At 46.7% G+C, this 63,826-nt stretch overlaps 3 protein-coding genes across 15 annotated transcripts; 2 read left to right on the top strand and 1 right to left on the bottom strand.

The window, feature by feature from the left end:
- Nucleotides 1-12,861: 12,861 nt before the first annotated feature.
- Nucleotides 12,862-26,899, top strand: rtn4a (reticulon 4a). 11 transcript variants are annotated; one of them, XM_049735119.2, is made up of 9 exons: nt 12,862-13,643; nt 16,388-16,438; nt 17,186-18,982; nt 22,956-23,163; nt 23,761-23,899; nt 23,974-24,043; nt 24,775-24,821; nt 25,682-25,740; nt 26,084-26,899. In XM_049735119.2, exons 1-9 carry the CDS (start codon nt 13,139-13,141, stop codon nt 26,124-26,126), a joined length of 2,919 nt encoding a protein of 972 aa, XP_049591076.1. In that variant the 5' UTR covers nt 12,862-13,138; the 3' UTR covers nt 26,127-26,899. The 11 variants fall into 11 exon arrangements, with proteins under 11 accessions (XP_049591076.1, XP_049591078.1, XP_049591080.1 ...); XM_049735121.2 differs by having other exon boundaries at nt 12,881-13,643; nt 17,573-18,982; XM_049735122.2 differs by lacking the exon at nt 12,862-13,643 and adding an exon at nt 13,712-13,862 and having other exon boundaries at nt 17,573-18,982.
- A 2,595-nt stretch (nt 26,900-29,494) lies between these two features.
- On the bottom strand, nt 29,495-36,478 carry znf365 (zinc finger protein 365). The gene is made up of 6 exons (XM_049735188.2): nt 36,345-36,478; nt 34,487-34,919; nt 33,783-34,104; nt 33,297-33,432; nt 33,161-33,216; nt 29,495-32,417 (listed from the first exon to the last, which is right to left on the bottom strand). The coding sequence occupies exons 2-6, from the start codon at nt 34,905-34,907 to the stop codon at nt 32,222-32,224; spliced, it is 1,131 nt and encodes a 376-aa protein (XP_049591145.1). The 5' UTR covers nt 34,908-34,919; nt 36,345-36,478; the 3' UTR covers nt 29,495-32,221.
- A 10,588-nt stretch (nt 36,479-47,066) lies between these two features.
- Nucleotides 47,067-52,716, top strand: LOC125978120 (beta-1,4-galactosyltransferase 3-like). Of its 3 annotated transcripts, none has more exons than XM_049735189.2 (6): nt 47,067-48,362; nt 48,868-49,374; nt 49,440-49,697; nt 50,232-50,354; nt 50,726-50,830; nt 50,902-52,716. In XM_049735189.2, the coding sequence occupies exons 2-6, from the start codon at nt 48,917-48,919 to the stop codon at nt 51,086-51,088; spliced, it is 1,131 nt and encodes a 376-aa protein (XP_049591146.1). In that variant the 5' UTR covers nt 47,067-48,362; nt 48,868-48,916; the 3' UTR covers nt 51,089-52,716. The 3 variants fall into 3 exon arrangements, with proteins under 3 accessions (XP_049591146.1, XP_049591147.1, XP_049591148.1); XM_049735191.2 differs by having other exon boundaries at nt 47,075-49,064; nt 49,136-49,374; nt 49,507-49,697; XM_049735190.2 differs by having other exon boundaries at nt 47,067-49,374; nt 49,507-49,697; nt 50,189-50,354.
- Nucleotides 52,717-63,826: the final 11,110 nt, after the last annotated feature.

The raw sequence follows: 63,826 nt of genomic DNA, 5'->3' as shown, positions 1-63,826 counted from the left end.
CGAGCCAAATCTGAACTTGGCTTATCTGGTGATGTTGTGATAAAGCTAGCTTCAACACTGCCAGAAGGTCACAACTACAAGGTCTATGCAGACAACTTCTTCACCTCTGTTCCACTGGTAGAGAAGCTCCTTGATCGAGGCATACATTACGTTGGAACAGCCAGGCAGGTGTGCCTACCCAACTGCAACCTTGAAGGCGACAAGAGTTTGAAGAAGAAGGGCAGAGGAGCCTTTGACCAGAGTGGAGGTGAAACACAACATCTCTGCCGTCAAATGGTATGACAACCGAGCGGTCACACTTGTGTCGTCCTTTGCTGGAACTGAGCCTGTGGAGAAGATCCAACGCTGGGGCAAAATCAACAAGACCTATATAGAAGTTGAAAGACCTCACATCGTGGGCATCTACAATAAATACATGGGAGGTGTGGATTTGCTGGATTCATTCTCAGCCAAATACAAGTTCTCTGTAAAATCTCGCCTCTGGTACATGTACATCTTCTGGCACACCATCACCCTTGCTGTGGTCAACGGCTGGCTCATCTACAAGCGGGACTGCAAGGCTCTCGGGGTCTCTCAGAGAGAGACACTTAACCTGAGACTGTTCCAGGCACAGCTAGCATCCTCTTTCATTCTGAAGGACACAATCAATGGTAATGAGAATCCAACCAGTGTCTCACCCAAGAAAACATGTCCACACCCACCACCGGATGTGCGTAAGGACCTTCTTGGTCATTTCCCAAAGAAGACGAAGAAGAGAGGGCGCTGCAGACACTGCCCTACAGCAGGGGTCCCCAACCTCCGGTCCGCGGACCGGTACCGGTCTGTGGGTCACTTGGTACTGGGCCGCCAAGCCGCACAGAGAAGAAAAAAAAAAAAAAAAGTTTTTTTTATCGACGATCAATTAATTCAGGTCAAGACGCTTGTCCTGGTGACGTAACATGTTTGCCCAGTCGAGCCCGCATAGCTAGCAAAAATGAGTAAAAATTCATTTTGAAAAATATAAAAAAAATTGGCGAGTCTCTCCCAATTACATCCGTCGGTTCAGGTCAAGATGCTCGTCTCGGTCACGTGACATCACCTCAGTCGAGCCCGCGAAGCAAGCAAATATGAGTAAGAAACAGAGATGTTTGGAAAGCTTCTTCGGAAAGGGAAAAAAGCCCAATGAGGAGACGGAAGAAGAAGAGGCTACGACTTCTAAAAAAAGGAAAGCTGCATTTAAAAGAAAATTCTGGAGTCCAACTTAAAATATGGATTTATCGCCACAGGTGACTGACGCGCCAAGCCCACTCTGCATAATATGTGGCGACAGGCTTGCTAACGAGGCAATGAAGCGTTCAAAACTGCTTCGGCACATGGAGACCAAGCATCCTGCATTAAAAGACAAACCCTAACCACTTCGAGTGTCATTGTCTTCGATTACGCCAAGATGGGACCGGCTCGTTTCTGAGAAACAAGCTCAGTGCTCCCACTAATTCAACGTAATGGTGAGTTTTATTTTTATGTCGTTTATACTTGTTCTTATGCCAGTCGTATCATTTTATTTCATTGTATTTCATATATTTATTATAAATGCAATGGCGGCTCGGTGGCGCACTGGGTAGCACGTCCGCCTCACAGTTAGGAGGGTGCGGGTTCGATTCCACCTCCGGCCCTCCCTGTGTGGAGTTTGCATGTTCTCCCCGGGCCCGCGTGGGTTTTCTCCAGGCACTCCGGTTTCCTCCCACATTCCAAAAACATGCTTGGTAGGCCGATTGAAGACTCCAAATTGTCCCTAGGTGTGAGTGTGAGTGCGATTGGTTGTCTGTCTCTGTGTGCCCTGCGATTAGCTGGCAACCGATTCAGGGTGTCCCCCGCCTACTGCCCGATAACGGCTGGGATAGGCTCCAGCACTCCCGCGACCCCCGTGGGGACTAAGCGGTTCAGAAAATGGATGGATATTATAAATGCATTATTTATTTAGATAAACGTATTATTTATTTATATAAAGACCAGTCCGCAGAAATTTTTCTGACACAACCGGTTGGGGACCACTGCCCTACAGGATACACCGACATGCAGTGCTACAAGTGTGATGTCCGTCTTTGCTTCAAAGACAACAGGAACTGTTTCTGGGATTATCACTGTTAGAGATTTGCTCACTCCAATTTATTTTGCAAGAACCACACGGGAGACAGGCAAGTTCTTTTAGACACCTGCAGGTGGAGAGTTCACTCGCTACAGGAATGAAGTCTGAAAGTCTCCTCCCTGCAAGGGCATATTTATTAGGAGGAACAGAGTGGGGTGAGAGTGGACAGGTTTGGTGAACCCCCGGCCTCTGATAAGATCAGAGCAGGGGGTGTGTTAGGGTTTTCCAGGTTATCTTTATCGTAGGATTATGTTGGAATGTAACCTGTAATAATTACCCTCGCCTGTCCTGTCTTAACAAAAGTAGTAGAACAAAGTGCTAAGATGTTTTGAACTGATTGACTAGCTGCAGAGGAAGCAATCAAAGTTGTTTTGTTTACACAACATCGTGAAGGACCCCCTGCTGTGCTTTGATCAGCCAGGGGCTTCGGCCATTTGTCTACTCTGACCCCCACTCTCACCCCCACTCTGTTTCTCTCAATAAAAATGGTCCTGCAAGAGGCCTGAGTCAGACCTCCATTTCGATCATCGCTGCACGCACAGCGACGAATGGACTCTCCACCTGCAGGTGTCCAAAAGGACTTACTTGTCTCCTGTGTGGTTCTTGCAAAATAAGTTGGAGTGAGCAAATCTCTAACAGGGTGTTTTACACTGTTGTGGGAAACAGAACAACTTTGATTGCTTCCCCTGCAGCTGGTCAATCAAGCAGAGGAAGCAACCACTTCATCTTACTCTGCATTGTGAGGGCAAGACAAGATTGATTTAATCATTATAGTCTACATTCCAACATAATCCTACGATAAAGATAACCTGGAAAACCCTAACATCTCCCTCCTGTTTTATCATATGATTATGTCACCCCAAACAACAAAGACAAGTAAGAAAAAACATATATATATGTATAATGAAAAAAGAAGAATAGTAAAAATAAAAACAACAAACAATGATAGCAACACTTTCCAGTGAAGATGAGGCATTACCTCAATACCCCAGATCAAACTTATTGTGTAAGCGAAAAACCTGCTGGCCAGATGTTATTAGCAAGAAAATTCTTACACGGCCCCTTTGCCACAGGCGACCAGAATGCTATCAATAAAAAAATAAAAAGAAAAACACAGAAACAGTACATCATTGTATCCATCACTTGCGAAGCATATTTGATGGTCAAATCAACAAGTTTCCGTAAAACATGCTCAACAGAACAGCATCTACGCAATCCACGTCTCATTATCATTATCACATCTGCCACGCCTAAGAAGTTGTATATGTGCTCGTGTTTTCGTCAGCTGATGATGTTCTAGTCTGTAGGTGTGTTCTGTCACACACACTGGCGCACACACTCGTGTCCAGTTGGCAGGCAGCATCGGACAACTCTGGTGACCACAAAACCACGATCCGTTCTGAACAGGCACGTGCACTCATAGGATGCAGGTGAGGCAGTGCTTCTGAATCTCTGGATGAAGTAGGTCCCGTCCGATGGTGCAGCCATGTCGGTAGTAGAGCCCTTACACCTTGAAAACGGCTCTCTCATCCTGGCACACAGCGGTGATGTCCAAAGCTCCCATCCAGTTTCCTCCTGGAGAGCAGTCGTCGTTAATGCATTTGTGGGTCCTGCTACCTTGGATGTAACATGTGTAATTCACTCCAGCTGGTCTCTCCGTGTAGGCCACTTGTGGTATTGTTCGTCCTCTAACAGTCACATTGAGATTTGTCCAGAATAGCTGATCACAGGCACCGTCAGCAAGTCCAGGGCGGTAAGGGTCGTCATCTTTGACTGTGACGGCACGGTGCTGATATCCAACTCCTCCCATGGATGCCATACATTTTGCTTCAGTGACATTCATTGCTCTGGCCTCCAAGCGAACTTGCGTGGAGGAAGGGGGGAGTTTCGAACACCCATAACACCCCTCCTGTGTGTGAGCTCTCACAGTGAACTTGACATACCGGTACCAAGTGTTGGTTTCGTATGGGTTTCTGGGGTCCCATGACCAGTCCTCAAAGTTCTCATCATGCGACCATCGTTTTCCACGGGCAACATTGTCATTTGGTCTGTTCAGATGAGTCAATAGACCATAGCACGCTCCAACCACAACGCAGCAGAGGATCCATCTGGCATATGGAGCCCCGTTGCTACTAGGATGGCAGAGACACCGGGACATCGGACAGCGGAGTGGGGATCGATGAATTCTTCACCGACATTGAGACGCCTCACCCTAAACGATGGGGCCCCTTTGTAGTCAGCCTTCCCCACCACTCCGAATTAGGGGTCCAGCACTCTCTGCAACTTGCAGTGGCTGAGGTGAATCCAGCTGGGCCGTTGAGAAATTTTTACCGCCGTGGGAGTAGCAAGCAAAACTTGGAACGGTCCCTCCCACCGCGGGCTGGCCCAGTTCTTTCTTTTGATGACCTTGATGTAGACCCAGTCTCCTGGATTGATGGGGTTGTCGACCTGTGAGGAGGAAAGATCAGGCGGCAGTAAATTTGTCTTTGACACAGTTTGAGCGTCCTGATCATATAATCTGCCAAGGACTGCTCTTCATCTGTTGTTTGCAACTCTCGTAGTTCTTATCGTTCTTATGTTCCTGTTAGCCTGCAATTGTCCAAATCAAAAATGTTTTCTTTTAACTGTCTTTCTTTTGAACCTCTAAATCTCTCGTGTTGCTAACCTATCTACACCAGAACAAAAAATTTACCACAGTATAACACCAAATGTATTCGAAAATTCATTGTCATAAAGTGTTGTATTATTACTATCTTCCACTATCTGTCCTACTCACTCCCTCCTTTTGAGGCTTGGCAACGCCCATGCCTCACACCTTGACAAACCTTTTGGGAGAATGCGTTCTTTACTACATACGATTCCATCATCATTTAATTTGACTTTCTTTCCAAAACGCTTCTCAATTTCTCAGTTCACACATCTTCTACATGTGTTACTGGTTCTCCAGTTTTTTTTCTAGTTAATTATCTACCCAAAAGCTACGTGTTTCTTTCTAACATTCAACCTGCTCAAGATCACTCTTTCATCAAAGTCGCTCTACTCCTTTTCCATAGTAGTCGCCAACGACTTCAACCATTCAACCTGTAATTTCTTTTCATTCAGTCTATCATTCATCAATGTTCATTTGCATCTCACACACAGTCTCCAAAAAGGAGTCTTTCTATCACATTGGTCCCAATTCATCCAAGCTCACCACACAACATTCATATATCATTTTCAACTCAGGTTTCCTGGTAGAACAATCCACCAATTCAAAAAAAACTTAACTAAAACAAACAATTGGCAAATTAATCTGAATTTTTTCTTTGTTTTTAAATTTGAAGAACTCAATCTCTCAGATTTAGCTTGCATTTAGAATTTTGTATAATCTTATAACACAACCAATCAATTATTCCTATTAAATGTAGCATTGCAAAATCTTAAATTCACAATTTAGCTTCTTCCAATTCCTGAAAGCATGTTCTGTCATTTTTTTTTCTTCGAATTTCTCATGTGGGCTCGACACTTAACATGCACTAGTGTGGATTAGTTTCTGCTTGCAAACAGATTTCTCTCTTTTTCCTCTCATTTTTATCTTTCAAAATCATTTCTGTTCTGCGGTGCAAATTGGATAGACCACAGTCTAGCAATTTTTTTTTATACTAAAACTTTAGCCAATGTTCATCATTTTAACATATACGCACACACATGCACAGCTCTCGCACGCAAAAGGTAGTTCCCAGCACCAATGATTCGTCACAGGCTGGCCATTTCCTGTGGTCGATCATGAGCTGGTCCCTCCCATGCACACGAGGACAGCACATTCTAATTTTATTTATTTATCTTCTAGAAGCAAGTTGCATTTCTTTACCACTCGATTTGCATATTTTAACTTTAGTGTAACACAATTTGAGCTCTAGTCATTTGTAATTTGGGCATACAAACAGCATTGTCATACTTCTTGGATGGACAGGACTTCTAATAATCTAAAAAAAATTCTAATAATCTGACAATGACATGTTTTGCTGTCATATGGGCATCTATTCTTTCTTTCTCTGTATGAGCATAAGCGGTCAAAGAGGAGGAAGCTTGTCATGCAAAAAATTTGGCTTTTCCTCTGCTCCTTCCTCCACCCTTTGATTGGTATTGTTTTGCAAAACGACACTCTCGTGCAAAGTGTCCTCGTCTCCCACAGTTCCAACAGTTGTCTGAATCTGATGGGGTTTTTGATTTGAATGGCGGCTTGCGACGTTGTTGGTATCTAACTCTTCCTCTGCCCCTTTGGGAACTTTGGTAGAAGATCGTTGTATCTTTATTTAGATCATTATCATCATCTAGATGAAATACATCAGAACGTTTGCCTTTCTCAATCCCTTTATCAGCGTCTCTGGGCCACTGCATGTTTTTTGTAAACCAAGCAGTGTCCGCTTCCACCAAGTGTTTCCTCACCCAACTGCCCAAGTCAGGGGGGAAACCAGTGAGGAGCGCAATTTTAAGATGTTGCTGATAAGAACTCTCATCTGCATCATTGAATGGGATGCCACTATGTACCCAGAATTCTTTTTCAAATCTCAATTGAATGGCGGCTTCATCACTTTTCAACTTTCTATCTTTTGTCTTTTGGATTTGTTCTTTTCTCTCTTGTGAAGCTTTCAACCACATTTTAGCACAATCCAATTCTCTCTCTTTTCTTTTCTTTTTCAGTCCATTTTTCTTTTTATCCACACTCTCTTCTAAAACATCAACTACTATCTTCCACACTTCAACTCTCAACTTCCCTTCTACTCCATACTTTTTCTTCCACTTCGGCATATATTGCATACAATTAAGAAATCTACTCACCATGTACTTCTCATCTCCGTCAAGAGGTAGAGATTTACCATTTTTATTTCCCATCTTAATTCTAGTAATTTTAGGTTATTAAATTTCTTTTTCTCAAAAATATTATTATTATTATTATTATTATTATTATTATTATTATTATTATTATTGTTATTATTATTATTATTATTACTTATTTATTTCTTTGACTCTTTGAGGATCCTCAATGCAGGTTTAAATTGACCTTTCAACAAATTACTAGCCTGTATTATTGCCGTGGATCAATGCTAGAACTGCTATTTAGTCAATTTATCCTACCAGTCACACACTCAATCACACAAACTCCAGCGCTTTTTTTTCCCAGGCCTATCCAGGGATGGGTGTAAAACCCTCCCAAACAGCTTTGGAAAAACGGACAAAAGAAAAAATCTACGCCCTTCTTCAATTAAGAAAAAGAAGCTCTGTTTTTCTTAGCCCGTTTCTTCCACTGGGACTTGAACCCAAGCTGTTCTTTGGCTTGGAAAAACATACAAAGAAAAATCTACGCCCTTCTTTGATTAACAAAAAAGAAGCTCCGTGTTTCTTAGCACGTTCCTTCCACTGGGACTCTAACCCAAGCCAGATCCCTCAGCTCGGAAAAACAGACAAAGAAGAGTCTACACCAGGTACGGGCAAACTACGGCCCGCGGGCCACATCCGGCCCGTGGGACCGTTTAATCCGGCCCGCCAACCCTAAATAAATTGTATTATTAAACTTTTTTTTTTCGGTCATTTTGCCTGCAATGACTGCGTTTCCATAGTAGATGGGGAACCACTCGCCTGCGCATTTACTACCGGAAGCCGTGTCAGAAAGCTCGGTGCACACTCACAAGTGCGTGTACGTACTCAGTAGTACGGAAATGGCGCACTCGCGCTCTATTTGTAGCAGTGCCGAATTTAGAGCGTGGGCTGTGACGACAGCATTCTTGTAATTTGCGCGCCGAGTTTTCGGATACAGTTTTACGCTAAAGCCACCCACAAACCTTCCCCTGGAATCCTTCCATTAAGATGAGTCGCCCACGGAAAAGCAAGGTGGACACTGAGTGCCGAGTGTTTAAAAAGAGTGGCCAATTTGGCTCGACGTACGCGACGTGACGTTCAGCCACATGAACATCAACATCAAATGAACACTGAAAATGAAGGGGAGGCTTTCAAGTTTGTTGTAAAAAAATGCATTTTGAATATGATCTGTACAAATAGCAGGGATTGAAACTAGCGACCATTCTCATTTTCAAACAATGCAGGATGCTCAAGGACATTGATGCACCACCTGTTTGTGACTAATCTTAACCTTTAAAGTTCTTAAGGTTTACTTTAAGGAAGTGTTTTCCGTTTCCTCACTTCTGTTACCAGGTGTTTGTGAGTTAAAACTCTGCTCTGATTTTCAGTTACCCCTCACCATGTTGCCGTTTTGATTACTTTATTTGGATGTATGCTTTCACCGATTCTTCAAGATGATATATTTGGTCAGAATGTTTGCCGTTTGATGTGATCTCATAAGATAAACATACATCTTTCATTAATCTGACCTGCAGGCACTGAAGTGATGGAGACTGTTATTCATAATAACAGTGTCATATTTTATGAGAATCACTGATAGCAGTTTTTTAGGGATGTTATTATTTTTTTAATGCTGTTAATAAATGCATTTGTTTTCAAAAAACTTTTTTTGAATATCCATGCTTTACTACCTACTAAAGGCCAAAACCTTTTATGCAATGACCTTTACAGGTCGTTTATATTACTTCACACAAACACTACATCCATCTGCTCCTGGTTCGGCCCCCCGGTCAAAATTTAGAACCCAATTCGGCCCGCAAGTCAAAAAGTTTGCCCACCCCTGGTCTACACACTTTTTCGATGAACGAAAAAGAAGCTCTGCCTTTCTTAGCCTGTTTCTTCCACTGGGACTTGAACCCAAGCTGGCTCTCGTGCACCTCTACGTGTTACGCGTTTAACAACACAACACAACTTCAGGCCTTTAACTTACTTGTCCCCTGGTTCGTTGCACTGCCGGGTCCCGTCAATCCACCTCTGTCAGACGAAGGCAGACCTAAGATGCTGGCCCAGCGAAGAATTTCCTTCCCAGGTCTTTCTTTACCAGGTCCGGCTAGTGGACGCTGGCCCGTCGACGGTGTACAGCGCGTCGTCCTCCGTCAGCCAGATGATGGGTATGAGAGGTCCCGGGTTTCGGCACCAAAATGTTAGAGATTTGCTCACTCCAACTTATTTTGCAAGAACCACACGGGAGACAGGCAAGTTCTTTTAGACACCTGCAGGTGGAGAGTTCACTCGCTACAGGAATGAAGTCTGAAAGTCTCCTCCCTGCAAGGGCATATTTATTAGGAGGAACAGAGTGGGGGTGAGAGTGGACAGGTTTGGTGAACCCCCGGCCTCTGATAAGATCAGAGCAGGGGGTGTTTTACACTGTTGTGGGAAACAGAACAACTTTGATTGCTTCCCCTGCAGCTGGTCAATCAAGCAGAGGAAGCAACCACTTCATCTTACTCTGCATTGTGAGGGCAAGACAAGATTGATTAATCATTATAGTCTACATTCCAACATAATCCTACGATAAAGATAACCTGGAAAACCCTAACAATCACTGCTAATGAAGGAGGAAGAAGATGAAGTGGCTTGATATAGGCAGTAGTGTTAGCCTTGATTCTGCATGCACCTAGTATACTGAGCGTTACTTACGAGCCAGTGTATCTAGCTTGCTTGCATTACGCATGTAATCCTGTTTTTATTTTGCTTTATAAAAAAATAAAAATACAAAAAAATATGTTAAATGTTGTCATTATTCAGGTTACATACTGTGTAAATGAACTTAGCTGTCTAAGATAGGAGCAAATGAATTTACCTTGACTAGACTAATGAGTAGGACCACACGAGGCCCACAGGAAATTCTGCTACCCATCCCACCCAACGTTGTAACGTTACAACCTGTCCATAAAACCTTACCAAAACATGACAAGTTTGCAAACACTACATTATGGTCCCCAATGGGCTCTAACAACACTATATGAAAGTTTTATTTTATTTTTTTTACATGTTTTACTACGTCTGGGTCTTACAAAGACACCTTTGTGCTAGATGTTAATGTTTTCCACTCAAGTCAATCTGTGTAATTTGCTCTCATGCCTTTGTTTGATTTTTGCACCCTTAATTTGTTTTGCATGACGGTGGAGAGTGGTCACTAGTAAACAGACATATCTTTTGTCGTCAGTCAGTGTGTGTTTGCTTGGAGTGTACATTTCGTCCACTGTGGTGACACAAAGACTCTGTGTGTTGTCTGTTAGCTGCAGCACTATGTTGCAATTGTCCTTTTGGGTCACCTGGATGGCAAAACAGTTGAGTTTGTGTCACTAGAAACCGATGCTATCCAAGCAACTGTCTTCATCTGACTCCATCCAGTCAGACTAAACATAACTTTGTGTGTCAGTCTGCAATAACTGTCACTCATGGAACTAAACACTCGTGGGCTTCAGGTCGAGGGCAACCATATTTATGTATATTGCCCACCTGTGTTCTTCTGCAATGTTGGGAACTACCCATATCAGGATTTGTACAAGATTGGAATAACCTGAACAAAAGGTCACACAGAGAGCAAAGCGAGTCACACCCAGACATCCTGTAATGGTATCTATCGCCCCTGTCCTCCCGCCGTCTCATGTTATTCAGAGTAGTCGTATGTGCTTTCACCCATGTGTGCTTTCATGCTAGAAATAGGTATGGACAGGTCGGATGACGTCTAACTTTAGCTTTCAAACTGAAATTGAATGAACGTTGTCATTTTACCATTTACATTTCTTTCTAAAAGCATATAGCCAGAGCAAAGTTTGAAATATCGCTCATGGTGGGAGTCGCTGATGGCGTAGGGGTGCACTTGCCTGTCTCGTGTGCTGACACCGTGAGTTTGATTCCCGCATTGTGTGTGACCAAAAAAAAAGTATTGCTCATGGTTTTTGTTGTACTTTTTGGGTTGAATGATAGGAACACAATTGTGCGTTTAAAATTTTGTTTAGTAATTTATAGTCAGCTGGCTAGCTTTATAGCTAGCTGGCTATAAAGTAGTAAATGGTGTCAAGTAACCATTTGACACGATATACTCTTCAATCAACTCTTCGAAAACCTTTGTATCACAGGGAGGAGCTAAGTTTAGACAAGGCTGTTAGTGGAAGTTACAAAGTCTTGGCTACATATTGCTGGATTTTGTCCACAATTTAGGGAGCGCGTTATCTGCGCCTCACGGCAAAAGCCATTGCCAATCACCTGTTATCCAGTTTACTCACTGCGTGCTCGTTTGATTTCTTCAGATTTAGGAAATTGCTAAGACACTGAAGAACAAATTAGACTTACACAGGTTGGTTGGGTTCAATCACAATTCTTGTTCAGACAGCTCTTTCAGGAAAGTACAATACAGCGCTGGGCCCTTCAAGAGCGGAAAGTCTCCATTCAGAAAAGGCAATGTTCAAGGTTTTTTGATCAGCTTATATTAAGTTGCGCATTGTGGGCCGAGATTGATGGGTGATGAGTCTTTGGGGTGGGGCAAGTTCGCCATGGGAGTGGGTGCTGGTTATGGGCGATTCGGTGTGTGTGGGGGCTGTTGTCTTCCATCCTGTCTTTCGGCCTTGGCGATCATCTTTGGCTGAGTCCTTGGCTGGCTCCCTCTGGCACCTGCTGGTTTTATCTCCACGTGACCTTCCTGTGAACATTCTTCTCCAATCTTGGACATACACTGTCGTACCTCATTCTTTCAATTTTGTCATTTTGTACGAAATTATGTTAGCTTTTGGTTGTGACATCTTTAATCTATTGCTGTTCTTTTGATACTTCATGTCTTTGCTTATTCTTAGTTTAATCATGCTTCCAACCGTATCTTTTCTTTGTTAGGCAAAATATTTCCCTCTGTGCGGAGCGTTCAGTAGTAATCAAAAACTGGCGTCTAGCATTAGTCAAAACATAAGATACAATCAAGTACTGACCGGTCAAGACGACTCTGGCCGTGTCCATGATTTAGAGAAAAAAACATCAGGCATGCATTACACAGTTCCTTAAGGGTCATTGAGCTATTTAGGCAATATATCAAAAGTCATTTGTTATTTCAAAGTGCTCAGAAATATATATCAGATCATAAAGTTATAAAAACCTTTCTCATCACCACTTATCAAAAATGTCTAGTTATGTCTTCTTTATTAATTTGGTGTGTAGGTATAATTATATGCTTAAAATGTTTCTTTTATTTATTTAATATGTGAATATACTTGTCTGCTTATGTACTTTATTCAATGAGGTTTGAGCATATCTGTTTTTGTAGCTAAGCAGGACTTTTTGTATTTCGACCTCATTCCTTCAATATGTACAGCACGTTTGGCATGGCTCCGGAAAGCAAATAAATGTAAGCAGTCTGGCTATTGATGAGAAGAGATTTTCTTAACTGTTTGCAAAGGGGACGTAACCGCCACTTTATAGTTTATTTTTCAAGCTAATCTTGAAAGATGAATTTTGTGATCAAAATGTGACATATTTACAGTTAAAAAGCAATTAACGTTGGGATCAAATACTTGCTTTTTCCCCCCAATGTTTGCGTCTGGGCTCAAGTGTTTAGTGTACATGTGAAAAAAGACATGTCATTTCTTGCGACTGCATTGGACTTAAATGCAATATGCATCTCATGACCTCGTAGCTACTTGAGGTATGTTATGACTATGAAGTTTATCATAAACTAAGCTTTGTTCTCTGCCTGCCACGTCTTCTTTGCCTTATTGCAAAGCGTTGCTGGGGGAGTGGTGAACTCACTGCCGATGATGTTGTGTAACGCTTGACTAACTCAAACTTCTCCATTTACTGGCGAGTCCCCGCCCCCGATGGGCGCGGCCAGCAGTGGACCGGCCTGATTGATCATTCTGCATGTCAACAAGGTGTAATCGGACTCTGATTGGTCGGAACAAGTCCTCCTCTTTGCCTTTTCAACTTGGCGCTTCCCGTCCAGACTCGGGTTTGTCTGTACGTGTGCTGAAAGAGTCCAAATCCAAACTTTGTCTGCGTCTGGCGTCTTGAGCGACAAGAGCGTCAGAATCGACCTCGCAGTTCTTGTGTAAGAAGTGGATTTTTAAGTGTCAGGCGCGCGCCGCTGAAACTTTACTCTTAACCCGAGTTGGACAAAGAAAGATGGCAGACAACGAGGAGCAGCAAGTGTCGTCCAGCTCGGCTCTCTTCAGCGACGAGATTCACCACTATCAGGCCGAGCCCGAACTTTACACCTGCGTGCAGCTGGATCAGCAGCCCAAGCAGGACCTCTTCAGCCTGGAAGACATCGTGGACTTAGTCGGTGGAGCCCAGGTTGCCCTGGAGCGGCACATGGCTGAAGACGGTGAGACTCACTGGGTCACGGAAACCCCTGAAGAGGAGCCCGCCTCCCTGGACCCGCAGCCGGAACCGGTGCCGCAAGTGAGGGACGAAGAAGGGGAGGAGGAGGAGGAGGATGGGGAGAAATCAATGCCAGACTCCAGCTTCCCTCACACGCCTTCAGCTCCCGAGGCCAGTGGTGAAGCGGAGCCACAGGTTTGTCCAGAGAGCGACGCCCTCCCCGCGGCAGCTCCAGCCCAGCCAGTAGCGCCATCCCCCGCACACGCAGCGCAGCCATCGTCCCTCACACAGCCAGCTCCGACATCTTGTGAGTATCCAGGCGCGTTAAAAGACGTCTCGTCATCCACCAGGTGGCGGTTTTATGTTTTTTTTTTTTTTTTGTGCGTTTTGATGTGTTTTGGAGCGCGAGCGACCCGAGACATTATTCTGTGGGCGAAATGGACGCCAGCTCGGACAATTGATTATCGCTTGTTGACGTCTGGACAAGTCTCGCACAGCCCGCTGGGGCCGGGGCTCAGTCACATAGGTGGGCTGGTTGGGAGAACATTAACGTTTGCGCAAACATCTCTAATGAGGCTAATTTAGTGGGTTCGACGGTTGCGCTTTCTGCTTTAGCCAGTTAGCAGCTTAGCTTGCGGGTAATCGTCGGTTCGCCGTGCTTGCTTGACGACTATTTGCGGTGACAAGAAGCCGGAGTGTTGACAGCGAATGACAGTAAGCTAGGGACTTTGGGGTGAAAATGTCATGTTAAAGGATAGGGAAGCATTTAACGTGTGTTTGCGGACGTCGTCCGCCCTGGGCTGATGGATTGTGACGCGGCCCGCCTGTTTGGATGCGCAGGACGTGTGCTGCATCATTGGGTAGTTTGAGGCAAACAATCTCCCATTTTCACACTCTCCCATTCTATCTGATGCGTTCAAGTAGTAGGGAATAAAGTTCATGTTCCCAAAGACAATTTTTTGAGCTGATGAGCAGCGTCCATCTGTTTTTGCCAGCCCCCATGCTAGCGCCAACCTAGTTCCTTTGTCGGACAAGCTGAATCATCCCTTTTCTGGCACTCCTAGCAGAACGACAGCGATATAAACGCTTAAAGCGCTTGCGTACCGGGAATAGAAACATCTTCCTCGTGTTTATAAGTGAAGATGTGACCTATCCCCCAAAGGGTAAGTTGACGCAGGGGCCGGTCACTCCCAAGGAGCTTGTTGACGTTTGGCCATTAAAATGGGAGCTCATGGTTGTTCCTTCACATATCTGCTCGTTGCCATCTTGTCCTTATGCTCTTTTGACAGGTGCTGAAGGATTTTGTTACTTTGAAGTCAACATGCAAGTCATGTCAGTTGACTCAGACGTGGGGCTGTCTGATAAAGGAAGCCCAATGATCAGATCAGTCACAACAAAAGAATCGTCTAGGCGTCGCCACCCATTTTTTTCTGCCAGCATCCCCTCCCTGATAACACCAAGATCCTGCCCTCGTGCCTTGTGGCTACAACTAAGCTGTGTTAGCGTTCATCATCTGCCCGTGTCACAAATCACCCCCTTTTAACGACCACCCCGAAAACTGTTAGTTAGCAGAGAGGCTCTGTTGTGATCAGTGTGAGCGTCCGGGGGCGAAATGAATGAAGAAATGAATCTGTGTAATATGTTGGATGCAAGAGATTAGGCAAATTGCAGGCAAAAGGTCCTGGAGGCATGGAAAAAGCCTGTCTGACTGCTGGCCTGCCCTGCCTGCCTGCCTGCCTGCCTGCAGTGTACGAGAGAGAGAGAAAGAGAGAGAGGGTGGGGGCGAGTCAGGGCGGGGCCGGCTGATTTACTAAACAGCAACCGTTCTGAACAAAGACGCTGCTAGGCTTCACTCAGCATCTTTAGCTTAAATCCATTTCATTTTCTGAAATACTGTTGGTTGAAATCTTTTCATTTTATAATTGCCAGTGCCCCTTTTCTCTTGAGCAAATAACAATGACTCAATAGATGTTGCTCTTGTCTAGACTTAAAATGTTGCCTTTGATGGGCAGTGTGAAAGGGTCTATCAAGGGCTATCAAAGCTGTAACTACTCTGCAAGACCCTGTTGCGCTGAAATCTGTTGTCCCTCTCAGACAAAATGAAATTGTTTTTATTTTTGGCGCCCTCTGTCAATGTGTTGCAAACCGAAGCATTCGTGGATCGACCCTTCGGATGTCTTGGTGAGCAGTTAGAAGCGCACCTTTCCAGAAACTTTATTCCCACGTTCTGGCCTAACGACTACAAATCCAAATTCTTGGTTTGGGTTTAGTTGCTACATTTGGACACGTAGAAGTTCCCTGTACGGCTTTCTCTACGAGAGGAAATTTTGGTTGTGCGGTTCTGACTTCCTCAAAGCTCCTTAATGCTCTAGTGTCTGATCTGCCAACTCAAGCTGTGCTTCCTGGTTGTTTCTTGTGAGTAACTTTGAATGACAGGCGCTGTAATTGACCTACATGCTTTTTTGGGTCACTGGCATCCATCAGAGTGTGTCACCCAGGCGTTGGGTCAGTTGGATTACTTGGATTGTTTGTCGTCTGCCGTGTCCCGGTCACATATGGGATTTCCGGGTCCTGTTGGTTACCGTGCTGATATACGCAGGAGCTGACAAACAGACGGACCACCAAATGAGACCAGAACATCTTGCCTTCGGGTCCAACTTTTAACACTGTCACGGTCCGCGTATTGCTGACTCATAATGCGCTGAGTCATTGGAATTGACAATAGAGATGATGTATTGTCTATGCAGCAAAATGGTGGCCCGGCCTGGCAACTGAGCTTCATAAGGTCAGATGTTGACCAAATTTTTTTTGCGATGGAGATTTGATCTCTGCCGGCCGCTTTAATATTGCCATTTTTGTTTCTCCCTCGTTGCGCATTCGTTTGTCCCCCTCTCGTCTCCGCCGAGGACACGGCTGTAAGGGGACGTCCCATTTGCGAGCTTGATGAGTTAGGAAGTGGTCTGACTCAAGCTTACGTGACAAAGACTGACGCTCGGTTCACTTCTGCTGACTGATTTTGGACTCTGCCGCTTTCTGTCATTTCTCCTGCAGATGCTTCTTCTGCTCCTCCTAAGCCTCAGCCTCTGATGCAATTCCCTACAGGCAAGTTCTTTCTGCTCCTTTGTCTTCCCACCGCCTCCTCTTTGTGATTGTCGTCACTGTACTGTCGTTGCCACTGTATTTCCGTCCCAAAAAAATAAAAAACCTTAGTGCATGCCACAAGTACGCTTCTACTCCTGCAGCATGAGACACCCATGATGTTGTGCCATTGTTCTTGTGATTGTTAGCATTTGTCGGCAGTAAATGTAGTCTGTATGTAGCCAATGGTTCTCTTCAATGCTCTCAAAGACATTTCAGCTGTCAATTTTCATGTATTGCGCTTTGAACAGAATCATTATACAAATGTTTGTCAGCCACACCTAACATGGATTAGTGGCGCTAGACCTGGGACAGACATTGAGCAACCCTTGTGTAACAACACGTATGTGTTGATGGAGCCCAAACAAATGCTGCAAAGTCTCGTCTGCGGAGGGTCATCACTGGCCTCAAAAACCTTGGAAGATCACAAGCTGTAGGGTTTCTCATCAATCGTTAGGGTTACTTTCCCACTAAGGTTGAATATTAGCTATAAAGTAGGCCAATGTTTTAAGTTGTCTTAGCAAGAAACCAATGAAAAAAAAATTGGCACGATGGCATCCACGAGCATGTCCACAAACCACAGTTGAGCTTTCAGCAGCACTTGTCTGATCTTGAGCTCCAAAAATCTTTCAATTTGGGATCTACTGTAGACAATGGAGTTTCTTTTGATATGTGCTGTATTGCATTCTCCCACCTCCCTTCCTTCTCAAGAACTTGGGCAGAAGGGTGATTCCCCTGCTCCCATCTCCCCTCTCCACTCCCCTGATTCCCTGGAAGAGCTCTCTTTGACCGAGAGCCCCAAGCAACCCCATCTTCCAGGATCTGCTGTACCCCAAGGCTCCTTGTCTGCTCAGGCCAAGAAAATGCCCCAGGAGGATGACGACAAAGACCCTGGACCCGGGCATAGTCGGAATAGGGGTGAACAAAGTCAGTTAACTGGTCCTTACCTGAGCTTAGGTAAAGAGCCGGGGCCTCACGTTCCATGTGAAGACAGCGGTGTGTCTTTCTCTCCTGAGGAGAAACATCCTAGTTCGCAAGCCTCCCCTGTGACCCCCCAGACAGTTGCCAAGTCTCACATTGCTTCCTCTAACCCAACAGAGCACTGGGATACACCATTCCAAGCATCGCAAGACAACTCTAAGGTCTCTATGGGTTCCTTTTCCAAGGAAGCCGCCACCATTGGCTCCTCCGTATACAAGCAAGAGCTGCGTAGCAACTCTTCAGATGAAGATGACGACTTGATGTTGGAAGGGATGAAGAATAACCCATTTGAGGGCTTTCCCCCGCTGTTAGACAGTGGCTCCTGCAACTTTAGGGAATCCAAAGCTGACACCAAGGCCACCAAAGTGTCAGAGATTCCCACTCCAGATCTTGTCCATTACAGACAACCTGAAGAACTCCAGGATAGACCGCCTTCATTCTTCGATGAGGGGAAAACATTTGAGACGGGCATGAAGACCATTGATTCCCTCATGCAGCCAGTGGACCAGTTCTCATCAGGTCTGGAAGAGGAAGATGATGATGATGAAGAAGAGGAGGAAGAGGATGGCACTCTGCCGCTGTCGCTTCCAGACATCCTGAAGTCTTCCCCACTCAACCCTGACAAACTGGACTCTGGCTCCTCTGAGGGAAGCCCAGAGGAACAGAGTCCCATTCTTGAGCGTAGGATGATGGAGTCACCCAATCCCCCAATCAACCTGTCTGCTAAAAACCCCTTTGCTCTGGAGGCTAAAGTGTCTCTGCTTAAGGAGATGGCGGATGAGATGGACGTGAAAGTGTCAGACAAAGCAAAAGATGATGACCTGAAAAGTTTTGGTGCGTTTGATTTGGTCAAAGAGGCTGAGGAAACAATCCCAGTGAAAGTCGAACAACCTATTAAGGTTAAGCAGAAAGATTGCTTCTCAAGTCACGTTTCTCCCAAGATGACGGAAATTTTTGAGCGTCTCGACTTTGAAAGCGCGAAAGCCCGCATTGAAGATTCCGATTCGGAGTCGCCAACCGCAGATTCTCTGTCTCCAGTCCTGGATGCCATGGCCAAGAACCCTGCCAGCTTTCAGGTGGAGAAGAGCAATACCGGCATGGAGGTGGAGGAGCCCGAGGTGGCTGAAGAGGTTTCTGAGCACGAGGTGTCGTCTGAAGAATTTGAGTTCATTGAGAGACCACCCAAGGGAGTCATTGATGAGTTTCTTGAGGCTCTTGAGACTTCCACGTTGGCCGTCCCCAATGCCCCAGAGATCCCCATGGATGAGGATGTGAGCTCACTTTGTGCATCTGCGCCAGTTCTTCCCGAAACGGTCGCAGGAGCTCAGAGTCTGAGCTCGTACCGACTCCTAACCCACTCCGCTTCTCAGAAGAGCAAGACCGAGCTGGACAAACTCAGCGTTCAGGAGCCGCCACCCCAAACCAAGCCCGTCCATTCCGCTCTTGTTAAACCCGAAGAGGCGATGCCACAGAAGAGTGCGGAGGGCAGCAAACTGTTCAAGATTCCAACCGTGAACATCTCGGCAGGTAAACAAAATCTCTTTGGGCATGGACCACCACCACCACCATCATGCCCTGCCCCCTTCCACGTTCACTTTTCATTTGCTTCATCATCACTCGTTTGTTCTTCTTTGTTTTCGCCCTCTTTTTACGTTATTGCCATCACAATCTCCATGATGTCTCCTTCACTTTAGACCATCCACGCTTTTTGCATTTCTTTTGTTTGTTGAACCCATTCATTTTTGGCATTTTTGCTCCAATAGAACAATTGAAATGTTGTTATTACACAAGCTACATGAGGTACAATGCTCATCTGAAAGTCAACACTCGCTCACAGGCTTGTGACAAAGAGAGCACACCTGCCCTCTTCCTAACTGCATCCAATACTGCCTACGCATCACCTCAAAAAGGTTGTGTTTTATTTTATTCCAAACACAATTTTGAAGCAGTTAACCCGTTAGGGCCTAAGGCGTCCCAATGCATAACAGCCGAGTGTTGAAACGCAAGAAGGCGCTCCCGGCTCTAATGGGCGGCACGGAGTGGTCGTCTCCTAACCCGTTGGATCTGGGTTCCATCCCCGGCCGCTGTGTCCAAGTAACAAGTTGCTCTGCTCCTCCTGCTGTGTCATCGGGAGGTGAATGACCAAGTCAGTGCAAAGCTTTGAGAACGGCCGTAAGTGACTGGTGGAAAAGCGCTGAGCAAGTGAAAGCCTGTTTAAGAAGCGTGAGCTTGTGGTGCTGTTTGTCAGAGTGTTGCGCAAAAGAATGTCGCAACGTTGGAGAATGGTGCCATTGCTGAGGAGGATTAGTAGTCAAGTGAAGACATTAGAAAATGTCTGCCTATTTTTGGGCCAGCGTGTTCAAGAAAGAGTCATCTTGAGGGGGCGGGGGGGGGGGGGGGGGCATTGCTTTCATTGCTAAAGAATGAACGGAGGGCCGAGGTTCTTTTTGTTGCTGCGTCAGAGCGCTGGGGGCGGACGATCAGCTGACTGCTCACTTGACACTGCCCCTCCCCACCCGACTTCTCTTCCCTCTTCCTCGCTGCCAGTGCAGTGGCAGCGGCAGTTCATGTGGAATGTGTGCTTGTGAGCATCCGGCATGCAGACAGCACACGCAGACACGAGCAAAGCTGCGTGGAGGCAGCAGGGTATGCAGACATTGTGGTTGCTTTACTTCTTGTTTGTCTTGTCCTCGGTGCGCCGACATCTATCTTGCTTCACTTCTTGTCACAATGATGTCGACACGCCTGTCGTTGATTTACTGCACTCATGTCGTCTTCTTGTGTCTGGATGGAGCATGGTTTTTTGTGATGCTTCGTCAAAGGGATTGTGAGTGTTCAATGACTGATTTAGTCGTCTGACTTCACCCAACGTGAACTATTGCGCCAATCTAGTAAGCAATCCAGTTAGCCAGTAGCATATAACAAATGTGTCCTGCTTGTGCAAGTTTTCCTTCTACAGTTGTGCGTGTTTGCATGCGTTCGTGCACTTGTGCGCGTGTGTGTGCGTGCTCGCGTGCGCGAGAGCCGGGAGTTGTTGGTTACCATTGCAACATCCAGCCTGAGACCTTTGTCCGCACTTGCACTGTGTCCAAAGGTGGACGGCAGAAGGGGAGGTACGAGCCTTTCAGAGGCATGCTCGTGAACAAGAGCTATTCTCATGAACAAGAGATATTTACACGTTTGTCTGTAAAATAACTCTGAAAGGCGTCAACTATGATCGGGAGAATTTCTATGCAATTCTGTTTGGGTACTTTGCCTTCCTTCCGTATTTGAAAAAAACAAATGTTAGGCAAAAAAAGAAAAAACTGCAACATTCGTTGGTGTTAATGGTAGTCTGTGGCCTGTGACCTGGGCTCTTGCCCCAAGTCTACTGAGATGGGCTCCAGCAACACAAGGTGGCACACCATACTTAATGTTTTTGATCTGAGCCTCTCTTCTCCATTCTGCTGCCCCTTGTTTTGCCAGGCCACTTGTTTAACGTCCACAAAAATATGTCAAATGTTTCATTGCAGTGACTATCAAGTGTAATTGTATTGCCTTGCACAGAATGTTTTGATGGCTTGTGAGCTGACCAGTTGGTTGAGCTGCAGATTTGGGCAACATCCAGTGGATGGTGCTAAAATAGACTTGAAATCAGATGCTTTGTTCGTCTGACACAAGATGACAATTGGAGTAAAACAAAACAAATGTATGCATTTTCATTATAATTAATTGTACAGTTGAGGAAACATTGAAAATAAAACGTTTTTAAATAGCGTAAACGCATTTAAACTCAAACCTTGACCTCGGTATGCCGTGTTCATTTTTTTTAAAAATAAAACTCCGACGTGTGACCCTTGAGCACAAACAATTGGCCATCCCCCCACCCTCTGTCGCTCTCTCCCGCCTTCTCTCTCTCTCTCTGTCGAAGCTTCTCATTCAAGACCCGAGAGACAAACGGCGCATGTGCGCGTCTCGTTCTCGCGTCAGACGAGCGCGCGCATCTCTTAGCGAGATGCGCCAAACTGCGCGTGCGCAGTCGTGAGGTAGTGGGCGGAGCCTCCGGGTGGCAACTGCGTGTTTCCGCAGAGGTTCAACATGGACGCCAAGCAGGGTCAGTAAAATCGGCACGTTTGATTCAGTCTTAAGTTCGTGTATAGTCGCTGAGAGCGGTCGCTTTGCCTTTGTCTTGTGTCGCCGAGGCGTGCGTGCAGGCGGATGAAGAGCGGCAGCCGGCCGGGTCAGTCAGAGCCCCGATCAACCCCCCTCTCTTGCGGAGGTCATGGTAGGACGGCAAGACGTTTTGTCCCACCCTGGATAGCTCGTCCGCCGCCGGGTGATTGGGTCCACAAGGCGGTGGGTGGTTCGTGATGGTTTTGACCCGGACGGATGGTAACAAAATGACCCCCGGCGCGGCGCACCGACGGGATCAGCCACCGTGGCTGTGCTCGCTTATGCGGGCTCTATTTTTAGCCCGGGCTTCGGCGGTGCTAGCCCTCCCGAGACCATAAGCGGCCACATTTGGACCGCGCGGTACCGCCTCTTTTCTTCCCCCTTTCGTCATCGTTGTCTACTTTTGGGCCGCCTCCGCATTTTGAGCCGCTTTCAGCTCTGCGGATATTATTCACTCATCCTTTTCTGTCATGTCGTCATTTTGATGCCGACAGGAAGAGGAAAGTAGTTTTGCGACCGCTTGTTCCCGGGAGCGCTCTCCATGGCGTTATTGTTGTCGCGTCTTTAGAACGAAGTGGATCGTCGTCAGGTGCCTTGGTACTAATGTTGAAGTACAAATCTGCAAAAAGTGTGGATTTGCATCAACAAGGCGTCAATTATTGGCACTCGCAGTTGAAGTTTACTCAAATTCAAGAGAAAGCTGATAGCTGCACCTCGTGTTTCAAACCTTACTACCCTTGAGGCTGCATACTGCTGACAGGTTGAAAAGAAACAATGCGGCAACACATGGAACAGTACTCACTGTCATGGTGTTCATTCTCTCCATAGAATGACTAATATTAGTGCCGCATTGATGAACTGCCCATTGAGAGGTCTCCCGGAACAGTTGGCTGTTGCTGAACTCCCCACTGGCACAAATAAATGTTGTCGTGACAAAAATGGTTTAATATTTTTTTAATTATGTAATGTCAGAAACCTTTTCATAAAGTATTGGAGTGCCATTTTTCCTTGTCAAAATACACATCATAACGCGTTAGGTTGTCACTCTAGTATAGGAGTGCCATTTTCCTTGTCAAAATATACATCACAACACATTAGGTTGTCACTCTTATTCTATTGATTATTCCATGGATTAATTGCCTTCAGACAAGGCTGGGACACATTGGCATTCCCTTTCATTTCGGCGCGGGAAGATGATCTAGCATTTTGACTTATGAGCATGGCAGAAGTCAAACCACTCAACTGCGCACAATATTAGTTGCAGTTTTCGGTGCTACTCCAAGTGATAATGTTGACGCTGTGCTGTTTTGCTTGGTTTTGTTTTTGGATTGGTTGGCGTCTTTCCCAGTGGTGGATCTGGTGTACTGGCGCGATGTGAAGACAACGGGTGCGGTGTTTGGCGCGGCGCTGCTGCTGCTCCTGTCACTGACCGTGTGCAGCATTGTCAGTGTGTTCTCCTACATTGGCCTGGCGCTGCTCTCCGTCACAGTCTGCTTCCGCATCTACAAAGGTGTCCTTCAAGCCATCCAGAAGTCCGACGAGGGACACCCCTTCAAGTAAGTGCTGGCCGCCGCGCCGCCCCCTGGAACACTTCTGTTCCACGTGCAAGCTTGGGACTGCTCAATTTGTTGATCTGTCTCCATTACAATGCCCTTAATCTGTTAAAAAAAAAAAAAAAAACTTCCCTTTCTTAGACCAGGGCGAGCATTGATCGATGACCTTGTTTTTAAAAGAATAGGCTTTCGTAGACTGTAGGAAAGAAAAATGACGATGTGCGGACGTGGTTTTGTTTTTGATTTGAGGGTCCACGCTGAAACGGGTGCTGCTCCCTGCTTGCGTTACCTTGTTTGGGTTTCTTTCCTTACTCTCGTAAATGTCGCTGAGTTCAAGATTTTACTTTTAACAATACAAAGAGTGTAGAATCAAAAAATGATTTTGAGGGAGAGAAAAGTGAAATGAAGTCGACGATTGCAAACGTCAACACCGAATGGGGCCCCTTAAAGAGCAGAGCCGGCCAGCCACACTGTTTGTGGGTCATAGGCCCCGCTTTGGCCACCCCGTCGGAAGGCGGTGCTTGCGGGCGCGTCCGTTAACACGCACGCACACACACACACACACGTCATCTTGAGCAACGTCTTGACGTGGGGCCGCAGGCAGTACCTGGAGCGCGAGGTGGCGCTGTCCGAGGAAACGGTGCACAAGTACAGCGACGTCCTCCTGGAGAAAATCAACCAGACTGTCGGCGAGCTGAGGCGTCTCTTCCTGGTCGAGGACCTGGTGGACTCCATCAAGGTGCGACCTGTTCCTCCTCTGCGTCCCTTTTCTCCCGCTTTCAACGACACTCAAAGCCATTTGCGCCTCTGCAGTTTGCTGTGCTGATGTGGATCCTGACCTACGTGGGCGCTTTGTTCAACGGACTCACGCTGGTCATTCTGGGTGAGCAGAACGTCGGCTACTGACACAAGGCAACTTGGCTGAGCTTTGAGTCCCGCCGCCACAATTTGTCCACAGATGAAATCGATTCAGTGAGAGACAAATTCCTTGTGTGTACTTAATTTATATCTGCCCTGCACCTGCAACTGTGATTCTGATGAAAGGGACTCCCTGAGAACCAGAGGGGACGAGCTCCAACATTGGCATTGCAGAAATGAATGTTGGCTTGGGTCTAGGTTTAGTCCCAGTTGGGACAGTCTGCATTTGGGGCCTGTCCTATGAACGTACCGGGACCTTTACCTGATTCATCTGCAATTTTGGAAATCGATTTACAAGTTTGTTAAGAAACGCCCCCTCACCAAATCACAACGTTTGATAGCAATTTCTTGGAATTTAAGTTTATTTTAGGATGTCATTTAGGACTTCCTGGGAACAATTTCACATTTCCTCGATTTCTACTTTTCCCCTAATTTCACATTTACCAAAAAGAAAAAGAACGGAATTTAACAAATTCCCCGCAAACCCGTTCTGTTTTTTTTTTTTTATCCAACAACTTTTTCAAGCACAAAGTCGCCTTTTCCAAGAACAAATTCCAACTGAAAAAAACAAATCTATCCTACACGTACATGAGTGTTGTTCTTTGTGCAGTCTCGCGTTGTATGCTGACTTGTTTACAGCATTTTGTGACACTAACATTATGGACTGACAATTTTGTTGGTCTTCCTTCTACTTAGCTGTTATTGGAGCCTTCAGCTGTCCGATCATCTACGAAAAACACCAGGTAAGACTTCTGAACACACGACAACATGCCATTGCAATTACACATCACTATAAATTTCAGGTCATTGACCAGGTGTGTGCTTTTTTTACCATCAAGTGTGCTCCCAGTTGCAATACACGTATACCAGTGCAGGGCGCTAATTTGCTGCTGCTTATGCAAGCCACTATTATACAGAAAAAGAAGGTGCCCACATGCAGGCGAGACAACAGCCAATCAGGGACAACGACCTTTTACCCCTTTGAGTTCCTGGAGTTTTAAATGCTAAAAGAAAAGTAGCTGAGTTGTAAATCGTACAAGCAAACATGAAGCTCTATGCGAAGCTGAGGGCAACAAAACGCATGTAGGCCATGACATGTCGCTATGGGTGGCTGAAAATGTCACGCAGCATCGGTTGTGTGTCGTCAGTTTGGCTCACTCCAAAGTGACTTGGGGGTAACTAAGCTGAGGAAAGGGACCCCCCTGAAAACCAAAGTGGGCTAGCTCCAACATAGACATTGCAGAAATAAGGTTTAGTCCCAGTTTGGACAGTCTGCGTACGAGGCCCGTCCAGTGCCCGCAAAGACTGTCAACGCAACAAATCAGTTTCATCATTTTAAGAAGTAGCGGCCAGGCATGAAAAAGTCAGCCAGCAGAGTCTTGACAGCGGCCCATCTTGACATTCTTGTCACTTGTGCATTCTGTCTCCTGCGTGCCTGCAAAAGCACGCTAGAACATAAGCCAGTTCACGTGCTACTCAATATGTTTTACCTTTGATTTGGAAAAAATAAATTGTCATATGTTCAGCCCTACACGCCTAACCTTTGCTTGTCCACCTTTTCCTCTTTGTGTTTCTTTTAACCTTATTTTTATTTTTGTAACAGGCTAAGATTGATCACTACCTGGCGCTCGTCAACAACCAAATCAAAGGCATCGTTGGAAAGTAAGTTGACTTTGGTTCTGCCAAACATAAAACAAATAATACTGGTAATTTCTGAAAAATAAGTCTTTCCCGTTGGGGAAGAAAATGTCCTTTTAAAAAAGAAAGTGTATAGAAAAATAATGCTCAATAGATTGGCATTTTTTGTTATATGCAGAAAAGCAATATGAAAATCCAGTGAAATCAAATTGACAGAATAGTCACAATAATAAAAAGGTGACTGAAACTAAAATAACTGTTTACCAAAGTTGAAAGAAATATGGCATAAATAAAAAAAAAAATTCTTTTCTTTTTTAACATGACAGTGAAAGAGTTTGAAATTTGAATTTATTTACTTGTTTTCTAGGATCCAGGCCAAAGTTCCTGGGATGAAACGTAAAGCTGAGTGACAGGAAGGAGAAGCAGGAAAGTGCGGAGAGGAGGCTGGCTGGATAGGTGGACAGGACAGAAAATAAAAGGAAAGGGGGGGGCCTTATGTCCACATATGGGGTGGGGTTTAGGGAGGAGGTGTCGTTCCGAGGTTTTGTCAAATCATGAAACTTTTTCCCACGTATAAATTTTTGGGGCATTTCTGGAAGAAGAGAAAAGGTCTGCCTGATATGCGAGTCTCCTTCCTCCCCCCCCCCCCCATTGCTTCCCTGGGGCATGTCACACACTCCCCAGGTTGTTTTTGTGGCTGCCGATTGACACTTATTTAAAACAAAGTTGATGAAGATGCCAGATGTTTATTTTTCTCTCCAGCTGACTTCTTTCTCCTCTGGGTGGAGGATGTTTGCATTGCAAAGGATAGCGAAGGGTAGGCGGGGCCTCGAGCATTTGCCAACACTTCATCAATTTCATCACAGTCATCTTCATGGCTTGAGTAACTCGCTAGGCTCACCTTTCTAGAAAACGTTTGGCAGCTGTGGTTTTGGTGTCATGGCCGCTGTGACGTGATGGAAGGAACACGTTCAGAAGAAATTGTTTCAATTCAATATGACATGAAAAACAAGCAAGGCATAAAATGGCATATGTGGAGCTCAACACTTTCTAAACGTCCAGCGTTTGTTTGTTTGAATGGTGTGATTCATATTTCATTTTGTGACCAGAAAATGTTTGTGGAATGCGTTGTGAGATGTAAACATTATCCACCAATAAAGCTTCTAGAATAACCGACGAACAAGCCGCTATCGCCGCCTCATTTTGTCATCAAGCCTGATCTTGGCATCCAGACATGTGCAACCCAAGTGGTGCTCAAGCATTGGCCCTTCGTTGGTGAAAAGAAAAAAAGCACCCAATTTTGCCTGTATTTTCAAAAATGTTATTTTTGGCACATTCCAATAAAGGTGAGAACAAGCGAATAAATGCCACCAGCACAATCATTGCTGTCGCACGGAATCCCCCCACACAACACGCAGTTCTTAAAGGAAAGCTGCCAACAAAAGAATATTTGTGAATAATGTTTGGGCCGTGATTGGAATTGGGCCTTGAGCAGGCGTAGAAAAGTGAATTAGCTGCCTCGAATCAGAACGAATGTTGGCACCCATCACAGGTGTAAGTAATTGCAACGTGCTTCGCCTCTCAAAGCATCCACTGTTAGCCAGAAGTTCTCACGCTGCTGTACTTAAGACTGTGTAAGAATCCACTCTGGGTTATTTCTGGCTGAAGTCGTAGACTTTTGAATGCAGATTTCTGAATTGTCACGTTGAGACAAAATGATCCGATCGGAGAGTGGCGAGACAGGAGCCGCGGCCAGTCAGTAGCGGCCTCGCTGGCAGTTGCTTAAAGTTCTCGCCTGAGTTATTTCACTCCGGTTAGCAGCAACGAATGGAGAAGGTACCGGAGAGCTCTCGACTTGATGCCATGGCACAGACCTGCGGTTTTTGAGGCGCATATGGAACCACGTCAACGTGACTGTTGGTTTTGGCTCGTTGGGTAAGTTGATTGTTTGCTTGTACGTTCCAAAAAAGCGTAATGTTTGGTAGTACACATTCCCCTTTGTGAAAAAATTATGCTAGCGAATAGAGGCCTCGCGAAGCGGTCTGGCACGTTGGGCAAACAGTTGGGTGGAAATAGGCAGTAGCATAAGACTCGGAAGTGACGGGGCTCTTTGAATCGGCCGCGCCATGAAGCTGATGGGCGATGGCCTCCATGGTCTTGTATTGAGGGGGTAAGGAGGTCGTCTTAGAAGTGCAGGTCTGTTTCTCTGCCTGATGTCTTGGAGGGTGAAGCCACGGGGTATATCGTCTGCCAGGTTGTCTTGTGATTCATATTTCATTTTGTGACCAGAAAATGTTTGTGGAATGCGTTGTGAGATGTAAATATTATCCACCAATAAAGCTTCTAGAATAACCGACGAACAAGCCGCTATCGCCTTGTGCCAGCGTCTGTTAACTCTTGTATTTCTGCGTATTTCACGTGTGCCCACGAAGACCTTGTATCTGCATGAGTCTGTGCTCAACCAGTAGCGGAGTCTGACCAGACGGTACAGCTGCGGATTGGGGTTAACTCTGTGCAGATGACCTTGTAGAGTTGTGCACCTGTCAGGGCAGCACACAACTCGAGCCAGGGAATAGACTGTTGCTTCTTGGGGCCAACTCGTGATCGGGCTGCGAGGAATGCAACTTCTATTTCCTCCTCCGGAATGTCCGTCCTCAAATAAGTTACTGAGCCATATGCCTGCTCAGAGGCATCACAGAACACATGAACACAGACTCTTACAGTTGGATTGATCCAGGCGGGGACTCGTGTAGCACCTGGGCAGGGTTATCTTGGACAGGAATACTAGTTCTGTCTCCCATTCATGCCACCTCTTCATCAGCTCGTGTGGAAGCTGTGGGTCATCCCATTCTCTATTCTTCTCCCACAGGTGGTGTACGATGACTTTGGCTCGGGCGGTATGAGGCACAATGTAGCCAAGAGGGTCATATTGTCTGGCTAAAACTTCATAGATGTTTCTCATTGTAACCACCAAGCAGTCAACGTGTCTGTGTCCATAGGTGAGTGTGTCAGACTTATAGTTTCATTGTAGTCCAAGTGCTGGCTCTTGTAAATCAGGTTGGCCTTGGCTGAGCCACAGTTTACAACCTGAGGGTGGGTGGCAGATGGTCAATAACACTGGGAATATTGCTTGCCCACTGCCTCAGCTCGAATCCACTATCGGCCAGTAGATGGCGCAGAGCAAGAGCCTTTGCAGCTCCTGGACAAGTGAGACTCAGTAGACCACAGGTGTCAAACTCAAGGCCCGCAACATCATTTTATGTGGCCCGCGAAGACAAATTGTGCATCAAATTCGTGTGTCATTACTAGAATTGCAAATTGTCTTCACTTTTAATAATATCTTTTTTTTTAAATACTTGACCAGTTTTTTCTCGTCTGATTTGAAAACGAGTTATTTGTCAGTTTGTTTTGTAGCTTTTACTGTATATAATATGAGGTGCTCATACATTTATTTGGGTAGACAGTTATAATGGCCCTCCGAAATAAGCGATGACTACAACGCGGCCTGCGAAAAAAACGAGTTTCACACCCCTGCAGTAGACAGTTATCCACATAAAAGGATTTGTTGATGGCGTACACTGGGATTACCTTCTGCTTGGCTGTGGTCAGTGATGTGCTTCTGTAGTGCGAACGTTGCACAGCAGGGCCTGCAAGTCGCTCCAAAGGGAAGCACCTGCCACTCATACACATCAGGTGGTCGGTCCCTCGGCATGTCCCTCCATAAGAATCGCAGTAGTGGTCGGTCTGCTGGTAGGAGCTCCAAAAAAGAGAGGTGGTCTTGGGGTTTCTGATGTTTAATGAGATTGGCAGCCTCAGTACAACTGTGTGTGTGTATATGTGTGTGTAAAACAAATAATAATGGGTGTTAATCTCTGAATCATGTAAATATCACAATATATACATGAGATAGCACAACTCAAAGTTGTACACTCGGACACAAAACCACGATGATAGCTCTCTTAAACATGCTCAAGGACATTCTGTATCACTAGACTGGCAGTCAAAGAGGCTGGTAGTTATACAACAATAAACATGTGGAACTTACTTTCTTTACACACACTCTGAAGTGGGGTAAACTGTACTCGGCTGAACTATCTTAAACTATGTGAAATCCGAATTCGTAAACTATCGCCCTTTCTCTTCCGCCTTTCTAACACAGCGTGGGCTCTTGGCTCTCTAAGTCGCCTTTTCTATTTAAATGCACAACACGTGACAGTTTTGTGAATATTAATGCATTGTTGTGAATATTCATATTTTTACCAAGAGTAGTTCACAATGTTTCATCATGACAATCACTTCAAGAATACAATGACATTCCTATTCATAATTATTCAAATTTGACATGTGTAAGGAGTATATTTTTTAGTCAATTAGAACGTAAATAAAACTACATACATTGCACATTAACATGCATTAATTTGTATTATATCATTTGTACCATTGGTTGATCCATCGCATGATGAAACAAAATACATTATCATTTTAAGGCAATTTACATTGGTTACATTTATTTTTTTTACAGCGGTGAATTTTATTGACTATATTTTACCCTATCTAATTGTGATTTATTTTTTATTCTGTTCTGTGCACGGTAGGCCGATTGAGCACTCCACAAATTGCCCATAAATATCATTGCAAGCGTGAATGTCAATCTCAATGCTTGTCAACGTGTGCCTGCGATTGGCTGGCAACTGGTTCAGGGTGTCTGTTCCCTGCCAATCTGCCCAAAAACCGCTGAGGTATGCTCCAGCGCGCCCATGACCCTCGTGGGGACAAGCAGATTTGAAAAATAAAAACCAACCATTGCAGTAATACAAAGCAATGGGTGTTTTTAAGATGTACATATATACAGTCGTATGCAAAAGTTTGGGCACCCCTGATCTTTTTCAAGATTTTCCTTTATAAATCATTGGTTGTTCGGATCAGCAATTTCAGTTAAATATATCATATAGAAACAGTGATATTTGAGAAGTGAAATGAAGTTTATAGGATTTACAGAAAGTGTGCAATCATTACCTAAACAAATGTAGGCAGGTGCATAAATTTGGACACCCCAACAGAAAAATTCAGTAGCTGCTCCTTTTGCAGAAATAACAGCCTCTAAACACTTCCTATCGCTTCCAATGAGAGTCTGGATTCTGGTTAAAGGTATTTTTTACCATTCTTCTTGACAAAATATCCCCACTTCAGTCAGGTTTGATGGTTTCCGAGCACGGACAGCCCGCTTTAAATCACACTACAGATTTTTAATAATATTCAGGTCTGGGGACTGAGATGGCCATTCCAGAATGTTGTACTTGTTCCTCTTACTAGAATTTGAGCAGTGTTTAGGGTCGTTGTCTTGTTGAGGTATCCAACCCCTGCGCAACTTCAACTTTGTCACTGATTCTTGAACATTGTTTGCAAAAATCTGCTGAATAAATGCGATCTTCAACTTTAACAAGATTGCCAGTACCTGCACTGGCCCCACAGCCCCACAGCATGATGGAACCACCACCAAATTTGACTGTGGGTAGCAAGTGTTTGTCCTGGAATGCTGTGTTCTTCCTCCATGCATACCGCCCCTTGCTATGTCCAAATAACAAAATTTTAGTTTCATCAGTCCACAGCACCTTATTCCAAAATGAATATGGCTTGTCCAAACGTGCTTTAGCATACCTCAAGCGACTCTGTTTGTGGCATGTGCGCAGAAAAGGCTCCTGCCTCATTATTCTCCCATACAGCATCTCCTTGTACAAAGTGAGCAATAGTTGAACAATGCACAGTGTCACCATCTGCATGAAGATCGGGTTGTAGGTCTTTGGAAATGCTCTGTGGGTTGACTTTGACTATTCTCACCATCCTTCGCCTCTGCTTATCTGAGATTTTTCTTGATCTGCCACTCCGGGCCTTAACTAAAACTGTGCCTGTGGTCTTCCATTTCCTCACTATATGTTCCTCACAATGCAAACTGACAGCTAAAATCTCTGAGCTAGCTTTTTGTATCCTTCCCCTAAACTATGACATTGAACAATCTTTGTTTTCAGGTCATTTGTTTTGAGGCTCCTATCTTGCCACTCTTTAGAGAAGATACAAAGAGGAGAACAACTTGCAACTGCCCACCTTAAATACCCGTAACTGGAGATGTTTTGTAAAGAAGAATGGTCAAAATACCTTCAACCAGAATCCAGACTCTCATTGGAAGCTATAGGAAGCGTATTTAGAGGCTGTTATTTCTGCAAAAGGAGGATTTTTCTGTTGGGGTGCCCACATTTATGCACCTGCCTACATTTGTTTAGGTGATGATTGTACACATTCTGTAAATCCTATAAACTTCATTTCATTTCTCAAATATCACTGCGTTTGTCTGCTGTACAATATATTTAACTGAAGTTGCTGATGCGAACAACCAATGATTTATAAAGGAAAATCATGAAAATGACCAGGGGTGCCCAAACCTTTGCATACGACTGTATAAAAAAAGACCTTGTGTTGCGGTGATGAAGAGGGCCCCCTCCTGACGCCGTTAGGCCTCGTATCCGGCTGAGCGGAGCCGCTGGTTCCAAATGTCGTCCCGGTGTTCGGGTCGACAAAAGAGACGGGATGAACGCACCAGACGCTCGCGCTGCTCGCGCTGCTCGCGCTGCTCGCTCAGCTCGCTCAACGGCCTCTGCACGGGCGCGTTGCCGTGGACATCGCACGACAGCTGACATCCAGCTGACCTGGGGGAACAACAGTAAAACGAGGGATCAAAACCTCGGCACAAAACCATTTTCGGTTTAAAAAAGACAAAACAAAACATTCCCTCTACATAGCTGACACCTACACTGCTGATTGTTAGGGTTGACAAATTATTGTGATCGGACGATGATGTTGGAATGTTGACTGGGATCATTAACTTTGTTAAAACCGTCCACCTTTCCTTGAGTTTTTGAAACTTTCCACATTCCCTTGAGTTTTTGAAACTTTCCAAGGTTGTGCAAATGTTCTTGCTTAGCTTGTTGTCTAAAGATGCTCCATTAGTATCTGTCTCCACAACCTTGTAAAACAAACCGCTAAGACCCTCGGCACTGATTAACCAGTTTGCAGAGGTGACCCCCGAAACGTGTCTCACCCCCACCCTGCTTTCTCTCAATAATAATTCTCTTGAAAGAAGCGAAAGTCAGACTGCTTTCAAGCACCTCTGTACCACACTGATGTCTTTCTCCGCTTGCAAGCGTAAAATGGCCCAACTGGTTCTTGCAAAACTCTATCAGAGATGCTGTCAAGATGTATTTGGGCTCTGTTCCAAAAGAAATATGTTCATGTGTTATCATGAAATGTGACATGTACATATTGTAATTATGACAGATGTGTTGCTCTGCTTAAAAAAAATGTTTGTGCAGTCCCACTGTGGGAACAATTAAGTGTTTTTATTTTTATTTACTTATTTATTAAGTTTTTGTTGGTGCGGTGGTGTGGCAACCTGCTCTTGGTGATCCTGCAAGGTTTGTCTCGGTTGGTGGCCGGTGTCTGCCGCCGCTGAAGAGGGAAGACGCACGTGAGACCAACAAGGAGGGCAGGAAAGGGTTAGGCCCGCGCCACGCGTGCGTGTTGTGCACCTGATAGTCCTCCAGGAGGGTCTCGGCTAGTGCGATGCGTCGGAGCAGATTCTCGATGAATGACTGGATTCGGACCTTACCGCTGGTCTCCTGGCGTGCGGCCGTTTCCAGAAACTCGTGGATGCTCAGCACCTGCCTGCCAGCACCAGCGGCACGTTAGCCCAGTCGCCAGATGTCGTGCGGCCGTTTTGGCAAAATGGCTTCCAAACATTTTGGGTCTTGTATCGCAATTAAACAATTAAAATCAAAGAGAAACATAAAGTAATTAATGTTAAATAATTACAATTAAATTGACTGAAAGAATACAACGAAAAATGCGAATTAGCCTTTCATCCATTTTCAATGGGATGATTGTTTTACAGATACACTTAACAATTTTACAATTTGGTCATTGTTGCTGAATTAATTGCTAAATTGTCATGAAACTTGTTATACAAATCTACGAGCCCAATGGTGATTATCTCAGGATTCCATCCCCGCCCTGACCTTTCACGTCGCTCCAGCTCGTTTTCGGAAGCGTTGATCTGCTCCTTGAGGGCAGCGATCACCATGACTGCCACGTCCACCTGCTGGCTCAGCGATCGCTCCTTCTCCGCCACTTCCTGCCTCTCGCGAGACAGATGCTGTGTGTGGGCGCGCTCGCACAGCAGCCGCGTGCGCGCCTGCGCCAGCTCCGTCCTGATGCGAGCCAGCCGCCACTGTGGGGAACCCCCAGTGCCAATGCCATCAATGGTGCTGGCGGCCAGGCCTCCGTGCGGCGCCGCGAGCAAGCACCAGGTGGTGTCTGGGCCTGAACAACAGCCCTGTCCTGTGGGGAAAGGACAGACGGCCATGAGAAAGGGCTCTTTGACAGTCTTGACATCTTGGATGATCTCATAAACTGAGGAAAAGGGGGACAAGCTCTTGAGTATTTAGAGAGGGGCCTTTGATGTGGCCTGGATAGTGCAAAATGTCTCCTTGCTAGTGTCTTGAGCAGTGAAAAACGCAGTCTTTGACGTCATGAGTATTTGGAAAGGGATCTTAAATTATATGTGCAGTCACTGCAGTGTGCCATGTTTTGTGTAATAGGGGTCTTTGATACCATGTGGTGTGGCGAATGATTACGCACGTATTGGAAATGCAAGTCTTTGATGTCGCATGATCAGAGAGAATGTAATAGAAAAGTGGGAACGGGTCTTTGATGATCTCACCGAGCGCCTCTGCATTCCAGTCCGGGCCCACGTCCACGCTGAGATCCTGTCCCAAATGAAAACCCCTGTAATGATCTGGTGACCTGTCTGAGGTCCCAATCTTCTCTCTCTCGCTTTCTCTGGCAAGCAGTTCCTCATGCCCGTCCTGGTGCTTAAGCTCGTCCTGGTGCGCACGCGTGCCCACGCTTCTCGTCCTCCTCCTGGAGATCAGGAATTGGGCGGTGTCCCTGCCGTCGCTGAGTGAGCGCCGCATGCCGCGAGCTGCCGTGAGACCACCATTCTTCGGCGGGAGCTTTCCGGTGATGCTGAAGCCGCGGTACTCATACGGGTACTCCCTTTGGGCGTACAGGCTGTGGAGGCCCGACGAGCGCTCCCCATCGTGAAAAGAACCGGAACCTTCAGAGCAAAGCTTTTGCTGCATGGCTGGCGGCCGCTGGAGGATTGAAGACGTACAGTGGGGCAAAAAAGTATTTAGTCAACCACCAATTGTGCAAGTTCTCCCACCTGAAAGATGAGAGACGGCTGTAATTTTCATCAGCGGTATACTTCAACTATGAGAGACAAATTAAAAAAAAAAATCCAGAAAATCACAGTCTGCTTTTTAAAGAATTTATTTGCAAATTATGGTGGAAAATAAGTATTTGGTCAATAATGGCCTCTATCTGGGGCTCCACGCAAGATCTCACCCCGTGGGATCAAACTGATCACAAGAATGGTGAACACAAATCCCAGAAAAACACAGAGGGACAGAGTGAATGAGAGAGCCAGGACTAAAGTAACAAAGACTACCATCAGTAATACACTACGCCGCCAAGGACTCAAATCCTGCAGTGCCAGATGTGTCCCCCTGCTTAAGCCAGTACATGTCAGTTTGACATAACATATGACATTCTCCCAATCCTCTTCTGGATCATCCAAATGCTCTCTAGCAAACTTCAGATGGGCCTGGATGTGTACTGGCTTAAACAGGGGGACACGTCTGGCACTGCAGGATTTGAGTCCCTGGTGACATAATGTGTTACTGATGGTAGTCTTTGTTACGTTGGTCCCAACTCTCTGCAGGTCATTCACTAGGTCCCGCCGTGCTTTTCTGGGATTTTTGTTCACCGTTCTTGTGATCATTTTGTCCCCACGGGGTGAGATCTTGCGTGGAGCCCCAGATCGAGGCCATTATTGATCAAATAGTTATTTTCCACCATAATTTGCAAATAAATTCTTTAAAAAGCATACAATGTGATTTTCTGGATCTTTTTTTTAAATTTTGTCTCTCATAGATGAAGTGTACCTATGATGAAAATTACAGCCATCTCTCATCTTTCAAGTGGGAGAATTTGCACAATTGATGGCTGACTAAATACTTTTCTGCCCCACTGTAGATGATAGACTTGAGGCCACTTGAGCAAATGCAACACAGGCTGACATTTAAAGTGAAGTATTGCCAATGTTTGTAATGAACAGAAACATATTTACAGTTCCAAAATCCCATCTGCGCCACTGAATTTATCCAATCTTGTTAAAAATGCGATGGATGGATGGATGGATGGATGGATGGATGGATGGATGGATGGATGGATGGATGGATGGATGGATGGATGGATGGATCCTCCACATGGAACATGCAGCTGATCTACAAATACTGTATTACAATGATTCTGTTCGTGTCTAAGAAAATAAGACGACCTGTCAATAAGTAGATTACGTCACCTAGCAACGCGTGTAACAGGTCGTTAGTAGCCATCCCTTAGCTGGCTAAGTAGTTAGCTATGAGAGGTATCTGCCGCCGATAAAGCGATTGATCAATTGAGTATTTGCAAATGTCAAATAAAGAAAAAGATAGAACAGAAATGCTCCCGCTTACCTTCCGCGCGCGCGCGCACGCTCGCCGGCGGCGCGCGCGTGCGAAGATGACCGACACCGAACGTGAACGTGCCCGAGTCCCGCCGTAGCTTGCGAGATGTCACAGTCGGATCTCAGCAAAGCCATCTGATTGTACGCGGCATCACGCTTCCGGCTCGGGTGGTCTTTCAAAACAAAGCACTTTCGGTGCAATTTAAATCGGTAGAAATTTGAATAATCCTCATCGGGAAATTCACAGCTACTATTGCTGTTATACTGTTTTGTGTTATTCGGGCCAATAAATGCAATTGCTATACAGACACCATGTCATTTGTGTCATAACATATTACACAAATGCCCCCCCCCCTCCAAAAAAAAACCCAAATAAAATGCCCCCCCCTCCCAAAAAAAGCTGTCCTCTTTTTCAGAAACCCAAATCTGGTCACCCTACTACAACATCACAACAATGGTGTACTATTACCGTGTTGGCCCAAATATAAGACTATGTTATTTGCATTGAAATAAGACTGAAAAAGTAGGGGTCGTTTTACATTCGGGGTCTAGACTCTAGACAATATAACCATTTACAACACTAGATGGCGCCAGATACCTTTAAAGCGAAGTTACGTCACCGTGCCTTGCGTCTCGCGTGAGTTACCTCAGCTTATCGCGATTGTTGGAGCTTGTGCGCAGCAGTAAGTTAAAATTAGAATGCTGTGATAAAGTTCTTTATTTTCTGTAATGCAATTAAAGAAACAAAAATGCCATACAGTCTGGATGCATCACAAATCAACTGAAATATCAAGCCTTTTATTATTTTAATATTGCTGATTATGGTTTACAGTTTAAAAAAACGTAAAAATCCTATCTAAAAAAATTATAATATTTCCTCAGACCATGTAAAAAAAAAGATTTATAATGACAAAACAAAATCAAACATTTGAAAATGTCCATTGATGTACTCAGTACTTGGTTGGGAATCCTTTTGCACGGATTAAAGTCAAAGTCAAAGTCAAAGTCAAAGTCAGCTTTATTGTCAATTTCTCCACATGCCAAAGACACACAAAGAAACTGAAATTTCGTTCCCCCCTATCCCACGGTGACAAGACATGGCCCACAATAGACAATCAAGTAAAACAAGTAAACAACAGCATGCTGAATAAATAATGAATAAATAACACAACAAATAAATAAATAAGAGGAGCGAAAAGGAGCAAGTGAGCGTACAGCAGACATTCTAGAAAAATAGCGCAACAGTGCCGCACGCTACACAGAAGGGGGTTGCGAGTTCAGGGTCCTAACAGCCTGGAGAAAGAAGCTGTTGGCGAGTCTGGTGGTGCGGGAGCACAGGCTCCTGTAACTCTTCCCAGAGGCCAGAAGGTCAAACAAAGAGTGAGCCGGGTGACTCACATCACTCGCAATCGAGGTTGCCTTGCGGGCGAGATGGGAGGTGTAAATGTCCTTCAGGGAGGGGAGCGAAGCACCAATAATCTTACCAGCCGTATTCACTATGCGCTGCAGGGCCTTCAAGTTCTGTTCAGTGCAGTTACCACCCCAGACAGCGATGCAACTGGTGAGGACGCTCTCAATGGTGCCACGGTAGAATGTAGACAGGACTGCCTGAGGAGCACATGTACGCCTGAGCTTCCGCAGGAAGTACAGGCGGCGCTGAGCTTTCTTTGCCAGTGACGCGGTGTTTGCAGACCAGGAGAGGTCCTCACCGATGTGCACCTCCAGGAACTTGGTGCAGCTCACCCTCTCCACCACAGCACCGTCGATGATCAGCGGCAGGTGTTTTGTGTGACCCTTCCGGAAGTCAACAACGATTTCCTTGGTCTTGTTTACGTTCAGCAGGAGGTTGTTGTCCCTGCACCACGTGGTCAGAAGATCAACTTCCGACCTGTACCGAGTCTCGTCGCCCTTCGTGATGAGACCCACCAGAGTCGTGTCGTCAGCAAACTTCACTATGCGGTTGTCGCTGTAGGTGCATCAATGTAGCGTGGCATGGATTGGCTGATTGCCTGTGGCATTGCTGAGGTGTTATGGATGCCTGGGATGCTTCAATAGCAGCCTTTAGCTCATTTGCATAGTTGGGTCTGGTGTCTTTCAGCTTCTTCTTCACAATACCCCACAAATTCTCTATGGGGTTCAGGTCAGGGGAATTGGCAGGCCAATTAAGGACAGTAATGCCATGGTCAGTATACCATTTACTGGTGGTTTTGGTACTGTGGGCAGGTGCCAGATCATACTGGAAAATGAAATCACCATCTCCATAGAGCTTTTCAGCAGACGGAAGCATGTAATGCTCTAAAATCTCTTGGTACACAGCTGCATTTACTCTGTACTTGATGAAACACAGTGGACCAACACCAGCAGCTGACATGGCTCCCCAAACCATCGCTGAATGTGGGAACTTCACACTGGATTTCAAGCAACTTGGATTTTGCTTCCCAGCAGCCTTTCTCCAAACTCTGGCGCCTTGACTTCCAAATGAAATACAAAACTTGCTTTCATGTGAAAAGAGGACCTTAGACCACTCTGGAACTGTCCAGTGCTTCTTTTCCATAGCCCAAGTCAGACGCTTCTTCCGTTGTCTTGAGTTCAGAAGTGGCTTGACCATGGAAATAAGGCTATTGTAGCCCATTTCCCGGACACGTCTGTGAACAGTGGCTTTTGATACCTTCAGTCCACTGTCTTTGAAGCTCCCCCAAATTCTGGAAGCGACTCTTCTTCACAATGCTGTTAAGGCTGCGGTCATCTCTCTTGGTTGTGCAGCGTTTCCTGCCACATTTCCCCCTTCCAGACTTTTTGTGGATGTGCTTTGAAACTGCACTCTGTGAACAGCTTGCCCTTTGAGAAATTTATTTTTGTGTCTTACCCTCCTGATGGAGGGTGTCAATGATGGTCCTCTGGACAGCAATCAGGTCAGCAGTCTTCCGCATACTTGAGATTTAGTTTACCGAACCCAGCTGAGTGTTTTTCAAGGCTCAGGAAACCCTTGCAGGTGTTTCGAGTTAATTAGACCATTCAAGTGATTCGTTGAATACCCTACTAGTATACTTTTTCATGATATTCTAATATTTTGAGATAGGATATTTGAGTTTTCTTAAGCTGTATGCCATAATCAGCAATATTAAAATAATGAAAGGCTTGCAATATTTCAGTTGAGTTGTAATGAATCCAGAATGTATGACATTTTTGTTTTTTTAATTGCATTACAGAAAATAAAGAACTTTATCACAATATTCTAATTTTCTGAGACAGTCCTGTATGTTGCTGTGATCATGTGCGTGTTTGACACAAAGTGAGGATATACATTTCATTGTTACTACTGTCCACTGTTGTGTCGTTTGTCCGATCGCGGTTTGCTTCGTGTGCGCGCCATTTGATTGACAGCTCCGGCGCGCTCCTTTAAGTTTGCCTCGCTTCGTACGAGTAGCCGTTACGTGGCGGCAGAGCGACTAACGGTCGCCAGCAAATGTATTTTGTTGTAACGATCGATGACTTATGTTTGGTGTGTTGCCGAGAGTATTTCATTTATGTTTTTTTTTTGTGTGCAAAAAAATCAGTAAAGCAATCGAAACTGAACCACGTCTTCCCTCCTGTGTTCTGACCGACACCCGGGGGGCGAAAAGAGCATAACCATCCGAGCCAACTCCCTATACCAGGGATGGGCAAACTTTTTGACTGGCGGGCCAAATTGGGTTCTAAATTTTGACCGGGGGGCCGAACCAGGAGCAGATGGATGTAGTGTTTGTGTGAAGTAATAGAAATGATGTAATGTAAAGGTCATAGCATAAAAGGTTTTTACTTTGAGTAGGTAGTAAATCATAGATAATCAAAAAAAGCTTTTGGAAAACAAATGCATTTATTAACAGCATTAAAAAAAAAAAATCACCCAAAAAGTATCATCAGTGATTCTCATTAAATACGACACTATTATTATGAATAACAGTTTCCATCACTTCAGCGTCTGCAGGTCAGATTTATTAAATATGTTTATCTAATGAGGCGAAATCACATCAAACGGCAAACATTCTGACCATATACATCATCTTGAAGAATCAGTGAAAGAATACGTCTAAATAAAGTAAATAAATCAATAGTATTGTTGGTTTCCCTTTTTTGCATCATGGTCTGGAGTAAAATTTGTTGTGGTAATTCGTAGGATAGAGAAGTACTAGGGGGGGCGTGTGACCTCGGGGAACATACTTTTTTGGCGCACTAGAATGAAGTGTAATTGCACATCCACTCAATGGGTGGAAGTGGCGCGCTCATTTTCAGAGTTCGCGCAGGGAGTTACGGTATTTTTGCACCAAACAAGAGCACAAAGCACAGAGCAGGAGATGTAAAAGTTCAACGAACAAACTCTTCAGCAACACAATGGGAAAATATTTGATAGGGATGAAAAGAAAGGCGGAGAGGGACGCAGATAATGAGACAAACGTAAGCCTCCCGAAAGCCAAGACGAGGAAATATGACGAAGCGTATGTAGCGCTTGGCTTCACTGTTACTAAGGTGGGAGACGAGGAAAGACCGGTATGTTTACTATGTCTAAAAATTTTGGCAGCGGACAGCATGAAGCCAAGTAAATTAAGGCGGCACTTACAGACATTACACCCCAATCACGCTGATAAGCCGGTAGAGGGTTTTTTTTTTTCAGTGAAAATGTGCCGAATATTTCCAACAATCGTTCCGCTTATCAGTGCTACTTCAGTAAACCAGCGAGTGCTGTTAGCATCGTATAAAATGGCATACCAAATTGCGCGGTGCAAAAAAACCCACACCTTAGCAGAGGTGCTCATATTGCCTGCAGCATTAGACATGGTCTCTGTCATGCTGGACGACGCAAGCGCTGCAAAATTAAAAACTGTCCCTCTGTCCAATGACACAGTCGCCAGACGTATAAATGACATTGTCAACGATCTCAACTCAAAGAACAGCTGGTAGAGAAACTCAAAGACAAACGTTTTGCCTTACAGTTTGATGAAGCAACTGACAGCAACAAAGACTGTTTGTTTATTGTTTTATGTACCTTTTGACATGACAAACTCCCTGTGCGAGGATCTACTTTTTTTGTAAATATGTCATGGACAGAGTCACAGCTAAAGAGCTATTCAAAATGCTGGACTGCTTTCTGAGAATGGGTTTAAGTGGGAGAACTGCATTGGTGTTTGCAGTGATGGTGCACAGACCATGGCAGGGATGAAAAAAGGACTTCGGGCACTCATCAAGAAGGCATCACCTAATGTTGAGTGGACACACTGTGTTATACACAGAGAAGCTCTGGCATCAAGGAAACCTTTCCCGGAATTAAGTGAGGTCATGAGTGACATTGTAGGTGTTGTCAATTTTATAAAGACTAGACCACTAAAAATGAGAGTCTTCTCTGCTATCTGTGAGATGGGATCTGAACATCAAGCTGTGCTGTTTCACAGTGAAGCAAGGTGGCTGTCACGAGGAAAAGTCTTGTCCAGAGTTTTTGCGCTCAGAGAGCAGATAAGAATGTTTTTGGAACAGGAGCACAAGCATGAAGTCGCAGAAAAATTTTGTGATGAGAACTTCCTTGCAAAACTGGCCTACCTGAGTGACATATTTGGAAAGCTAAATGAACTAAATCTACAGCTTCAAGAGAAAGATAAACACCTCCCTCAGGTCACAGACAAGATCAGCTCTTTCACTCGAAAGCAAGCAATGTGGGGCAGGCGACTTGATGAAGGAAATACTGATTCATTCAAGAACCTGCATGAATCCGTTGACACTACTGACTATGATGCCACCTCAGTGATTCTCCATACATATTAAGGAGCATATTTCTTCACTGATGGGATTCTTTAAAAAGTACTTCCCCGAAAACAGTTCCCAATATGATTGGGTGAGAGATCCTTTCAACGCACCAGCTCCAACTGGTTTCAGCTCTGCAGAAGAGGACCAGTTCATTGATATGACATCTGACTCCACATTGAGACTGAGGTTCACATCACAGACACTGAGTGAATTCTGGCTGATTGTAGAGTGGCAGTATCCACTCTTAGGCCAGAGGGCTTTGGGCATTCCTCTTCCTTTTGCAACATCTTATCTTTGTGAGACTGGATTCTCTGCTAAACATTGAGCAGGAGCTGAGAGTTGCAGTATCATGTTTCAAACCCAGCTTTGAAAAGCTGTGCACTGCAAAACGTGGTCATTGTAGCCATTCACCTTGACTTCCTCATTTTGATTTACAAAACAAATCAGCACAAATTGTTTTAAAGTCCCAATGATCATCGTCACACACACATCTGGGGGTGGTGAAATTTGTCCTCTGCATTTAACCCATCCCCATGTGATTTTGATCCCTCCCCTGGGGGAGAGGGGAGCAGTGAGCAGCAGCGGTGCCGCGCTCGGGAATCATTTGGTGATCTAACCCCCCTATTCCAACCCTTAATGCTGAGTGCCAAGCAGGGAGGCAATGGGTCCCATTTTTATAGTCTTTGGTATGACCCGGCTGGGGTTTGAACCCACAACCTTCCAGTCTCAGGGCGGACACTCTACTACTAGGCCACTGAGCTGGTATTTCTGTTTTGTTGGTCAAATTGTTTGTCATATTGTGCGCCTGAGTTAATGTTGCTGATTAATTTTATTCATTATTATTTATTGATTTTATTTAATTTTATTTTTCAATAACATATGGTCAAAAAATGTAACTTGATCCAGTGTTTACAGTTTAAATAAGGATGTGATTTGTTTAAAAAACAAGTTTCAGGCAAATTGATGCACTTTAAGTCTTCTCTGTTAAAGTTAAAGTCCCAATGATTGTCACACACACATCTGGGTGTGGTGAAATTTGTCTCTGCATTTAACCCATCCCCGTGTGATTTTGATCCATCCCCTGAGGGAGAGGGGAGCAGTGAGCAGCAGCGGTGCCGCGCTCAGGAATCATTTGGTGATCTAACCCCCCAATTCCAACCCTTAATGCTGAGTGCCAAGCAGGGAGGCAATGGGTCTCATTTTTATAGTCTTTAGTATGACCCGGCCGGGGTTTGAACCCACCACCTCCCAGTCTCAGGGCGGACACTCTACCATGAGGCCACTGAGCTGACAAAACAAAATTACAGACAAAAAAAGTGTTAATAAAGTTATTCTTTATTGTAAGTTGATCTAAATTACTTTCTTTTTTCTGTTCTTTAATGTTAACAAGGATACAATGTTATGCAGAGGTGTACCTATAATAATTTTATAGAAAAATGATACTATTTACAGTGGCGGCGGAGAGTTGGGGGGGGCGCGAAACGTTTACTTTTTCCTGGGGGGGGGGGGGGGGGGGGGGGCGTAACAGAAAATAATTGAGATGCACTGAGTAGACTGAACTGCTGTCTGTCTCTATGTCGCTGTCTAAGTGTTCAAACACTGTGGCTATATTAACTAATTTCCGTAGTTAAGCTGATGTATATAATATCTAGTGTTTTTTGTCGTCTGTCTGTAACGTCGTGTTTCTTTAGATCACAGGTGTCAAACTCAAGGCCCAGGGGCCAGATACGGCCCGCCACATCATTTTATGTGGCCCGCGAAGACAAATTGTGCATCAAATTCGTGTGTCATTACTAGAATTGCAAATTGTCTTCACTTTTAATATCTTTTTTTTTATATTTGACCAGTTTTTACTCGACTGATTTGAAAACGAGTTATTTGTCAGTTTGTTTTGTAGCTTTTACTGTATATAATATGAGGTGCTCATACATTTATGTGGGTTGACAGTCATAATGGCCCTCCGAAAGAAGCTATGACTACGATGCGGCCCGCGAAAAAAATTAGTTTGACACCCCTGCTTTAGATGAACAAAACGGCTATGAAAACAGACCTTACAGAGGCAACGAAAAAAAGGTTCTCCAGCCTTATGGCAGGGGGTGCGAGTGATCCCGGGATGCTTCATCTGCCCACCTGTAGAATAAGTGATCTCCAGTTCAAATTTACAGTGAACAACTGAGGAGCAGTCGTCCATTTATTTTGTTTTACATTCGGGTTTTTTTTCCCCCCGTTTTTACATTTCCTTTTACAATGGAGAATTACATATCCAAACGATTTTTAACAATGGATTTTCGGTCGAAGTAGGAGGTCATCAGTAAAGGAAGACCAACTCCAGAGTTAAAAGTGTCATGTCTCGTCCCCAGCCGTTCCACTATGTGTCTGTTGTCATGGTTTCTGTCTGTGCGCTCGCCCCTCCCCTCCCCTCCTGTGTGCCCATGATGAGTTTGATCATTCTCACCTGCCTCTTGTTACCTGTCGTGTATTTACCGTAATTTCCGGACTATAAGCCGCGGTTTTTTTCATAGTTTGGATGGGGGGGCGACTTATACTCAAGAGCGACTTATATATGTTTTTTTTTCACAAATTTTTACTTGATCATTAAGACATCACTTACAAGTATAGTTGACCACTTCCCATGTTATTTTTAGTATAGTTGATCACTTCACATGCTTTTATTTCTTTATCTTGAACATATTCAAAACATAAAAAATAGAGAAAACATCAAATAAAGCAATTAACACTTTAAAGCACCATATCCAAGTCCACTGTCTGCTGTATGTACACTTGCTCCATTTTTGCTCCTCTTATATTTATTATTATTATTTATTATTATTTGTTTATTTATCATTTATTCAATACTCTTATTTATTCATTGTTAGTGCCTTCTTGGTTTTTTTTGTGTTGCTTGTATGCATATGTGTACTATCTCACCGAGGGATAGAGGAAATGTAATTTCAATCTCTTTGTGTGTCTTAGTATATAAAAAAAATATATCGACGATAAAGCAGACTTTGACTTTGATAAAACAACCAAAAAAAATTATATTTTCAGACGAAACTGGATGAGGGCGCTCTAAATTTTACCGTTGGCCGTGACTCATCAACTGGGTGGGCTTAAGAAAAATGGCACCAAAAAGAAACTCATATTTTGCAGGTTACAAACTTCAAGTTGTAAAATATGCAGCTGAAAACAGTAATCGAGCAGCAGAAAGAAAGTTTGGAGAACCGTGATGTACCAATGGATTACTATTTCAAGTGACGTCAGTAGCGCGGCGCGCCGGTTGTTTACATACAAACGTGCCCACACAAGGACGACCGGCATCATTAGCGGTGATCATTTCTAAGTGACACGGAGGACAAAGAGTTTGAAGGAATTAAGGATTTGGAGTGACATAGAAGGTTTGAAAAACTATTATGGCTTTTACGCACGCCCGGTCTCTACTGAGTCGGGGGCCGACGATCGGCCGAGTGGTTGTCCGCGAACGGTGCGCGGGGCTCGGACATGGCCATTACGCACGCCCGGTCTGTCTGGAAGTCCACGCCGCCACACGCTTGGAAGTTTGTTTTGTTTAATAAAGAGCCGTTTACCAAACCTACGTCTATCCTTGTACTTTGTTAATGCTACAATATAGTTATATAGTAGATCTGTGGAATAAAGACGAGGGTGACGTCAGGGCGCACGCGCGGCGATGTTGACAAAGGACGAGGAATTTGATCGATGGATTTAATGGAATTAAAGTGCACGGATGGTTTGATAATATTATTGGCTTGTATTATAGTTATTTAAAATATAGTTTATCTATCGTTATATGAGCCTGTGGAATATTTTGAAGCGCAAGCGCCCTCAGCCGTGCGCACCCATTGTTGACAAAGATCGATCGATGGATTTAATGAATTGGAGTGACACCGATGGTTTTATAAACATGTTATTCATGTAATAGTTGTCCTTAATCACTCTATATGTTACGTCAGGCCCGTTCTCAGCTCTTTGTTTGTGTTTGTCAAGTTAGCATACCTATCGTTTAGCCTGTTGTTGCTATTTAATGAATTGGAGTGACACCGATGGTTTTATAAACATGTTATTCATGTAATAGTTGTCCTTAATCACTCTATATGTTACGTCAGGCCCGTTCTCAGCTCTTTCTTTGAGTTTGTCACGTTAGCATACCTATCGTTTAGCCTGTTGTTGCTATTTAATGAATTGGAGTGACACTGATGGTTTTATAAACATGTTATTCATGTAATAGTTGTCCTTAATCACTCTATATGTTACGTCAGGCCCGTTCTCAGCTCTTTGTTTGTGTTTGTCACGTTAGCATACCTATCGTTTAGCCTGTTGTTGCTATCGTTTAGCCTGTTGTTGCTCGTTCATGACTGTTTTTGGTGTGGGATTTTGTCGAATAAATTGCCCCCAAAATGCGACTTATACTCCGGAGCGACTTATATATGTTTTTTTTCACTTTTTGGGGCATTTTATGGCTGGTGCGACTTATACTCCGGAGCGACTTATAGTCCGGAAAATACGGTAAGTCCTGTCTGCCCCTCACTCCCCGTCGGATCATTGTTGTTGTCCTTTGTTGTTGTCTTGATGTCTTTTTGGTTCCTGTTGTCGTAATGTCTTCATGTCTTTTTGTTTCACGTCTTTGTCGGTCAGTCCTGTTGTTGGTTTTGTTAGTAAGTTGTGTCAGTCTGCTGACTCTGTTAGTTGTTTCCCCCAATAAACCCTGGTCCAAGCTGCATTTGGTTGCCCTGCTCCATTCTGATCCGAGACAAAAAGGTTTAATTCGGACAACGGGACTTCGGAGCAAGTCTTTTCAAATGGAGTGGTACGCACAATCGAAAACAAGTTTTTGATTCCATGCGCTTTGAGTGTCTTTATGTGTGAAGACTGCTGATATGAGATTTTAGTTAAAACTGTTCAAATTAAATAATAATAATAATAATAAGCCACTCTAAGGCAGCGTTCCCCAACCTTTTTTTGTGATACGGTTAGGTGTTGGACAAATCTTACCGAGGGGGGGGTGACGTCAGAGCCTCCCCAGTCATGAATCTCACCGCACGTCACTGGTAGGGAGGCTACCCTCTCGTTCACCGGGATGAACCCCAATGTGCAGGCACCCAGCCGGGGGTCAAGTATGCCCACACCTGCTCGACGCTGCTCACCATGGGCAACTCCAGAGTGGAAGAGAGTCCATTAGCAAACCCTTACTGGATCAAGTTTGCGGCGACTGGAAATGTTGCCGCAGGCCACCCACCTGGGAAAGCGAAAGCGTTTTCAAAGCCATGCCAAATGTCTATTCAAAAAGACTTAGAATTAGTCTTGAATCTGCCCTCGAGGACATTCAACTACAAGGGGGACTTGACACACCCAACTTCAAACATTACTGTTTAGATAATCAAATCAGGATCTCACAACCCGCATCACATGCTTATATGAAAATGAAGAACAAGTTTATCAGCACAATCTTCATGTTTTCAGCCCGATTAGAAGCACGTGATGATTACATTGCCCTCTTTGTCTGCTTGTTGGAAAGTTAAAAGGCCACATAATCTCGGGGAGCCCCAGCGACACAAGTTTCGTGCCCGTCCGGCATAATCCTGATTTGGAGACGAGCAAAATGGCCCCTGACTTCAGCATGTAGCAACAAAGTGGAATGAGCACACACAGTGCAAAACAAATGGATCAGGACGTGAATATTTCTCCCAAGAGAAAAGAGTTTCCAAACAGTTGACCGACCGCTTTTGCAAATTGGGGAGGGGGGCCAACAGGCCACCTGCATGTAGACAAATAACTGTCAAACGATTGTTCTTAACCTCGTTGGAGGTACAAAACCAACACAATGCATGAACTCACAACAAATTACACACCTGCAAATCAGTGTGACTTCTGCTGTTGCCTTTGCGAGACCAGTTCAGATATGCATCATCACAAATTTACATCATAGATTAGCTATGTTCGGACCTCCACAGTGGAGGCTCTGCCGAGCCCCTGAGACCGACTCACCGAACCCCTAGGGTTCGTTCGAACCCAGGTTCAGAACCACTGTTGTAAATAGACATTTCTCCGCACGGCTGTTGTGCCTTTCTTGGAAAGAAAGCATATGGACAAGCGCTACAGGAGGACTTTGAACGCTTTGAATGATGGAGCTGCTTAGCGGATGGCTCCACCCACTCCAAAGCAAGTCCAACGTTATCGTTGTCGTGTTGTGGTGATCCGGCTCACCTGGCTGCCTGAGCACTTGCTTGTTTGACACTCGGTAAGTGACGACTCTTTGTTACCGATCCTTTCAGACAAAGCAAAAATGTCCTCGTGAGAAATGACCAGTTTGGAGAAATCCTCATCATTTGCTAGTTTTGCTGCGCTTGGAACTTGTACAACGAGTCCGACTCAAGCGGTTCTTCAAACAAATGTGTCATTTTCACCATGACTAATATTTTTTTCCTTTTGACTTCTTCTTGTGATTGTGAGTGTGAATGGTTGTTTGCGTATGTCTGCCCTGCGATTGGCTGGCTTGTTGCTTTGCAAAAACAAGCAAACATTGCAAACAAAGAAAAAAAAAACAGAAATCAGGATGTAGGCAAAACGCTTCACAAAACACTGTGTGTATGTGTGTGCGCATTTGTTAGCCCAGCTATCTCCTGGCCAACCTGGGTGATTGACTTGTGAAATGTTAATCAACGTGGCATTTGTGTGTTGTTCCTGCCTGGCTGACTTTATGAACTTGATATGAGCTAACCGACGCTTGCTGTCCTGGCGCACAGCCGTGCCTCTGCTCGCGCCGTTGGCTCGCTGCCCTCCGTTTTCCTTCCAATGGATTGCTACCGACGCCTCGGGAAGTGGCCGAGTGGTTTGGCCTCGCTGGTGGGCTTGACGGCCGCCGTGACCTTGGTGCTGCGCTGTGCCTTCTGGGCGGCGCCTCGTCCGCTAGCTGGCTGCCGTGCAGAGTCGTCGCTGTTGGGTGAGAGGCACATCAAAACCCCACCTGCTGTTGGAAGGCTCGTGTGCCACCGTTTGCTCTGCCCTGAGCAGTTGGGCCAAGGCCCGTCAATCTCACCTCGTCGCCTCCCACTTTGGAAGAGATTGGAAAGAGGAGCGCGTCGGTGCTGCCGGGTGGACTCTACCGCCCCCCGGACTGCGAAGCTCAGCACCGTGTCGCCGTTGTGGTGCCGTATCGGAAGCGAGCGATGCACCTCCGCACTCTCCTGTGCCACCTGCACCCTTTCCTGCAGAGGCAGCAGATCCACTACAGGATCTACATCGTGGAGCAGGTGAGGAGAGCCTGTGCTGAAGTCCGACCGAGCTCAAAAACGAAAACGCTTTGCCCCGTCCCCAGCAAGGACTCCAATCGCCAGACTTTCAGGAGGGGTGCGAAGACAGCTGTGATTTGGGCTGTCTTTCAGTGGGGTGACGGCACCTTCAACAAAGGCAAACTGCTCAACGCTGGCGTCCGGGAAGTTCTCCGAGATGAAGACTGGAGCTGCATCGTCATCCACGATGTGGACCTGTTGGCCGAGAACGACCGCAATCTGTACACCTGCGACAAGTGCAATCCCACACACCTGGCCGTGGCCATCGACAAGTTTCATTACAGGTAGGCGCCTTGAGTCTGCTGCGTGCAGTAATGCCCCGTTAGGTAGGCAAACCACCGGACAATCCAAGTCTGCTGCGTGGTTACTGCTTGCCTCTACGATGAGCGTTGGGGAAGGCTCAGGCACCGTCGTCTGTTCGCGTCGCATCACGCTAGTGATCGTTCCCACAGATGCATCCCATTCCATGTCCGGAAGGACGTATGAGACATTTCCGAGACGCATCGGCGTCATACAGCTCAGCTGTCGTGCTGGCACACCCCTCAAGCTATAGGTCTGTTTTTCCCAAGCGTTTTCCCGCAGCGCTGCTGTGGTTTACAAGGATTACTGAAAGGGCCTTGGTCAAGGTACAACCTTCAAAGAGCTCTTGATGACTTCAAATTGGAGGCCCTAAAAGGAAAGGCAGTCAGGAGAGAAGTCAGCACATTTCCTCGGACATGCCAATGTCAATAAGAGCGATCTGTAGTTGGTGTTTGTGTGTGTGTGCATGTTGAAGGGCTTGGCCCTCAGGTCACGAGTGGGTCGTGTCCCCGTCGCAGGCTTCCTTACCGGCAGTATTTTGGTGGCGTTGTCGCAGTGACTCCAGACCAGTACAGGAAGATGAACGGCTTCTCCAACCAGTATTGGGGCTGGGGGAGAGAGGATGACGATTTGTGGCAAAGGTAAAATGATCTCATGGTCGCAGCGCCCACTGTTGGAACTTTAATATGGCAGGGGTTCTCCACCTTTTGGAAGCTTGGGCCCCCCCAAAGCTGGCAGTTGCCCCGCCCCCCCCCTTCCCGGCCTCACCCCCACTACACCACCTTGCAAAGAGATAAATTTTTGAGAAACATTTTTGTCGGCCCACACTATTATTACTATTATTATTATTATTATTACTTTCTACATTTGTTTCCCTCCATCCGGTGGCCTTCTTGACCCCAATCCCATACTAGGGGGGCCCGCCCCACTGGTTGAGAACCACTGCACTACGACAAGCTATTTGCGCTCTTTTTATGTTTGTTTTATGTACGTATGCTTTTTTCCTCTGCAGAGTGGCTCTGGCGGGCATGAAGGTGATGCGCCCCCCACTGGCCATTGCTCGTTACAAAATGATCAAGCATCACAGAGACAGAGGGAATGAGGAAAACCCGTATAAGTGAGTAGCCCTTGTCACGAATTATGCTGCTTATTTCATCGATTGACATAAAACTGATTTGAACTCTACAGCTTTGTACTGCGGAATAGAACCGCGCTGGCCTGGTACGTGGACGGCCTCAACTCTCTGACATACAAACTCCTCTCCAAAGAGCAGGAACCTCTCTACACTCGCCTCGCCATCAACGTCGGAGAAAAGCCCCGCCCCTGGGTTCAGGATGAAACGACAACAGACAAAACAGCCACTTCACGTGATTGACTGATGACTTGATTATTAACACAGACGAGTAGACCCCACTCTAGTGCACAGGATCCTGCAATTTTGTTTTATTTTGATGAATATTCACCCTCAAAACAAACAAATAGTGAAGAGTACTTTGTTCCCATTGCAATAGAAATACAATTAAGTCGGGGAAAAAAGCAGGAATGAGCGTTTTAAAGATTACGTATCACAGTAATAAATTCTTCTGTTTCACATTTTACTCATTCAGTTGTGGTCTACATAAAGTGGAACTGCGATGCTTTTGTCTGAATTCCTCATTTTGATACCATCACAGGTCCCTCTTTTCTACTTGTTCAGAAGTGCGGCTCAGCGCAAGCTGTTTTGGTGCGATATCTTTAAATGCAAATGAGATACTTCACACCGCAATTCCCCCAGGCTAAAAGATGCGCGCCTCCTTTTCCGGTCGACGTATTTGTAGTTTTTTGGTTGAGGTAGCGTTTACTTGTGTCACAAACTTATTGATTTCTTAAAAGATGTCAACGCAGAAGACTTGTCCATATAACCATAGATAACATGTAACAAAACAAATCCCCTCACAATATTTATGAACACGTCTTGTAAACAAGCACTGCAGTCAAGTTAACCAGTAAGCTAATGCTAGCGTTAGCGAGAAGCTAATGGGTGCATTTAACACAATATTGTGTTCCCCAAGAATAATGCAGCACCTTTGATGCAATTCATCTGATACAACCACTCAAAGTACAACCACAAGAAGTAGAAACACAGTGCACAGCTCTAAAATCAGCAGTAAGATTGAGGCTAATGCTATGAAAATTAGTGTACAGACACACAAAATTATTAAAGTGAAATACAGTTTAATATTTTGTGTCATCTCAAGCTTACCGCTTTACTGTGGCCGTCTTTTCCATAGATAGAAGGAACTGAACCATCAACGAAACAAAGTCTTTTGGCGAATCCTTCTCTATGGCAGTGTTTCCCAACCTTTTTTCATTCATGGCACACCTTTTCATTGGAAAAAATCTCACGGCACACCACCAACAAAAACCTGTTAAGTTCCTATATTAAAATCAGTTATATTACAACGAAACACGTAGAGTCCTATTCCTATATATGTATGGAGAGTCGTATAATTTAATAGAAATAAATACTAAATATTCTTTAAATTGTATTCCTTTTTTTAAATAAAGGTGACAGTTTTTTAAAAAGGTTTTAGATGGTGTAAGAAACTATTTAAAGTGATTGTGATTAAACTAAAAGAATCAACGTGATTTTGTTTACTGTTTTAGACTAGGTCTATAAATATTGCAACAATAAGAACAAAGTCACATTTAAAGACGCTCTGCTGTTCTGACAGCAGCTGAGTGGCTATCACAGTCGAGGAGTCTCGACTTGACTGCTTATTTTACGTATGTGAAAAATAACCAATCCGGGTTCTCCGGTTGAACTGCATTCTCTGATTTCCATCGGACCACAAACGCACCACAACCGTCATAGTGTCTGTCACTGTTAGCAAAAGCACACAGCAACACACACATAAACTGAATATGTGCCGATGCAATACAATCATATCGACACAATATGAAATCTCAAGATTCTCCGATTCTCCACACATGCACGATTAGCAAGTGGCTGACCAGGCCTTGCTTGAACTGACCAGTGGTTTGGCGATCCTGTTTACAATGCGCTCCGTAATTAATATTGGACAGTCCCACTGTACAGCTGAACGTCTCTCACGGCACACCAGTGTGCCGCGGCACAGTGGTTGGGAAACACTGCTCTATGGTAACGAAAAATTTCTGAAACACTGTTTCACGACTTTGCCCACAGACGTGGGAACACTGCTTGAAAAATTTAATTTGACCGGGCACTTCTTTGAGGTGCTGATGCTGGGGCACAGTGCAATGAGTTGTGTGGATTGGTGCATCCGACAATGGAACTTCGGTATCCTTGAGTTGTTTGGACTACAAAAGTCTCTCAGAGTAATAAAAATGGTGGACTTGCAAAACCGTGTGGCCACATCCTTACCTTGTTTGGTAGTCCCACCCCAACAGATGTGATGTAATAGATAAAAGTAGGTAATAGAAAACAGAGAAAACAGAAGAGAGTAAAAAATAGCCCCCAAACAGATCATAAAAGTATCTCTGCAGCACCTGGAGGGATAAATTACACTTTCCTACAATCTTGAAGACTCCAAGTACACAATAAAATGAAAAGCTGAAAAAAAGTGTATTTTCCATTATATGTCTCGTCCTTTGTCTTTGTGATGTCAGTCACAATGTGGAATGTGGCCCCTGTGTCAACCACAAGGCTTCTCCTCTTGGATTTGCCGACAGAGTCTCCGTTCACCTGGCCCACCTTGAATGCAAACGTGTGGTCAGTCTCATATCCCCACCAGATCTTCCTCTCACTCTCGTGACGCTGTCCTCCTTTATGGACACAGTCCTGAACTTCTTGGTGCGCTCATAGCTCGGCAGCTTTGTCTTGAAACTCAGCAAAGGTCAACTTTTCATCACTCTTGGACACATGAATGGAAAAGGGCTAAAAGGTATCTGGTATAGCGATCAGCAGATCATCACTTAACGTCTCTCCTGCATTCCTGAGTACGGTAATTGCCCTCTCTGGCCGTACGCCACAATACAATACAAATATCACACGGGGCTTCCACTTGCCAGCATAGTGATCTCTCAGAATCTGCTGTTGTTTCCTGCCATCATAGGCTTGGTAGTCCCACCCCCATAGCTCTTGTCGTCCAACAGCTGGATTAACTCTGTATACGCCTTCTCATTTCTCTCGGCACCTTGCTCTGCACCCTCTTCATCTTCGTCTGGCTCATGGAAGATGGTTGTCTTCGGTCCAAGCAAACATAGGTGTACGAGGAACTTGGTTTCCCACAACTCATAATTCCTCTCATCCGTATCAAAATACAAACAGTTCCAATCGGCTTCCATTTGCTTTTGTGGGCCCATAGGTCATCATAAAGAGCTGGAATACCGTGGACTGGTGTCAGTGTGAGGGTACATTCAAGATCAGGAGCAGACATTTTGTATCAGTGTCACAGCCTAGCTTTGGAATCGTCGGTAAGGGGAAGGGAACGCTCATCAGGATAGGATGTTCTTTTGTCAAGAGCCAGCAAGTCGGCATCACAAGGGCGGGTGGACGGCAGAGTGCAAGTCGGCCGTTTCGTCTTACAAAACACTCGGCCGCGTCGTCCATGAAGCCCAGCGTCTCTGCTTGCCCTGGAAGGTCTTGGCGAGGGCGCTGCGGAGCGCGTATGAGGGCAGCACCGTCTTGCTGTTGGACTGGAAATGAGCTAAGATGCTCTGGAGATGAAGAAGAAGAAGAAGGAGGAGACACGGTCATATTGGAAACACAAGTGGTCCCGGTTGTGGGTGGGAGGGGTCTTCACCTTCAGAGCGCAGAAGATGCACGGGTCCACCATGCACTTGTGAGATGTCAGCTGTCTGAAGATATCCAAGTGCCACAGTACCTGAAGCACACAGAATGTCTCATCGTTTGCAGCAGCCAATAACAATGCCTGTTTCACGTGGTGGTTTGCAGTCCCTCCGTGAACTGTGCCCAGACTGTTTGTGTCCGACAACAAACACGTTGCCATCTCTCCTCCTCCTGCTGGACGTGACAAGCTGAGATTTACTCGTTTGTCTTTCTCTACTCTTTAAAAGTGATGCCGGTCTCAAAAGGTGATACAACACCACCATCTACAGGGATCTGTCTGTCATTACAGTGGTTTGCAAACAAACGCGGGCTGTGCGAGATGTCTGCGCGAGCCTGTTGAAAACGTTACTTTAAGTCACGACACGTCAATGGCGGTGAAATGACTATTACGTTTTCTGTGCGTGTGTGTGTGTGCGTGCATACCTGAAGGTCTGTCCCGGCTCGTTGCTCAGTCTTATGCTGGCCACAATGGAGATCATGGTGTGAGTGGTAAGCACGCCCGTACCACTTCAGCACGCCCGTACCACTTACGCCGCTGCCACCTCCTCCGGGCCTCGCCACGGCGCCCATCCCAAATTAGTTGCTCTTCCAGGACATGACAGAATGCACGTGTTTTACTCAATTCTGAACGGCACCCATGACCCGACTATCGGAAATTACAGACTTGTGAGAAACCCCCAGGACAAGAACATCATTTACGAGTGTTCAGGGGTTGACAATGATACTGGTGGGGGACATCAAAAAGATGGGAAGGATTGTAATGGTGAAGATACAACTTGTTGTTGTCGGTCTACAACTGGACATAAAAAGTGGGGGTCGTCTTACATTCGGGGTCTAGACATTATACCCATTCACATTATACGCCAGAAATCTTTATAGTGAATGCTGAACTTATTATACGCCAGATATCTTTAAAGCGAATGCCCGCTATTCCTCCCCCGGTTGGGAGCCGTCGTAAACGATGTGCGAGGAGGCAGAAGAGGGGCAAGCGCAGAGGCGTCCGGGCCAGGCTGGCGGCCAACCCAGCGCGACCGGCGGTGCCCTCCATTCTTCTGGCGAATGTTCGATCGCTGGACAACAAAATGGATTACGTTCGCCTGCTGAGGTCTACGAACCGGACGGTGCGGAACTGCTGTGTGCTCGTGTTCACCGAGACCTGGTTGAGTGACAACATTCCGGACTCTGCAGTGCATCTGGAGCAGCTAGCGTGCTATCGGGCGGACCGTGCCATTGTACGAGGGGGAAAGTCGCGTGGAGGTGGAATATGCGTCTACATCCGAGAAGAATGGTGCCGGGACTCTGTGGTGGTATGTAAGCACTGCTCGCCGCTTGTGGAGTTTGTGATCATTAAGTGCCGTCCTTTTTATCTGCCGAGGGAATTTACCGCGATTCTGCTAGTCGCGGTATACATCCCGCCTTCCAACATCGAAGGAGACAGGATCGTGGCGCTTGGTGAACTGTACCAGGCTGTCAGTGAACAGCAAACAGCGCACCCTGACGGTTTCACCATCTTCGCTGGAGACTTCAATCATGCCAACCTGAAGTCTGTTTTCCCGAGGCTTCACCAGCATGTTCCCTTTCCGACACGTGGAGACAGCTTCCTGGACCTAGTCTACTCGGCGCAAAAGGGAGCTTTCAAAGCCACCCCCCTCCCCCATCTGGGGCTTTCTGACCATCTCACCGTTTTGCTTTTGCCCGCATACAGACAATTGGTAAAGGCATCCAGGCCGGTTCGGAGGCAGGTTCGAGTGTGGCCTGAGGGTGCCTCCGATGCAATTCGTGACTGCTTCGACACCATTGACTGGGACTTGTTTAAGCAGGCAGCCACCTACAACGATTGGACGGACATAGAGGAGTATACTGACTCCGTTACCTCTTACATCACGAAGTGCATCGATGATGTGACTTGCTCGAAATCCGTCGTCACTCGCGCGAACTGGAAGCCGTGGCTGACGGGGGCTGTCCTCAGACTGTTGAGGGCCAGGGACAAGGCTTTCAGAGCGGGGGATGAGGCTGGCTTGAGGACAGCGAGGGCCGACCTGTCCCGAGGCATCAAAGAAGCGAAGAAGGCGTTCTCGTGCAAGGTTTCCACCCACTTCAAGGACAGCAAGGACGCACGTAGCCTTTGGCGGGGCATTCAGACCATCACGGACTACAAGCCCGCGCCGAGGAGCTGTGAGGGCGACGTCCGTCTGCTGAACAATCTGAACCGCTTCTTTGCTCGCTTCGACGCCCAGAACAGCACTTGCCCACTGAAGTCCACTCCCCCCCACACGAGGAGCCCCTGCGCCTCTCTGCCGACGGTGTGAGGAGGGCGCTTGCCGTTATTGACACCCGTAAGGCGGCGGGCCCTGACAACATCCCGGGTCGAGCGCTGAAGGACTGCGCTGGGGAGCTGTCGGGTGTCTTCACGGACATCTTTAACGTTTCCCTGCAGCAGGCCATCGTCCCCTCGTGTTTCAAGGCTGCCACCATCGTTCCTGTGCCGAAGAAACCTGCACCGTCCTGCTTCAATGACTACCGCTCTGTGGCACTGACGCCCATCATCATGAAGTGCTTTGAGCGGCTGGTCATGGAGCACATCAAGTCCGTTCTCCCCCCCACCATTGACCCTTTCCAGTTTGCGTACCGTGCCAAGCGGTCCTCTGAGGATGCCATCTGCTCTGCCCTCCACTCGGCCCTCACCCACCTGGAGAGAAAGGACTCATATGTGAGGTTGCTGTTTGTGGACTTCAGCTCTGCCTTCAACACCATTGTGCCGCAGCGACTCATCCGCAAACTCGACGAGCTGGGCCTCAGTACCTCCCTCTGCAACTGGATACTGGACTTCCTCTGTCAGAGGCCTCAGGTGGTGCGTGTTGGCGACAAAATCTCCGCCAGCATCACGCTGAGCACGGGGGCCCCCCAGGGCTGCGTGCTCAGTCCATTGCTCTTCACCCTGCTGACGCATGACTGCACTGCGACCTACAGCGACAACCGCATAGTGAAGTTTGCTGACGACACGACTCTGGTGGGTCTCATCACGAATGGCGACGAGACTCGGTACAGGTCGGAAGTTGACCTTCTGACCACGTGGTGCAGGGACAACAACCTCCTGCTGAACGTCAATAAGACCAAGGAAATCATTGTTGACTTCCGGAAGGGTCACACAACACACCTGCCGCTGCTCATTGACGGTGCTGTGGTGGAGAGGGTGAGCTGCACCAAGTTCCTGGGGGTGCACATCAGTGAGGACCTCTCCTGGTCCGCAAACACCTCATCACTGGCAAAGAAAGCTCAGCGCCGCCTGTACTTCCTGCGGAAGCTCAGGCGTGCATGTGCTCCTCAGGCAGTCCTGTCTACATTCTACCGTGGCACCATTGAGAGCATCCTCACCAGTTGCATCGCTGTCTGGGGTGGTAACTGCACTGAACAGAACTTGAAGGCCCTGCAGCGCATAGTGAATACGGCTGGTAAGATTATTGGTGCTTCGCTCCCCTCCCTGAAGGACATTTACACCTCCCATCTCGCCCGCAAGGCAACCTCGATTGCCAGAGATGTGAGTCACCCGGCTCACTCTTTGTTTGACCTTCTGCCCTCTGGGAAGAGGTACAGGAGCCTGCGCTCCCGCACCACCAGACTCGCCAACAGCTTCTTTCTCCAGGCTGTTAGGGCCCTGAACTCGCTACCCCCTTCTGCGTAGCGTGCGGCACTGTTGCGCTATTTTCGGGAATGTCTGCTGTACGCGCACTTGCTCCTTTTTTTTCTGCTCCTCTTATTTATTTATTTATTGTTGTGTTATTTATTCATTATTTATTCAGCACACTTTTGTTATACTTGTTTACTTGTTTGTCTGTTGTGAGCCATGTCTTGTCACCGTGGGATAGGGGGGAACGAAATTTCGGTTTCTTTGTGTGTCTTTGGCATGTGGAGAAATTTACAATAAAGCTGACTTTGACTTTGACTTTGACTTTGAACTTAACTCCCCAGGCCAAAACGAACCGCTGTCACAAAGAAGACAAATACAAATAACTGTTAGAAAGGTTCCTATGTTGATGTTAAAATGTTGGGAATTAACGTCTCACGTGAGTTCACACACAAATGAAGAATGCTCCAAGCCTTGATGTCTATTCATATGCAAATGAGTTAGGGGTCATAAAATTTTATGACCTTTTTATGACTTGTTATGGTATCATAAATCACCCCCTTTTGGATTGGGGAGGGGTTGGGGGCATCAAGATGGCGCCAGTCGTGACGGCGCCATCTTTGACTGTCGCCATTTTGGTTTGCTGCCGCCATTTTTAGTTGTGGATATATATGGGCATGTATTTTTATGAATCAAAACAGGTGCAGCATCTGAGCTAGCTTTGCTACCAGCCAGTACGTGTGGGTTGAAGGGGGGCCGTTTTGTTGAGAAAGAGAAGTGTCAGTGTGGGGGGTCGTGAGAGTCGTCATTATTGGTGCCAAAGTTATCTGAAAGAGAGTTGCATGTAATTTGACAAACAATAGTTCAGCCAAAGTTATCTGAAAGAGAGTCGCATGTAATTTGACAAACAATAGTTTAGAGGATCAAGGGGGGGTTTGTTGAGAAAATCATTGAAGTGTCGTCAGCATGGTGCCAAAGTTATCTGAAAGAGAGTCGCATGTAATTTGACAAACAATAGTGGAGTCGGTACAAGCCCTCTCGAGAGGGGCTGGACTCTCTTCCACTCTGGAGTTGCCCACGGTGAGAGGCGTCGAGCAGGTGTGGGTATACTTATTGCCCCCCGGCTGGGCGCCTGCACATTGGGGTTCACCCCGGTGAACGAGAGGGTAGCCTCCCTCCGCCTTCGGGTGGGGGGACGGGTCCTGACTGTTGTTTGTGTCTATGCACCAAACAGCAGCTCAGAGTACCCACCCTTCTTGGGGTCCCTGGAAGAAGTGCTGGAGAGCGCTCCTTCTGGGGACTCTATCGTTCTACTGGGTGACTTCAATGCTCACGTGGGCAATGACAGTGAGACCTGGAAGGGCGTGATTGGGAGGAACGGCCCCCCTGATCTGAACCCGAGCGGTGTTCTATTGTTGGACTTCTGTGCTCGACACGGATTTTCAATAATGAACACCATGTTCAAACATAAGGGTGTCCATGTGTGCACTTGGCACCAGGACACCCTAGGCCGCAGTTCGATGATCGACTTTGTAGTCGTGTCATCGGATTTGCGGCCGCATGTTTTGGACACTCGGGTGAAGAGAGGGGCGGAGCTGTCAACTGATCACCACCTGGTGGTGGGTTGGCTCCGATGGTGGGGGAAGATGCCGGTCCGACCTGGCAGACCCAAACGCTCTGTGAGGGTCTGCTGGGAACGTCTGGCAGAATCTCCTGTCAGGAAGAGCTTCAACTCCCACCTCCGGCAGAGCTTTTCCCACGTCCCGGGGGAGGCGGGGGACATTGAGTCTGAGTGGACCATGTTCCGCGCCTCCATTGTTGAGGCGGCCGACCGGAGCTGTGGCCGTAAGGTCGTTGGTGCCTGTCGTGGCGGCAACCCCCGAACCCGCTGGTGGACACCGGCGGTAAGGGATGCCGTCAAGCTGAAGAAGGAGTCCTATCGGGCCGTTTTGGCCTGCGGGACTCCGGAGGCAGCTGACAGGTACCGGCTGGCCAAGCGGAACGCGGCTTCGGCGGTTGCTGAGGCAAAAACCCGGGCGTGGGAGGAGTTCGGTGAGGCCATGGAGAATGACTTTCGGACGGCTTCGAGGAAATTCTGGTCCACCATCCGGCGTCTCAGGAGGGGGAAGCAGTGCAACGTCAACACTGTTTACAGTGGGGATGGCGTGCTGCTGACCTCGACTCGGGACGTCGTGAGTCGGTGGGGAGAATACTTCGAAGACCTCCTCAATTCCACCTACACGCCTTCCATTGAGGAAGCAGGGCCTAGAGACTCTGAGGCGGATTCTCCAATCTCTGGGGTCGAAGTCACTGAGGTAGTTAAAAAACTCCTCGGTGGCAAGGCCCCGGGGGTGGATGAGATCCGCCCAGAGTTCTTAAAGGCTCTGGATGTTGTGGGGCTGTCATGGCTGACACGCCTCTACAACGTTGCGTGGACATCAGGGACAGTGCCTCTGGATTGGCAGACTGGGGTGGTGGTTCCCCTCTTTAAGAAGGGGGACCGGAGGGTGTGTTCCAATTACAGGGGAATCACACTCCTCAGCCTCCCTGGTAAGGTCTATTCAGGGGTGCTGGAGAGGAGGGTCCGTCGGGAGGTCGAACCTCGGATTCAGGAGGAGCAGTGTGGCTTTCGTCCTGGCCGTGGAACAGTGGACCAGCTCTACACCCTCGGCAGGATCCTCGAGGGTGCATGGGAGTTTGCCCAACCAGTCCACATGTGTTTTGTGGACTTGGAGAAGGCGTTCGACCGTGTCCCTCGGGAGGTTCTGTGGAGGGTGCTTCGGGAGTACGGGGTGCCGAGCCAACTGATAAGGGCGGTTCGGTCCCTGTATCACCGATGCCAGAGTCTGGTCCGCATTTCCGGCAGTAAGTCGGATTCGTTCCCAGTGAGGGTTGGACTCCGCCAAGGCTGCCCTTTGTCACGGGTGGAGACGATCGTCTTGGCGGCTACGTTGAGACAACACCGCCCCGACACCCACCTCCGAGGCGTCCACTTCGACCACGAACTGTCTGTCGGGATCGGGAACTCTGAGGATGGGAGCGGATGTGAACCTCCTCTTAAGCTCCTGAAATGCCTGTTCCGCCCGTTCTGTCCATTTGTATGGGGAGGCGGGGCTGGTAAGGGCGGTGAGTGGCGCGGCCACCGTGCTGTATCCACGGATAAAACGTCGATAAAAGTTCGCGAAACCTAAGAATTGTTGCAGCCGCTTGCGTGTCTCGGGAACAGGCCATGACGTGACCGCCTCCACCTTCCCAGGGTCCATTTCGATGGATCCCTCACGCACCACGTAGCCGAGGAATTTGACAGAGGAGGCGTGGAACTCGCACTTCTCTGCCTTCACGTAGAGCGAATTCTCTAGGAGGCGTCGCAGCACCGCCCGAACATGCTTGATGTGCTCAGGAAGCGAGCGGGAGAAGATGAGGATGTCGTCCAAATAAACAAACACAAATTTGTCCAGCATGTCTCGTAACACGTCGTTTATCAGGGACTGGAAAACTGCTGGGGCGTTGGTGAGCCCAAACGGAACCACCAAGTACTCGTAGTGTCCGCTCGGGGTATTGAAAGCCGTCTTCCACTCGTCTCCCTCCCGGCTGCGGATCAGGTGGTAGGCGTTGCGAAGATCCAGCTTTGTGAAGATGGTGGCACCCTGAAGGCTCTCAAAGGCGGAAGAAAGAAGAGGCAGAGGGTATCGGTTCTTTACGGTGATCCCGTTTATTCCCCGGTAGTCGATACACGGGCGGAGCGTGCCCTCCTTCTTCTTCACGAAGAAAAACCCCGCTCCCGCAGGTGAAGAGGACGGCCGTATGATACCGGCTGCCAGGGACTCCCAGATGTATTCCTCCATAGCCCGGCGCTCAGGAGCGGACAGGGAGTAGACGCGTCCCTTGGGAGGGAAGGTGCCGGGCAACAGGTCGATGGCGCAATCGTAGGACCGGTGTGGAGGAAGAGAATCGGCCCTGGCTTTACTAAAAACCTCCTTGAGTTCGTGATAAACTGCTGGGACATTGGAGATGTCGGGACTGTACCTGGGCGGGGCTCTGCCGAGTGGGCTGGTGGCCGCCTTCAGGCACACTCGATGGCAGCGTTCGCTCCACTGCCGTACCACCCCCACCTCCCAGTCCAGCACCGGGTTGTGCTGCCGCAACCAAGGGTGCCCCAGGATGAGCTGCTGTCCTGGGAGGGAAAGAAGAAAAAAACTGGATGGTCTCGTGGTGATTGCAGGAGAGCATTACCTTAACCGGTTCCGTCACGAAAGCCACCTCGCCAATCAGACGGCCATCAATGGCACGCGCAGGAATGGACGGGCTCAGCGGGAGGAAGCCGACACCTCACTGATGCGCCAGGCTAATGTCCATGATGTTCCCCTCCGCGCCGGAATCCAACAAGGCCGCCACGTTCTGGTCGCCCGCCGCAAGCTGGACACGTGCCTGTAGCGTGAGCGTGCTGGGACTGGGAGAGCCGGTGCTGGTCGAGCTCACGCGGATCCCCCGACGCCGCGTGAGCTCCGGCCTTTTAACGGGCACCCCGCCACCCGATGGCCCCCCTCCCCACAGTAAAAACACAAGCCCAGCGAGAGGCGTCGACGGTGCTCCTCCGAGGGAACCCGAGCCCCTCCCAGATCCATGGGCTCGGCGGGTGGTGTGGTTGACGGGTCCCCAGCAGACGGAGGAATGTGGCCACCCGGATTCCGCGGGGACCTCCTCTCCCGATCGCGCCGCCGCGTCCGGATCCGCCGGTCTACTCGGGCCGCCAAGTCCATCGCGCCCTTCAGGGTTCGCGGGCGATCGTAAGACACCAGTTCGTCTTTCATATACTCGGCGAGGCCGTTTAGGAATGTGCTAACGAGCGCTGGCGCGTTCCATCCGCTGCTGCCGGCCAACGTCTGGAACTTAAGGGCGTACTCCGCGACCGATCGGCTACCTTGACGCAGCGTCGCCAGTTCCTCGGCGGCGTCTTCGGCGGCGGATCCCAGGTCGAACAGGCAGAGCAATTCCTCTGCGAAGGCGTCGAAGGAATCGCATGCCGGGGCCATCCTTTCATACTCTGCCAAACCCCATAGCCGCGCCTCGCCCGTGAGGTGGGTTAGAACGAACCCGACCTTGGCTGATTCTGACGCAAACGTGACGGGCTGGAGGCTGAACATTATGCGACAGTTGGTCACAAACGCCCTCACGTGCTTGGGATCGCCGTTGAACTTTTCGATGTTGCAGAGGCGGGGCTCCGGGACGTCCACGAGCCTCCTGGCCTCGGCAGACGGGCGGTGCTGGGGTGCCGTGACAGCCGGGGACGCAGCCACCGACAGTCTCTGGAGGGCTTGGGCCATCTCCTGCTGCTGCAGCTGTTGTTGCTGACCAACCTCGATCAGGTTCCGGATGTCGGCGGACAGGCTGCTGATGGCGGTCTCGGCTCGCTCCAGTCGGCTCAATGCCGTCTCGTCGTTCGCTGACTGCATAGCGTTGGCCAGTCTGTACTGTTAAGGATCGGACAGTACAGCCAAGTGCATGACGACGGACTTTATTGGAAGGGGATGATGGGAACAGGCGGCGCTGGAGCGGCGATCGGGCTGGAGAGGACAAACGGTTCTGCGGGGGTTTCGAATAGTCAAGCGAGTCAAGTTTCTCCGGGACTGATGAGCGAAGCAGCATCAAGGGACAGACTGGCACTCGGTTCTGCG

The sequence above is a fragment of the Syngnathus scovelli genome, chromosome 12 (genome assembly GCF_024217435.2).
Source record: "Syngnathus scovelli strain Florida chromosome 12, RoL_Ssco_1.2, whole genome shotgun sequence".
In the NCBI taxonomy this organism is placed as follows: domain Eukaryota; kingdom Metazoa; phylum Chordata; class Actinopteri; order Syngnathiformes; family Syngnathidae; genus Syngnathus; species Syngnathus scovelli.
The sequence above is the reverse complement of the archived record's forward strand: the minus strand, read 5'-3'. Positions and strand labels throughout refer to the sequence as shown.

Excerpts from the sequence above, each read along its gene's own strand:
- znf365 (XM_049735188.2), bottom strand. The coding sequence starts at position 34,907 with ATGCAGCAAAAGCTTTGCTCTGAAGGTTCCGGTTCTTTTCACGATGGG. Across the intron at positions 33,433-33,782 it reads GAGCTGGAGCGACGTGAAAG|GCAGGTGCTGAGCATCCACG; the intron begins GTCAGGGCGGGG and ends TGGTGCTGGCAG. Across the intron at positions 32,418-33,160 it reads TGCAGGATCACCAAGAGCAG|GTCAGCTGGATGTCAGCTGT; the intron begins GTTGCCACACCA and ends TTGTTCCCCCAG.
- rtn4a (XM_049735119.2), top strand. The coding sequence starts at position 13,139 with ATGGCAGACAACGAGGAGCAGCAAGTGTCGTCCAGCTCGGCTCTCTTC. Across the intron at positions 13,644-16,387 it reads ACAGCCAGCTCCGACATCTT|ATGCTTCTTCTGCTCCTCCT; the intron begins GTGAGTATCCAG and ends TTTCTCCTGCAG. Across the intron at positions 23,164-23,760 it reads GACGAGGGACACCCCTTCAA|GCAGTACCTGGAGCGCGAGG; the intron begins GTAAGTGCTGGC and ends GTGGGGCCGCAG.
- LOC125978120 (XM_049735189.2), top strand. The coding sequence starts at position 48,917 with ATGGATTGCTACCGACGCCTCGGGAAGTGGCCGAGTGGTTTGGCCTCG. Across the intron at positions 50,355-50,725 it reads GATGACGATTTGTGGCAAAG|AGTGGCTCTGGCGGGCATGA; the intron begins GTAAAATGATCT and ends TTTCCTCTGCAG. Across the intron at positions 50,831-50,901 it reads AATGAGGAAAACCCGTATAA|CTTTGTACTGCGGAATAGAA; the intron begins GTGAGTAGCCCT and ends TGAACTCTACAG.